The sequence below is a fragment of the Agelaius tricolor genome, unplaced genomic scaffold (assembly GCF_023055355.1).
Source record: "Agelaius tricolor isolate 1412-34295 unplaced genomic scaffold, bAgeTri1.0.p SCAF_171, whole genome shotgun sequence".
NCBI lineage: Eukaryota > Metazoa > Chordata > Aves > Passeriformes > Icteridae > Agelaius > Agelaius tricolor.
Window position 1 is genome coordinate 2,833 of NW_027269431.1, and position 69,201 is coordinate 72,033.

Below are 69,201 nucleotides of genomic sequence, written 5' to 3' on the forward strand. Positions count from 1 at the left end.
TCCTGACCCCTCCCCCTCCCCCCCCCCAGCCCCTCCCCCTCTCCTCCGCCATGCCCCGGCCCTGCTCCCCCCCTCCCCCCCCTCCTTCCTCCTCCTCCTCCTCCTCCTCCTCCTCCTCCTCCTCGTCCCCGCTGCTGCAGGTGGAGTTCCCGCAGGTGCCTCGGGCGCTGCTCTCGGGCCTCAACCGGCAGCGCCTGGAGGGGCAGCTCTGCGACGTCTCCATCCGCGTCCAGGGCCGCGAGTTCCGCGCGCACCGCGCCGTCCTGGCCGCGTCCTCGCCCTTCTTCCACGACCAGCTGCTGCTGAAGAACCTGGACTCCATCGAGCTGCCCGGCGCCATGGACCCCGCGGCCTTCGCGGGCGTCCTGGGCTGCGCCTACACCGGGCGGCTCTCGCTGTGCCGGGCCGAGCTGCTGGGGCTGCTGACCGTGGGCAGCGCGCTGCAGATGTGGCACATCGTGGACAAGTGCGCCGAGCTGCTGCGCCAGCCTTCGGCATCGGCATCGGCATCGTCATCATCGTCATCGTCATCATCGTCATCGTCATCGTCGTCGTCGTCGTCGTCGTCGTCGTCGCGCACGTGGGGAGGGGACATGGGGACAGGGGAGGGGGACATGGGGACAGGGGATGGGACATGGGAGGGGACACAGGGACGGGGACATGGGGAGAGGAGAGGGGACATGGGGACAGGGGATGGGGACATGGGGACAGGGGATGGAGGGACACAGGGACGGGGACTCGGGACAGGGGAGGGGGACAGGGACAGGGACACGGGATGGGGACATGGGGACATGGAGACACAGGAGGGGGAGACACAGGTAGGAGGACACGGGACAGGGGAGGGGGACAGGGGCAGGGGAGGGGACACGGGGAGGGGACATGGAGAGGGGACACGGGACAGGGACAGGGCATGGGGACATGGGGACAGGAACAGGGGAGGGGACAAGGACAGGGGATGGGGACATGGGGACATGGGGACGGGGGAGGGGACACAAGGAGGGGGACACGGGACAGGGGAGGGGGACAGGGACACGGGATGGGAGCATGGGGACAAGGACAGGGGAGGGGACACGGGGATGGGACACGGGACACAGGAATGGGGACACGGGAGGGGACACGGGACAGGGGAGGGGGACAGGAACAGGGACAAGGACAGGGGAGGAGACGGGGACAGGGCATGGGGACACGGGGACAGGGACAGGGGAGGGGACACGGGGAGGGGACACGGGGAGAGCAGAGGGGACACGGGGACATGGGAGGGGACACGGGCAGGGACAGGGGAGGGGGACACGGGGACATGGGAGGGGACACGGGCAGGGACAGGGGAGGGGGACGTGGGAACGGGGATGGGGACATGGACAGGGGACACGGGGACAGGGGAGGGGGCGTGGGAGGGGACACGGGCAGGGGACGCGGGAGGGGGACATGGGGACAGGGCAGGGGACACGGGGAGGGGACAGGAGGAGGAGGAGGAGGAGGAGGGGAGCGAGGAAGGTCCGTTCCCCCCGGATCCCGGCCCCGTTTTGGCCCAAAACCGCCGCGTTTTGGTCAAGCGGCGCTGGCTGCAGCAGGACCTGGTGCTCACCTGCGAGGAGGATGAGGAGGAGCCCCCGGCGGGGGAGGAAAATTCGGGAATTGCGGGCGGGAATGGCGGGGAGGGGAGGGAAAATTCGGGAATGGGATCGCGGGAAAATTCGGGAATGAGATCATGGGAAAATTTGGGGATGGGATCGTGGGAAAATTCGGGAATGGGATCGCGGGAAAATTCGGGAATGGGATCGCGGGAAAATTTGGGGATGGGGTCCCGGGAAAAATTGGGAATGGGAACCGGGAATGGCTGGGAAAATTTGGGAATGGGATCCGGGAGGAACCGGGAGAATCTGGGAATGGGATGCCGGGGAAATTCGGGAATGGCGTTTGGGAATAGCCGGGAAAATTCGGGAATGGGATCCGGGAGGAGCCGGGCCTCCAGGGGCAGCGAGGGGATCCACGGAATTCCGCACGGAAATGAGGGGATTTTGCTCGGAAATGAGGAAATTTTGCCCGGAAACGCTGGAATTTCACAGAGAAACGAGGGAATTCTGCACGGAACCGAGGGAATCGTGCACAGAACCGGCAGAATTTTGCGTGAAAACGAAGGAATTTTGCACAGAACCGGCAGAATTTTGCACGAAAACGAGGAAATTTTGACCGGAATCGTAATTTCGCACGAGAATGAGGGAATTTTAACTGGAATCAGCGGAATTCCGCACGAAAGTTCGGGAATTTTGAGCAGAACCGCCAGAATTCGGGACAGAACCGGGGGAATTTTGATGGGAACCAGCGAAATTCCGCACGAAAATGAAGGAATTTTAACCGGAATCGGAGGGATTTCGCACAGAACTTTGGGAATTTCGCAGGAAAATTCGGGAATTTTGACCAAAACCGGCAGAATTCGGGAGGGAACCGCGGGAATTTTGACCGGAACCAGCGGAATTCTGCTCGAAAACGAGGAAATTTTCGCCGGAATCAAAGGAATCCCGCACAAAATCTCGCACAGAACGGGCAGAATCCGGCGCGGAACCGAGGGAATTTTGACCGGGACCGGCGAAATTCCGCGCGAAAAGGAAGAAATTTCAACGGGAATGAAAGGAATCCCGCACGGAATTCTGCACAGAAGCTCGGGAATTTCGCAGGAGAATTCGGGAATCCCGAGCAGGACCGGCAGAATTCCTCAGGAAAACGCGGGAATTTCGGGCAGAACGGGCAGAATTCCAGAGGGAACTGCGGGAATTTCGGGCAGAACGGGAAGAATTCCGCAGGAAACCGCGGGAATTTTGGGCAGAACGGGCAGAATTCGGGACGGAACCGCCGGAATTCTGGAGGAAAACGCGGGAATTCCGGAGGGAACTGCGGGAATTTCGAGCAGAACGGGCAGAATTCCGGAGGGAACCGCGGGAATTTTGGGCAGAACGGGCAGAATTCGGGATGGAATTGCCGGAATTCCGCAGGAAAACGCGGGAATTTTGGGCAGAACAGGCAGAATTTGTGATGGAATCGCCGGAATTCCAGAGGAAACCGCGGGAATCCCGCCCAGAAGCGCCCGCATCGCCACCCCCGGCACCGCCCGCAGAGCGGCCCGGGCCGGCCCCGCCCCCGGCCCCGCCCCCGGCCCCGCCCCGGCGGTACCTGCGCGCCAGGTGAGCGCGGGCAAGGCGGGCAAGGCCGGGCAGGTGTTCGTGTGCCACTGCGGGAAGGCGTTCTCGCACCGCAGCATGCGGCAGCGGCACGTGAACATGCACCTGGGGCTGCGGCCCTTCACCTGCGCCCTGTGCCGCAAGCGCTTCAAGATGAAACATCACCTGACGGAGCACATGAAAACGCACACGGGGCTGCGGCCCTACACCTGCCACACCTGCCACAGGTCCTTCATGTGGAGGGACAGCTTCGTCAGGCACCGGGGCGCCTGTGCGGGGACACCTGGGACACCTGAGTGACACCTGAGTGACACCTGTGACACCTGCCACACCTGCCACACCTGCCACAGGTCCTTCATGTGGAGGGACAGCTTCGTCAGGCACCGGGGCGCCTGTGCGGGGACACCTGAGTGACATCTGTGACACACCTGGGACATGTGACACACCTGTGACACCTGAGTGACACACCTGTGACACCTGAGTGACACACCTGTGACACCTGCCACACCTGCCACAGGTCCTTCATGTGGAGGGACAGCTTCGTGAGACACCGGGGCACCTGTGCGGGGACACCTGGGACACCTGAGTGACACCTGTGACACACCTGTGACACACCTGTGACACCTGAGTGACACACCTGCCACACCTGCCACAGGTCCTTCATGTGGAGGGACAGCTTCGTCAGGCACCGGGGCACCTGTGCGGGGACACCTGGCACACCTGAGTGACACCTGAGTGACACCTGTGACACCTGAGTGACACACCTGCCACACCTGAGTGACACCTGAGTGACACACCTGAGTGACACCTGAGTGACACACCTGCCACACCTGAGTGACACACCTGCGACACCTGTGACACCGTGTGACACACCTGCGACACCTGAGTGACACACCTGTGACACCTGCCACACCTGAGTGACACCTGAGTGACACACCTGCGACACCTGAGTGACACCTGTGACACCTGGGACACCTGAGTGACGCACCTGGGACACCTGAGTGACACACCTGTGACATGTGACACACCTGGGACACCTGAGTGACACCTGTGACACCTGCCACACCTGCGACAGGTCCTTCATGTGGAGGGACAGCTTCGTCAGGCACCGGGGCACCTGTGCGGGGACACCTGCCACACCTGAGTGACACACCTGAGTGACACATCTGTGACACTGAGTGACACACCTGTGATACCTGAGTGACACCTGAGTGACACACCTGTGACACCTGAGTGACACACCTGGGACATGTGAGTGACATACATGTGACACCTGCCACACCTGCCACAGGTCCTTCATGTGGAGGGACAGCTTCGTCAGGCACCAGGGCGCCTGTGCGGGGACACCTGAGTGACACCTGAGTGACACCTGGACACTGATCATGGCACACCTGTGACACCTGGGCACACCTGGGTACAGATACTGTCACACCTGGCACACCTGAGTGACACCTGAGTGACACCTGTGACACCTGGGTGACACCTGAGTGACACCTGAGGGACACCTGGCACACCTGGACAGGTGAAGTCACACCTGGGGGCAGGTGATGTCACACCTGGTGGGCTGGGCAGGTGAGGGGGGCGGGGACAGCTGGGTACGCTGGTGATGTCACACCCAGGTGAGCCTGGCGGTCACACACCTGGGTGATGTCACACCAGGCGGGGTCACGTCACACCTGGGCAGGAAGGGGGGTGTGGGCAGGTGATGTCATGGCCAGGTGAGCTGGTGACATCACACCTGTGTGGGTGATGTCATAACCAGGTGACGTCACACCTGGATAACCGGGTCCCACCCACACCTGGGCACCTGGAACCCTCACACCTGGAACCCCAAAAACACCTGGAACCCCAAAAACACCTGGATCCACAGAGGAACCCCTGGAAGTGCCCCGGGGACACCTGAAACCCTCCCAGGATCACCTGGATGCCTCCCGAGCACACCTGGAGCCCTCAGGAACACCTGGGACACCCCAAAAACAACCTGGACACCCCGAAAACTCACACGGACACACTCAAAACCTACCTGGGATCCCCCAATCTCACCTGGACCCACTCAAAACTCACCTGGGACACCCCAAACCCCACCTGGGACCCCCAAACTCACCTGGACCTTCCAAAATCCACCTGGGACCTCCAAAATCCCACCTGGCCCCTCCCCTGTGACGTCACAGGTGTGTCTGTGCCCCCACAGGTGTGTCCATGCCCCGCCCCCCTCTGGACGTTGTAATTTTGGGTGAATTTGTGGCGATTTTTGGTTTGCGTTGATAAAAATCGAGCAGAGGACGTGGCCAAAGCTCATTTGGGGCGGGGCTTCGGGAGGGGGGCGGGGCCTGAAGGGGTGGGGCACTCTGTGGACATGTCCAATAGCAAGGGGCGGGGCTAAAATGAAGCGTGGGGCCCAAAAGGGGGTGTGGCCAACACATGGGGGTCGTCCTGACCTCCCTCCCCACCCTCCTCCTCACCACCCCTCCCCCCCCCGGGTGGGGCCAGGCTGGCTCCACCCCCCAAACCTGTCAATCAACGCCGATCAGACTTATAGCCACACCCACAGTGGGGTGGGGCCCCGAGGGGCGGCCAATGAGGAGCAGCAGAGTGGGGAGGGGGCGGGGATTGGAAAGGGTGAGGAATGGGAGCGTGGGAAAATGGGCGGGGCCCCATAAGCAGTGGCCAATGGGGAGAGGAGGGTGCGTGGCCTGTGAGTTCAGGAAGGGGCGGGCAATGAATGGGGTGTGGATAAGGGTGGGGCCTGGAGGGAAATGAATGAAGGGTCAGAAAGGGGCAGGGCCTGCAAGACATGAATGAATGAAGTGTGGGAAATGGGCGGGGTCTGGAGGGCAATGAATGAATGAAGTGTGGGGAAAGGGGCGCGGTCTGGGGGACATGAATGATGTGTGGAGAAAATGGGTGTGGCCCAGGGAGTGGCGGCCAATAGGAAGTGGAGGGGAGTGGCCTGGGAGTGCAGGAAGGGGTGGGCAATGGATGGGGTGTGGAAAGGGGCGGGGTCTGCAGAGGAATGAATTAATGAAGTGTGGGAAAGGGGCGGGGCCTGGGGGACATGAATGAAGTGTGGGAAAAGGGCGGGGCCTGGAGGGGAATGAATGACGCGTGGGAAAGGGGTCGGGTCTGGAGGGAAATGAATGATGTGCGGGGAAATGGGCGGGGCCCAGGGGGCGGTGGCCAATGGGAAGGGCATGGGCGTGGCCTGGGAGCGCAGGCTTGCACTCGTGGGTCTCGCTGGGTGTGGCCTGGAGGCACCTGAGGCGGTAACTCATGTTTGGGGTCCGGTGTTCATCGTTTCTTATCTTATCTTCTTATCTTATCTTCTTATCTTATCTTCTTATCTTCGCTACAATCCGCAGCCTGTCATTGACAAGGCACAAAATGGCGACAATCTCTCATCACAAGGTCCTTTGAGACTAAAGTGTCCAACTGAGAGCTGACACCTGGGTTATTTCCCCTTTTAACCCAGTCACTGATCCCACAGAGCCCGAGCTGACACCTGGGTTATTTTCCCTTTTAACCCAATCACTGATCCCACAGAGCCCGAGCTGACACCTGGGTTATTTTCCCTTTTAACCCAATCACTGATCCCACAGAGCCCGAGCTGACACCTGGGTTATTTCCCCTTTTAACCCAGTCACTGATCCCACAGAGCCCGAGCTGACACCTGGGTTATTTTCCCTTTTAACCCAATCACTGATCCCACAGAGCCCGAGCTGACACCTGGGTTATTTTCCCTTTTAACCCAATCACTGATCCCACAGAGCCCGAGCTGACACCTGGGTTATTTCCCCTTTTAACCCAATCACTGATCCCACAGAGCCCGAGCTGACACCTGGGTTATTTCCCCTTTTAACCCAATCACTGATCCCACAGAGCCCGAGCTGACACCTGGGTTATTTTCCCTTTTAACCCAATCACTGATCCCACAGAGCCCCCATCGGGGAATTCTCTGCCCAATTACAAAACGCCACCCAAACCCATGGAGAAGGAGGAAGAAGCAGCATGAAGAAGAAACCCAGGACCACGCCCTGTGCCCTCCATCTTGCTCCCATCCACAACACACTAAAAACCCCAAAACCTCAATTTCTCACCCAGTGATGCACCTGCACTGCTCTCTAGAATCTATTTCACACTTTTGTGTGTTCCAGTCTATCCTGAAGTCTGGGAAAATTCCTCCACGCATGAGGGTCAGAGTCAGTGCGGCCCTGGGGGCCAGGGCACCCTGGAGCAGACACAGGAATATCCCCTGTGGTGCGCAGGGTTTGTGATTAAACTGAGAGCCCCTGCTGTTTGCCTTTTGCACGTCTGGGGTCTGGAAACGGAACCATCACAACCCCACCTGCCCCAGGGGATCGTGACATGAACTGGGGCCAAGGACAGGATTTCTGTCCAGAGGGAAGGGGTCCTGTGGGAGCCTGAGTGAGGGATGCGGGTCTCCAGGCCTGCCTGCAGCTGGAGCTGACAGCTGTAGGTGCAGCCTCTGTCACCCATGACCCTGGGCAGCTGTGACACCGTGGAAACAATGAACTGCACTTTGAAGAGCCACATGGAGTCCCACATCCCTCATTTCTGCTCTTACGGTGGTGCCCAACGTGGGGCACCTTTACTGAGAGCCTGAGTGAGGAACGCGGGTCTCCAGGGCTGCCTGCAGCTGGAGCTGACAGCTGTGTGTGTGTCTGTCGCCCATGACCCTGGAATGCTGTAACACCTTGGAAACAATGAACTGCATTTTGAAGATCTGTCTGAAGTCCTGGGTCCCTGGTTTCCACTCTTACGGTGGCGCCCAATGTGGGGCACCATTAGTCAGAGCCTGAGTGAGGGATGTGGGTCTGCAGGGCTGCCTGCAGCTGGAGCTGACAGCTGTGGGCACAAGCGCTGTCAGCCATGACCCTGGGCAGCTGTGACACCTTGGATGGAATAAACTGCACTTTGAAGAGCCACATGGAGTCCCACATCCCTCATTTCCACATTTACGGTGGCGCCCAACCTGGGGCACCGTTAATCAGAGTCTGAATGAGGAACGTGGGTCTCCAGGGCTGCCTGCAGCTGGAGCTGACAGATGTGGGCACAGGCTCTGTCACCCTTGACCCTGGAGTGCTGTAATAGCTTGGAATCCATGAACTGCACTTTGAAGAGCCGCATAGAGTCCCCCATCCCTCATTTCTGCTCTTACTGTGGCGCCCAAGGTGGGGCACCGTTAGTCAGAGCCTGAGTGAGGGATGAGGAACTCCAGGGCTGCTTGCAGCTGGAGCTGACAGATGTGGGCACAGCTCTGTCACCCATGACCCTGGAATGCTGTAACACCTTGGAAACCATGAACTGCACTTTGAAGATCTGTCTAAGGTCCTGGGTCCCTGGTTTCCGCTCTTACGGTGGCGCCCAACGTGAGGCACCATTAGTCAGAGCCTGAGTGAGGGATGCGGGTCTCCAGGCCTGCCTGCAGCTGGAGCTGACAGCTGTAGGCGCAGCTCTGTCAGCCATGACCCCGGGGCAGCTGTAACACCTTGGATGGAATAAACTGCACTTTGAAGAGCCACATGGAGTCCCGCATCCCTCATTTAGGCCCTTATGGTGGCGCCCAACGTGCAGCACCATTAGTAAAAACCTGAGTGAGGGATGTGGAACTCCAGGCCTGTCTGCAGCTGGAGCTGACAGCTGTGGGCACAGCTCTGTCACCCATGACCCTGGAATGCTGTAACCTCTTGGATGGAATAAACTGCATTGTGAAGAGCCACATGGAGTCCCACATCCCTCATTTCCGCTCTTACGGTGGCGCCCAACGTGGAGCACCGTTAATCAGAGCCTGAATGAGGGATGTGGAACTCCAGGGCTGCCTGCAGCTGGAGCTGACAGCTGCGGGCACAGGCTCTGTCAGCCATGACCCTGGAATGCTGTAACACCTTGGAATCCATGAACTGCACTTTGAAGAGCCACATGGAGTCCCACATCTCTCATTCAGGCTCTTATGGTGGCGCCCAAGGTGGGGCACCTTTACTGAGAGCCTGAATGAGGAACGCGGGTCTCCAGGGCTGCCTGCAGCTGGAGCTGACAGATGTGGGCACAGGCTCTGTCACCCATGACCGTGGAATGATGTAACACCTTGGAAACAATGAACTGCACCTTGAAGAGCCACATGGAGTCCCGCGTCCCTCATTTCTGCTCTTACGGTGGCGCCCAACGTTCGGAACCGTTAGTCAGAGACTGAGTGAGGGATGTGGGTCTGCAGGTCTATCTGCAGCTGGAGCTGACAGCTGTGGGCACAGCTCTGTCACCCATGACCCTGGGCAGCTGTAACACCTTGGGTGTAATAAACTGCACTTTGAAGAGCGACCTGGAGTCCCACATCCCTCATTTCCACTCTTACGGTGGCGCCCAACGTGGGGCATCACCATTAGTAAAAGCCTGAGTGAGGAATGTGGAATTCCAGGCCTGCCTGCAGCTGGAGCTGACAGATGTGGGCACAGCTCTGTCACCCATGACCCTGGGCAGCTGTAACACCTTGGAAACAATGAACTGCACCTTGAAGAGCTGCCTGGAGTCCTGCATCTCTCATTTCCGCTTTTACACCCCCTCATCCACATCTGAGACAGAAGGGTCCCCCTGGGAACGCCAAGAGCCACAGAACCCAGACCTGTGCCAAATCGCGTCAAACGTTTTCCACTGCACCAGCAGTGATCCCACGTCCATCGTGCAATCAGCAAAAAGAGCTTGGCCTCCCAGGAGAGGCTATGCCTCCCTAGGGAATGGCTCTGCAGGGTTGGAAAAAACCCCCTCGCTCCCTGGCCCACAGAAACAATCTCTCAAAATCACTCCAGGAAATGGAAACCCGTTTCCGCTCCAGGAGACCCTTCCAGAGGTCCAAAACCAGAGACTCCTCCATGAACCCCACGGGATTTGCCATTCTCACAGGAGCGGCGGCCAAAGTGCCAAAGGGCTCAGAGTCACCGCGCCAAAACACGGAGGGGGAGTTAAACCATTGGACCTCACCCATGGCTGTTCCATGCATGGCGGCCGCCAGATGTTGCTACGGGACAGGAAATAACACAATGATAACGCTCCCAAGGTAAAAAAGAACACTTTTAATTTCCGACTAAAAAAGAACACTTTTAATTTCTGACTCCAACATTTATAGATTTCCAGCAGCGATGTCCCCAATGATGTCACTGCCGTGATGACGTCGCAGCAGTGACGTCACTGTCCTGAAGCAGCCTTGGGATGGCCTCGATGGCTTTTTGGCACCTCTCGGCCACCGCGTGGCTACCAGAGCCATCGGGGCCACCGCGACCATCATAGGGACTCAAGAGGAGGTCGTGGATGTCCCCAAGTGTCCCCAGCAGGTGATGCTTGAACAGGCGGGCGCTGGCCTCCCACAGCTGCTCAAACTTGGCCACCACGGCCACCAGGGTCTCAGGGACATCAGGGGACGCCTCCTTTGTCCCCTCCAGGGCAGCCTCGATGGCCCTGAGCTGGCAGTCCATGTAACTGATAAACTCAGTGGCTTTGTCACACGCAGCCACCAAGCGCTGCAGCGGCTCCAGGGCCACCTCTGCCCAATGTCTCCTCCTGATGGCCGCCCTCGCCGGCCTGGTGGCCACCACAGCCTCTCCCACGGCCTTGTTGGTGGCCACCGCCACCCGGGCACCGTGCGCAGCCCCCGCTGAGGCCTCCTCATCCCTGTCCGGGGCCACCATCAGCTGCTGGGCAGGGGCCGCCAGGTTGTCCCCAGCTGTCCCCCTGCGGGTGGCCTTGTCCTGCTGGTGCCTGGCCCAGGCGAGGGCCGCGTCCTCGCAGGCGTCGCGGAGCTTGGTGACCTCCTCGAGCAGCTGCTTCCATCTCTCCTCACGCGTGGCCACCAACTCCCGCCAGGCGCTGCCCGCGGCTCTCACACCGGCCCAGGTGGCCCCCGGGGTGGCCCCGAGGGCGGCCAGGGCCTGGCCCAGGGAGGGGACATCGCGGGGGCCATGGGAGGGGTCAGCAGGGTGGTCCAGGGCCTTACGGAGGCTCCAGGTGAAGATCCTCAGGGCCGCGTGCAGCAGCTTTGGGGGCACACAGCGCCGCACGCCCCGGCGTGGCCCGGTCACAGTGGCCGTCACCTCGCCCAGGGTGGCCACCATGGACACCAGAGCCTCCAGCAGCTGGGGAGGGGACACCTGGGGAGGGGACAGGGGAGGTGACAGGACCTCAGGGCACCTACAGCCTCCTGGGGCGGCCCCTGTGCCCTCCTGGGGTCCCCTCTGTCCCCCTCCTGGAGGGCTCTGCTGTCCCCTCTGTCCCTCTGTCACCCCCTCCTCCCCTCTGCTGACCCCAGCCACGCTCCCTGCTTTCCACTCTGCCACCCCCTGCCACCCCACCCGCTGTCCCCTCTGCCACCCCCTGCCACCCCACCCGCTGTCCCCTCTGCCACCCCCTGCCACCACACTCGCAGCCCCTGTCACCCTCTGCTGTCCCTCCTGACACCGCCCGCCAGCCCCAGTGTCCCCTCCACCCCAGTCATTCCCATCCCCCTCACCCCCTGCCCCAAATTCTCCTCCCTCTCTCTGTCACCTTCTCCCTTCCTGCCCCTCCCTCCTGTCCCCTTTGTGACCTCCTGCCCCCTCCCACCACCCCCATGTCCCCCACATGCCCCATGGCCCCCTCCCGTGCCCTTCCCCCAGTGTCCCCTTTATCTCCCCTCCCTCGCACCTCTTGGAGCTCCAGGCTCACTGGGGACTCCCTGGGGACACTCTGGGGACTCTCTGGGGTTTGAAGGAGCCTTGGGCTGTCCTCGGTGGCTCTTTGGCACCGCTCGGCCACCCCACAGGCACTGGGGCTGGTGGGGCCAATAGCAAACAAGATGTTGCTGGCGTCTGGAACTGCCCCCAGCAGGGGATCCTTGGCCAGGCGGGCGTTGGCCTCCGACAGCCGCTCGGCCTCGGCCACCTTGGCCACCAAGGCCTCGGGGATATCAAAGTCTCCCTCATTTCTCCACTTCAGGGCAGACTCGATGTCCCCAGCCCTGCGCTGCAGCTCCCGGGGGAAGGCGGTGGCTCCGTCACACGGGGCCACCGAGAGCTCCAGCAGCACCAGGGCCGCCTCCAGCCGCTGTCTCTCCATGGTGGCCCTTGTGGCCTCGCTGGCAGCCACCCTGGCCTCTCTCCTCACCTGGGCTTCATGCCCGGCCACCACCTCGGCCCCCTCCTCCCTGCCCAGGGCCTGACCCAGCTCCCCCATGTGTTCCTGAGCTGTCCCATCACGGGCAGCCTTGGCCTGCAGCTCCCTGGCCCGGGCGGTGGCGGTGGCCTCCATGTTGGCCGCCTCGGCGGCCAAATCCCTGCAGGTGTGGGGGAGCTCGGTGGCTGCCCTGGCCAGCTTGGTCCAGCTGTTCCCAAGTACAGGCACCGATGGGTCCCACTTCCTGGCTGCCATTGTCACATCATCGCAGGTGGTCCCTGGGGTGCTCCTGCAGGCGGCCAGGGCCCGGCTCGGGGAGGGGACAGGGTCACCACCATCGGAGGTGACATTGCGGCGCCACCAGGTGCCCTCAGTGCAGTACAGGGTGACCCGGAGGCTCTCAGTGAAGGTCACCAGGTCCCGGTACAGGCTCACGGTGGACTCGGGCAGCAGCATCTCCTTGCCCCGCCTGGGCAGGGTGGCCAGCAGCTCGCCCAGGGTGGCCACCACGGTGACCTGTGGCTGCAGCAGGGCCGGGGACAGCTGGGGAGGGGACAGGGGAGGTGTCAGGGACCTGGTGGCACTTGTGGTGTCCTGGGCTGGCACCTGCCCCCGAGGGGTCCCCTCTGTCCCCTCCGTCCCTTTGTCAGCCTCTGGTTCCCTCTGCCCCATGGCCCCTCCCCTCGGAGCCCCGCCCAGCCCCGCCCCTCTGCTGTCCCCTCTGCCACCCCCAACCCCCACCATGGCCGCCCCCTCCCCCACTGCCCCCTGCCCCCCCTCTCCCCTCCCCCTCTCTGTCCCCTCCTCCCTTCCTGCCCCCCCCCCGTCCCTCCCATCCCCCACTGTCCCTTCCCCCACCCCCCATGCCCCCTGTCCCCCGAGTGTCCCCTCTGTCCCCTCTGCCCTCCGTGCCCCCCATCGCACCTCTTGGGGCTCCAGGCTCACTGGGGAGATCTTGGGGACGCTCTGGGGACACTCTGGGACTTGGAGGAGCCTCGGGATGTCCTCGGTGGCTCTTTGGCACAGCTCGGCCACCCCACGGGCACTGGTGGGACCATGATCGAAATAGAAGCCGATGATGTCCCCAAGTGTCCCCAGCAGGTGATCCTTGGCCAGGCGGGCGTTGGCCTCCCACAGCCGCTCGGCCTCGGCCACCTTGGCCACCAAATCCTCGGGGATATCAAAGAATCCCTTTTTTCTCCACTTCAGGGCAGCCTCGATGTCCCCAACCCTGCGCTTCAGCTTCCGGGGGAAGGCGGTGGCTCCGTCACACGCGGCCACCAAGCGCTCCAGCAGCCCCAGGGCCGCCTCCAGCCGCTGTCTCTCCATGGTGGCCCTTGTGGCCTCGCTGGCAGCCACCCCGGCCTCTCTCCTCTCCTGGGCTTCATGCCCGGCCACCACCTCGGCCCCCTCCTCCCTGCCCAGGGCCTGACCCAGCTCCCCCATGTGTTCCTGAGCTGTCCCATCACGGGCAGCCTCGGCCTGCAGCTCCCTGGCCCGGGCGGTGTTGGTGCCCTCCCTGTCGGCCGCCTTGGTGGCCAAATCCCTGCAGGTGTTGCGGAGCTCGGTGGCTTTCTTGGCCAGCTTGGCCCAGCTGTTCACAAGCGCAGACACCGACCGGTGCCACTTCCTGGCTGCCATTGTCACATCATCCCAGGTGGTCCATGGGTTGTTATGGTGGGCGTCCAGGGCCTGGCTCAGGGAGCTGACAGGGCCAGCATCATTGGAGGTGTGAGGACCATCATCATTGTGGTGCCACCAGCTGTCATCAGTGCGGCACAGGGTGACCCGGAGCTCATTGGTGAATTCCTCCAGGTCCCGGTACAGGCTCCCTGGGGACATGAACACCAGCCTCTCCTCATCCAGCATGGGCAGGGCGGCCAGCAGCTCGCCCAGGGTGGCCACCACGGTGACCTGTGCCTGCAGCAGGGCCGGGGACAGCTGGGGAGGGAACAGGGGAGGTGTCAGGGACCTGGTGGCACTTGTGGTGTCCTGGGCTGGCCCTGCCCCCGACGGGTCCCCTCTGTCCCCTCCGTCCCTTTGTCAGCCTCTTGTTCCCTCTGCCCCATGGCCCCTCCCCTCGGAGCCCCGCCCAGCCCCGCCCCTCTGCTGTCCCCTCTGCCACCCCCCCCACCCCCCGTGTCCCCCCTAGACCCCACTGCTCCCTCCCCTCCCCCCACAGTGCTCCCTCTCTCCCGGCCCCCCCCGCCCCCATTGAACCCCTTGGGGCTCCACACTCACTGGGGACACCTTGGGGACACCTCGGGGACGCTCTCGGGGTCGAAGGAGCCTCGGGATGTCCTCGGTGGCTCTTTGGCACCGCTCGGCCACCCCACGGCCGCTGAGGCTGACAGGTTCATCATCGATATAGACCTTGCAGATGTAGTGAAGTGTCCCCAGCAGGTGATCCTTGCCCAGGCGGGTGCTGGCCTCCCACAGCCGCTCGGCCACAGCCACCTTGGCCACCAAGGCCTCAGGGACATCGGGGGACTCCTCATTTGTCCCCTTTAGGGCGGCCCCGATGTCCCCAACCCTGCGCTGCAGCTCCCGGGGGAAGGTGGTGGCTTCGTCACACGCGGCCACCAAGCGCTCCAGCAGCCCCAGGGCCGCCTCCAGCCGCTGTCTCCTTCTGCTTGCCGTAGTGACCAGGCTGGCAGCCCCCCCAGCCTCTCTGCTCACCTGGGCTTCACGCCTGGCCACCACCTCGGCCCCCTCCTCCCTGCCCAGGGCCTGTCCCAGCTCCCCCATGTGTTCCTGAGCTGTCCCATCACGGGCAGCCTCGGCCTGCAGCTCCCTGGCCCGGGCGGTGTTGGTGGCCACCTTGTGAGTCAGCTCAGTGACCGTCGCCCTGCAGGCGTTGCGGAGCTCGGTGGCTTTCCTGGCCAGGTCATCCCACATCTCAACTCGCCCATCCACCGCCTCCTGCCACTTCCTGGCCGCCAGTCTCACATCATCCCAGGTGGTCCCTGGGGTGCTCCTGTAGGCGGCCAGGGCCCGGCTCAGGGACGTGGGAGGTGGATCCTCAGAGGTGCCATTGCGGCGGAACCAGACTTCATCACTGCCACAGGGGCTGCAGTCGAACTCCTCGGTGAAGCCCAACAGTTCATTGTACAGGAAACTTGGGGATTCGGGCACCATCATCATCTCCTCGTCCCGCCTGGGCAGGGTGGCACGCAGCTCGCCCAGGGTGGCCCCCGCAGTGACCCGTGGCAGCAGCAGGGCCAGGGACAGCTGGGGAGGGGACAGGGGAGGTGTCAGGGACCTGGTGGCACTTGTGGTGTCCTGGGCTGGCACCTGCCCCCGAGGGGTCCCCTCTGTCCCCTCTGTCCCTTTGTCAGCCTCTTGTTCCCTCTGCCCCATGGCCCCTCCCCTCGGAGCCCCTCCCAGCCCCGCCCCCTCTGCTGTCCCCTCTGCCACCACCGCCACCCCCGTGTCCCCTCCCCGCCGTGTCCCCCCCATTCCCCACTGCACGCTCCTCCCCCTTTCCCCTCCCTCCCTCTGTCACCGCCCCCCTTCCGGCCCTTCCCTCCTGTCCCCTGTGCAACCTCCTGACCCCGCCCACCCCCCCCCCCCCCCCCCCCCCGTGTCCTCTCCATCCCCCATTGCCCCCCCTGCTCCTGTCCCCTCTGTCCCCATCTCTCTCCCCCCCGCCTCGCACCTCTTGGGGCTCCAGGCTCACTGGGGACTCCCTGGGGACGCTCTGGGGACATGCTGGGGGGGGAGAGAGCCAGAACATGGCTCTTTGTTGCTGCTCGGTGGCTCTTTGGCACTGCTCGGCCACCCCACAGGCACTGGGGCTGGTGGGGCCACCAGTGAAACAGAGCTTGCTGGCGTCTGGAACTGCCCCCAGCGGGTGATAACTGCCCAGCCAGAAGCTGGGATCCCACAGCCACTCGGCCTCGGCCACCTTGGCCACCGAGTCCTCGGGTACATTGGGGGACTCCTCATTTGTCCCCTCCGAGGTGCCCGCGATGTCCCCAACCCTGCGCTGCAGCTCCCGGTTGAAGGCGGTGGCTCCGTCACACGCGGCCACCAAGCGCTCCAGCAGCCCCAGGGCCGCCTCCAGCCGCTGTCTCTCCATGGTGGCCCTTGTGGCCTCGCTGGCAGCCACCCCGGCCTCTCTCCTCACCTGGGCTTCATGCCCGGCCACCACCTCGGCCCCCTCCTCCCTGCCCAGGGCCTGTCCCAGCTCCCCCATGTGTTCCTGAGCTGTCCCATCACGGGCAGCCTCGGCCTGCAGCTCCCTGGCCCGGGCGGTGGCAGTGGCCTCCCTGTCGGCCGCCTCGGTGGCCAAATCCCTGCAGGTGTTGCGGAGCTTGGTGGCTTTCTTGGCCAGCTGAGCCCAGCTGTCCTTGAGGCTTCCTGGTGCCATGTCCCATGTGGAGAACTGCCATTGCCGAGGCTCCTGGGGGGTCCCTTGGGTGCTGTCATAGGCGGCCAGGGCCTGTCTCAGGAAGGTCAGAGGGTTAATATCATCGCTGGTGTCATTCCAGTACCGCCAGTTGCCATCGGTGCGGTACAGGGTGGCCCGGAGTTCCCTGGTGAATTCCTCCGTGTCCCGGGACAGGCTCGCTGCAGACCCGAGCAGCGTCTCGTTCTCCCTGGGCAGGGTGGCCAGCAGCTGGCCCAGGATGGCCCCAGCGCTGTCCTGCGGCTGCAGCAGGGCCGGGGACAGCTGGGGAGGGGACACGGGAGCTGTCAGGGACCTGGTGGCAGCTGCGGCCTGCTGGCCTGGCCCCTGTGCCCTCCTGGGGTGCCCCTTGTCCCCTCCCTGGAGGGCTCTGCTGTCCCCTCTGTGCCTTTGTCACCCCCCTGACCCCTCTGCCACCCCCTGCCACCCTCCCGTTGTCCCCCCCCACCTCTCTGTCACCTCGCCCCTTCCTCCTCTGCCCTCCTGTCCCCTTTGCGACGCCCCCTGTCCCTCCCGTCACCCCCGTGTCCCCTCTGCCACCCCCATGTCCCCTCTGTCACCCCCGTGTCCCCTCTGTCCCCCACTGCCTTTTGTCGCCCCCCCCGTGTCCCCTCTGTCACCCTCGTGTCCCCTCTGCCACCCCCGTGTCCCCTCTGTCCCCCACTGCCTTTTGTCACCCCGCCCCCCGTGTCCCCTCTGTCCCCTCCCCCGCCACCACTCCGGGACTGTCGCACCTCGAGGGGCTCCATGGCACCTGGGGATGCTCCAGGGACGCTCTGGGGACACTCCAGGGACACTCTGGGGACGCTGCAGGTGACGAACACGCCCGGGTGGCAGTTGGGGACACACAGGAACGGGTGCAGCCAGATGGAGGAAGCAGGAAGAGGTGACATCACCACCCCCCCCCGCTTCCTGTGGGGCCAGCGCTGGGTCCCCAATGTCCCCCCCGAGGCCACCAAGGGGACCCCAATGTCCCCCCGGGGTCCCCAACAAGGCTCAGGTGTCCCCTGATGTCCTCCTGGGGACACACCAGGGTCCTGTTGGGGACACTGCGGGGACATCGGGGACATCGTGGCAACCCAAAAGAGGACAGGGGACGTCAGGGTGGCCCCGGTGTCCCCAAGGGAAGGACCCGGGGGTGTCCCCAAGGGAAGGACCCGGGGGTGTCCCCAGGGTCCCCAACAGGACCCCGGTGAGTCCCTGGTGTCCCCAGCTGGACACTGGGGGACACCTGGGGCTTGTGGGGGACATTGGGGCAACACCAGGGCCATGTGGGGACACTCAGGGGACATCGGGGTCCCATTGGGGACATTGGGGGGACACTGGGGACCCTGCCCTGGCCCCACAGGTGGGGAGAGCACGGGGGACAGTGAGGTCACCTCTTCCTGCTTCCTCCATCTGGCCGTGCCACGTTCCCCTGTGTCCCCAGCTGTCACCTGGGCGTGTTTGTCACCTGGAGTGTCCCCAGATTGTCCCCAGAGTGTCCCCTGAGTGTCCCCTGCGTGTCCCCAGAGTGTCCCCTGAGTGTCCCCTGCGTGTCCCCAGAGTGTCCCCAGTGTGTCCCCAGAGTGTCCCCAGAGTGTCCCCAGTGTGTCCCCAGGGTGTCCCCTGCGTGTCCCCAGAGTGTCCCCAGAGTGCCCCCAGAGTGCCCCCAGAGTGTCCCCTGAGTGTCCCCAGTGGCCATGGAGCCCCTCAAGGTGTGACAATCCCAGCGTGGGGGGACACGGGGGTGACAGAGGGGACAGGAGGGCGTGACAGGAAGGGGGGAGGTGCCAGAGGGCTGGAGGGGACCGAGGGTGGCAGAGGGGACAGCGGGAGGGTGGCAGGGGGTGGCAGAGGGGATGAGGGGGTGGCAAAGGGACAGAGGGGACAGCAGAGCCCTCCAGGGAGGGGACAAAGGGGACCCCGGGGGGGCACAGGGGCCACCGCAGGAGGCCACAAATGCCACCAGGTCCCTGACACCTCCCCTGTGCCCTGCCCAGGTGTCCCCTTCTCCGGTGCTCTGGGCTCTGGGGGCCCTGGTGGCCACCCTGGGCGAGGTGGCGGCCACCGTGCCCGGGCCGCAGAGGGACGAGCAGCAGCGCCTGTGCCCAGGGTCCCTGAGCAGCCGTGCCTGGAGCCGCCACAAGGCCCTGACCCTCCGTGCTGTCGCCTCCCCGGGCCACTGTGATGTCCCCTCCCTGCGCCAGGCCCTGGCCACCCTCAGGCCCACCCCGGGGCTACCTGGGCCAAGGTGGGAGCCTCAGCCTGGGCCTGGCAGGTGCTGGCCCTGAGCTGGTACCGGCTGGCCCGGGGCACCTCCGAGCTCTGCAGGGCCCGTGGGGATGAGGCCAGTGAGGATGAGGCCACCACCGAGGCCACCACCGAGGCCACCATCCGGGCCGGGGACCTGCAGGGTGAGGCCACTCGCAGGGACACAGGGTGGGGACAACACGGTGGCCAAGGCCCAGCAGCCACCGGTGGCCCTGGACAGGGAGGAGGTGGCCTCGAATTGGGCTGTGCTCAAGGCCCGGGTGGCGGTGGGCACTGAGGAGGAGGAGGAGGAGGAGGAGGAGGAGGAGGAAGAGGAGGAGGAGGAGGCTGCCAGAGAGGAGGAGGAAGAGGAGGCAGCCAGAGAGGAGGAGGAGGCTGCCAGAGAGGAGGAAAAGGAGGCTGCCAGAGAGGAAGAGGAGGCAGCCACAGAGGAGGAGGCTGCCAGTGAGGAGGAGGAGGCGGCTGCCACAGAGGAGGAGGAGGAGGAGGAGGAGGAGGAGGAGGAGGAGGCAGCCAGAGAGGAGGAAGAAGCTGCCAGTGATCTCACAGCAGGAGCAGCGGTCGCCTTTGAGATTTCAGCATGGGAAGCTGTGGGGCGGATGTTGTGGGACTCAGTTGCATCTGGCCAGAGTGAGGCCAAAGAGGCGCCTAAATCTGCTGCTTTGTGGGAAATTAGCATAGAGGTGCTGCAAGCCCTAAAGGCAGAGAGGAAAGCAGCTGCTGCTGCTGCTGGGGCTTGTGCAGCCCTTGCCTCCGAGTCAGAACAGCCTCAGGCATTCCCAGCAACTTCAGCTCAGCAGCTGTTTGAGTCAGAACAGCCTCAGGCATTCCCAGCAACTTCAGCTCAGCAGCTGTTTCCTGCCGCCTCAGATATCCCCGCAGGCAGCCCACGGCCCCTGGGCTCAGAATCGAGCATTGGATGGACCGAGAGCTCCTCCAGCTCCGAGCGGGAATGAGGAAGCTGCTGCCCCTTGGGGGGGCCGGGCTGTCAGACACAGGACAGAGCTGTAATGGGAGTGAAAAACCTCTCTGGGGATTGGTGTGCAGCACAAGGCACAGCTGTAATGGGAGTGAAAAACCTCTCTGGGGATTGGTGTGCAGGACACAGGGCAAAGCTGTAATGGGAGCGAAAAACCTCTCTGGGGGATTGGTGTGCAGGACAGGACAAAGCTGTAATCAGAATAAAAAACCTCTCTGGGGGATTGGTGTGCAGGACACAGGACAAAGCTGTAATCAGAGTGAAAAACCTCTCTGGGGATTGGGCTGTCAGACACAGGACAAAGCTCTAATGGGAGTGAAAAACCTCTCTGGGGGATTGGGCTGTCCGACACAGGGCAAAGCTGTAATGGGAGTGAAAAACCTCTCTGGGGATTGGTGTGCAGGACAGGACAAAGCTGTAATCAGAATAAAAAACCTCTCTGGGGGATTGGTGTGCAGGACACAGGACAAAGCTGTAATGGGAGTGAAAAACCTCTCTGGGGATTGGTGTGCAGAGCACAGGACAAAGCTGTAATGGGAGTGAAAAACCTCTCTGGGGGATTGGTGTGCAGAGCACAGCACAGCTGCACTCAGAGTGAAGAAACTGTTGATGACAGTAATTTAGAAACTAAACCCGCTGTAAGTGAAAAGGATAAGGAAGGAGAGGTTATTGTGAATAATACTGCTATTGAAGAGGGTTTAAAATCTTTGGTGGACAATTTGCAAAAACTGGGAATTGGACAAAAGGATTCGGCTGTCCCCAAAAGAGGCTTTTCTTTTGAGAAAACGGGCTTGCCATTGATAGTGGGTTCAGACAGACAGCCAGGAAAGCGGCCAGCGCCCTCTCAGTTTGTCTCTGAGCCAGCGCTGGAGCCGGTTAAACGAAACCCTCCCTCTCAGGCTGTAGAGAATGAGGAATCGGAGCTGGAATGAGGCCCTGAAACAGAAGCAGCTCAGAAACGAAAGTGGAAGGGAGTTATTGCGGAAGCTGCTGGGGAAGGGACTTTTCTCTGAAATGATGCAGGGGCTTTTCCCGTGGTGACCAATGCTGCTGGGAGAGTTTGGGAAACTTTCGAGTGGAAGATTTCAGAAAGGTTGAGAGCTGCAATTTCACAATTTGGTTTAAAATCCCAACTCGCGCAGTCACTCCTGCAGTAATATATTTTTACATCTAAAAATAATAAATAATAAACAAAAGTAAGAAATCAATATATCACGGGCATTAAAATGTTCAAAAAATTAAATAGACAACTAATAAATATTAAAATAGGGACTGTACATGTTAAAATGCTTTTGTGTAACTGACTCAGTGGTGTAAAACAATTCCCTTGTTTCTCACGCCTGGGCCCGGCCTCTGCAGGTGGTGACAACAGCGACACAAACCTGAGGAGAATTTATGAATTGATCAGGGGGTGTGAAACAACGGGATGGAACCAGGAGAAGAAATCAAATACATGGACCCAATCCACAGAGTGTCCAGCAGACAAAGCCAGAGGTTCAAAGCCAACAGGAGCTCCTGGAACATCCAAACCTCCCGGGAATGTTTGAGCAATGTCCAGACTCAGGAATGTGTTTGCAGCCCCGCCGCGGGACCGGCTCTGGAGAACGATGGGTTCAGTTAGAGGCGACTTCTTGTGCTAAAGTCCTTTTATAGCCCCTATTAAACGTTGGCAATTTCCCAGGAGTGAACTTTGTTTCTCACACCCGGCTGTGGTTTGGGGGGTGCTGAGCACTGAGCCCGCCCCGGGCGTCGTTGGGACCCCCAAAAACCGCAGCCACCCCCGCCCTGTTGGGGATTGGGATTTTCTGTTCTCTCCTTGTTACTTGGGGGTTTTTTTCCCCATTGCGTTGCTGAGAGGCTCTGAGGGCTGAGAAGGCGGGGAGGGGGAACTGCTCTGGTTTTTGGGAGTTTCTCCGGGAGGGGGAACAGAGACAGCGGAGGATGGGGGGCAGGGGTTGGGGGCAGCGTCTCTCTGTGGCTCTTTGGGCATGGGAGGAGGGCGGCCGGGCTGTGCCTGCAGAGAGAATTCCCTGGCACCGCCGGAGCTCAGCCCTGAGGGACCGATCAGGGTCCGCTCCTGTGCCCCGGCAATCCTGAACCTTGTGTGTCCCAGCAATCCTGAATTTTGTGTGCCCCTGGAATCCTGAATTTCCTGTGCTCTGGGAATCCTGAATTCCGTGTGCCCCGGGAATCCTGAACTTTGTGTGCCCAGGAATCCTGAATTCCGTGTGCTCTGGGAATCCTGAATTCCGTGTGCCCAGGAATCCTGAATTCCCCATGCCCAGGAATCCTGAATTCCGTGTGCTCCAGGAATCCTGAATTCCCCGTTGTTAAACACTGGAGCAGGCTCCCGGTGCTGCAGCGATTCCAGCGTTTATTCCAATCAAAGCAAGGCCCAAAGCAGGGCCCAGCCCAGCAGGGCCGTTCCCGTCGGGGATGGAGCAGCGCCGGCGCTGGGGCTGCTCAGCAGCCACGGCCCCGAGGGCCCAGGTGGGGCAGCGCAGACCCAGAGGGTCAGAATCCCCTCTCCATCCTGTTTCTTGTCCCTTGGGATTGGATTCTTTTGGGATCCTTCATTTGCATGAAGGTTTAAGGTGTTTGAGTGGCCCCTGACTGTTCTGTCCTGGCTGGCTCAGTTTTGCCTGGGGGTGCTGCATTTACTGGGGTGCTGTGGCACCTTGCGTGCCGGGTTTCTTATAATGACCCCTTTTACAACATAGTAACCAAACTAACAGTCCATGCTTCACTATGTCTCAACTGTTTCACAACAGTTTCTAAGCTATTTTTAAGTATGGCCTGGGAATCGTGAGCCTCATGTGCCCCGGGAACCGTGAGCTTCGTGTGCCCCAGGAATCCTGGACCTTGTGTGCCCTGGGAATCCTGAATTTCGTGTGCCCTGGGAATCCTGAATTTCGTGTGCCCTGGGACTCCTGAACCATGTGTGCTCTGGGAATCCTGAATTTCATGTGCCCTGGGAATTCTGAACTTTGCATATCCCAGGAATCCTGAATTTGTGTGCCCTGGGAATCTTGAACCTTGTGTGGACCGGGAATCCTGACCTTCCTTGTGCCCTGGGAATCCTCAGCTTCGCCTCTCCCTGCCCTGCTCAGAGCTGCGCTGCCGCTGTCCCGTCCTCCCTGGTTTCTTCGTTAGTGCTCTGCATTTTCTCCAAGCTGCAGACACGCCCTGCTGCCTTTCCTGCACGTGCCCACGGTTCCACCTCCCGTGAATCTTCTGACACATCTCAAACTTCTGACACATCTCAAACTTCTGACACATCTCAAACTTCTGACACGTCTCACTGTCCTGGATTGCCAAGCGAATTTTGTATTCTGTTTGCCGTCTGGATGGCAGCTGCCTTCTGCTGATTGGGCAGTTTTCCTTATCTCTACCACAGCCACTCCTCTCTCTGGGGAGGCACCTGCTGACAACAGCTATGGAATGTCCCTGCATGGCTGATAAGAGCAGCAGCATCCCATTGGGAGATGTGAGCCCAGGGGGAGGAGCCAAGCATTCCTACCTGGATATAATCTGGAGATTCTGGAACACCGGCCAAGCATTCCTACCTGGGTATAATCCTGAGATTCTGGAACACCAGCCAAGCATTCCTGCCTGGATATAATCTGGAGATTCTGGAACACCAGCCAAGCATTCCTACCTGGATATAATCTGGAGGTTCTGGAACACCAGCCCAGCATTCCTGCCTGGATATAATCTGGAGATTCTGGAACACCAGCCAAGCATTCCTGCCTGGATATAATCTGGAGATTCTGGAACACCAGGCAAGCATTCCTACCTGGATATAATCTGGAGATTCTGGAACACCAGCCAAGCATTCCTGCCTGGATATAATCCTGAGATTCTGGAACACCAGCACGGCTTCTCCATGGATTTCCAGAGGAGCAGCCGCTGCCTCTCCTTCCCCTGGATCTTCAGAGGCAGAGACTGCACCTTTCTCCAGGATCCCTGCTCCAGCAGAACCAGCCCTGACACTGCAGCAGGGCTGAGCCACAATTCCAATGGTTCTGCTGCCAGCACCCACAGGGTGCCAGGCTGGGTTCTGACTCTGGCAGTGTTGTTTTGTTCACTGCATTGTTTATTTGATCTTTTTATTTTCTTCCCTAATAAAGAACTGTTATCCCAGCTCCCATGTTGTTGTCTGAGAGCCTCACAATTTAAAATTCGTAGCAATCAGGAGGGAGGGGGTTTACATTTTCCACTTCAGGGGAGGCTCCTGCCTTCCGTAACAGACGCCTGTCTGTTCAAACCAGGAGAGATTTTGGCGCCCTCGTGGAATCACAGGACAGCTGGGACACGGCCCGAGACGAGTGACCCAGTGACCCTCTGCGATCGGACACCGTTTGCCCTCTTGAGTGAGGTAACGCTGCCTTTGCCCTGTGTCTTCCTGAGGAGACTGGTCCTGTTCAGACCACGGGGTTGGGGGAAAACAACAGACCAAAGAAACCTCCCCTGGGAGGCCGAGAACTGAGTGGGGGACGGCTTTTCCCAACACAGCAGACTGTCTGTCTCTTGAAGTGGATGCCTGCTGCTGAGGGTTGGGTTTTCCTTAGAAATGGAGAACCAACCTTCTAGAGACCAGCAACTCGTTGTGACCATGCGGAGGGCTTTCATACCTCCCATGGGAATTGCAGTCTCGGATGAAGCACTCTGTGATCTGCTGGGCTGGGCCAGAGATCACGGGTTCTGGTAGAGGTGGGTTCTGCACTGACTCCGAGAACTTGGGAGGAATTGGGGCATTGCCTCTTAGACGAGGTTTGCAGAGGGGACGCAGTCGTGTCCACACCGATTGGCACCTGGAGATGCATTTCTAAATCCCTTTGGTGCAAGGCCCCGGGGAACAGAACACTGACAAAGCCAACTTGTTTTTCACCTGTTGTGAAAAGTGCATATTATATGGCTCCGGCAGGTATTTACTGTATGTATTATGTTGTATTGATTAGTAGTGCTGTATTAACATTTTAAGAGTCTTGCAAATTTAGCTTTGTAGTTAAAGTGTAACTTTTGTCGTTAAAATAGAAACTATATGTGCAATTTTTGATATAGAAGAAAAGAATTGCTGAACCAGTCTTACTGGATAACCACGGAGGCAAAGTGTGTGTTATTTAGAAGAGGTTTTTATGGCTTAGAGCAAAAGATAAACCCACCAGAAACAAGACGTTTTTACCGAGCAGAAAAATAGCAGAGGGAAACAAGCCTGCCAATGGTGCAAGTAGAAAAAAGGTCTCAGAATTTTCCACTGCAAGAAAACTGAAAAGCAGTTTCTGGCTTAAACTGTAATGTACTAACTTTTAGTGATTGGAGAACAGTAACATGAATATGGTAATTATAGTACTTATGATAGGCTACAGGTAAAAGTTAAGGTAGAGATTGGTTCTGCTGTATGAAGATGCTCAGCAAAGAAAAGTACAGACAGCATTGTAACCAAAACCAAAGGGTCTCCAGGGCTGCCTGCAGCTGGAGCTGACAGCTGTGGGCACAGCTCTGTCACCCATGACCCTGGAATGCTGTAACACCTTGGATGTAATAAACTGCATTTTGTAGAGCCACATGGAGTCCCACATCCCTCATTTCCGCTTTTACACCCCCTCATCCACATCTGAGACAGAAGGGTCCCCCTGGGAACGCCGAGAGCCACAGAACCCAGACCTGTGCCAAATCGCGTCAAACGTTTTCCACTGCACCAGCAGTGATCCCACGTCCATCGTGCAATCATCAAAAAGAGCTTGGCCTCCCAGGAGAGGCTATGCCTCCCTAGGGAATGGCTCTGCAGGGTTGGAAAAAACCCCCTCGCTCCCTGGCCCACAGAAACAATCTCTCAAAATCACTCCAGGAAATGGAAACCCGTTTCTGCTCCAGGAGACCCTTCCAGAGGTCCAAAACCAGAGACTCCTCCATGAACCCCACGGGATTTGCCATTATCACAGGAGCGGCGGCCAAAGTGCCAAAGGGCTCAGAGTCACCGCGCCAAAACACGGAGGGGGAGTTAAACCATTGGACCTCACCCATGGCTGTTCCACGCACGGCGGCCGCCAGATGTTGCTACGGGACAGGAAATAACACGATGCTAACGCTCCCAAGGTAAAAAAGAACACTTTTAATTTCTGACTAAAAAAGAACACTTTTAATTTCCGACTCCAACATTTATAGATTTCCAGCAGCGATGTCCCCAATGATGTCACTGCCGTGATGATGTTGCAGCAGTGACGTCACTGTCCTGAAGCAGCCTTGGGATGGCCTCCATGGCTTTTTGGCACCTCTCGGCCACCGCGCAGCTGCCAGGGCCATCGGGGCCACCGCGACCATCATAGGGACTCAAGAGGAGGTCGTGGATGTCCCCAAGTGTCCCCAGCAGGTGATGCTTGAACAGGCGGGCACTGGCCTCCCACAGCTGCTCAAACTTGGCCACCGCGGCCACCAAGTCCTCGGGGACATCAGGGGACGCCTCCTTTGTCCCCTCCAGGGCAAACTCGATGGCCGTGAGCTGGCAGTCCATGTACCTGATAAACTCAGTGGCTTTGTCACACGCGGCCACCAAGCGCTGCAGCGGCTCCAGGGCCACCTCTGCCCAATGTCTCCTCCTGATGGCCGCCCTCGCCGGCCTGGTGGCCACCACAGCCTCTCCCACGGCCTCGTTGGTGGCCGCCGCCACCCGGGCACCGTGCGCAGCCCCCGCTGAGGCCTCCTCATCCCTGTCCGGGGCCACCATCAGCTGCTGGGCAGGGGCCGCCAGGTTGTCCCCAGCTGTCCCCCTGCGGGTGGCCTTGTCCTGCTGGTGCCTGGCCCAGGCGAGGGCCGCGTCCTCACAGGCATCGCGGAGCTTGGTGACCTCCTCGAGCAGCTGCTTCCATCTCCCCTCGCGCGCGGCCACCAACTCCCGCCAGGTGCTGCCCACGGCTCTCACACCCGCCCAGGTGGCCCCCAGGTTGGCCCCGAGGGCAGCCAGGGCCTGGCCCAGGGAGGGGACATCGCAGGGGCCATGGGAGGGGTCACCAGGGTGGTCCAGGGCCTTACGGAGGCTCCAGGTGAAGATCCTCAGGGCCGCGTGCAGCAGCTTTGGGGGCACACAGCGCCGCACGCCCCGGCGTGGCCCGGTCACAGTGGCCGTCACCTCGCCCAGGGTGGCCACCGTGGACACCAGAGCCTCCAGCAGCTGGGGAGGGGACACCTGGGGAGGGGACAGGGGAGGCGTCAGGACCTCAGGGCACCTACAGCCTCCTGGGGCGGCCCCTGTGCCCTCCTGGGGTCCCCTCTGTCCCCCTCCTGGAGGGCTCTGCTGTCCCCTCTGTCCCTCTGTCACCCCCTCCTCCCCTCTGCCACCCCCTGCCACCCCACCCGCTGTCCCCTCTGCCACCCCCTGCCACCACACTCGCAGCCCCTGTCACCCTCTGCTGTCCCTCCTGACACCGCCCCCCAGCCCCAGTGTCCCCTCCACCCCAGGCATTCCCATCCCCCTTGCCCCCCTGCCCCAATTTCCCCTCCCTCTCTCTGTCACCTTCTCCCTTCCTGCCCCTCCCTCCTGTCCCCTTTGTGACCTCCTGCCCCCTCCCACCACCCCCATGTCCCCCACATGCCCCATGGCCCCCTCCCGTCCCCGACCCCCAGTGTCCCCTTTATCTCCCCCCCCTCGCACCTCTTGGAGCTCCAGGCTCACTGGGGATTCCCTGGGGACGCTCTGGGGACTCTCTGGGGGTTGAAGGAGCCTTGGGCTGTCCTCGGTGGCTCTTTGGCACCGCTCGGCCACCCCACAGGCACTGGGGCTGGTGGGGCCAACAGCGAACAAGATGTTGCTGGCGTCTGGAACTGCCCCCAGCAGGGGATCCTTGGCCAGGCGGGCGTTGGCCTCCCACAGCCGCTCGGCCTCGGCCACCTTGGCCACCGAGTCCTCGGGGACATTGGGGGACTCCTCATTTCTCCACTTCAGGGCGGCATCGATGTCCCCAGCCCTGCGCTGCAGCTCCCGGGGGAAGGCGGTGGCTCCGTCACACGCGGCCACCAAGCGCTCCAGCAGCCCCAGGGCCGCCTCCAGCCGCTGCCTCTCCATGGTGGCCCTTGTGGCCTCACTGGCAGCCACCCTGGCCTCTCTGCTCACCCAGGCTTCATACCCGGCCACCACCTCGGCCCCCTCCTCCCTGCCCAGGGCCTGACCCAGCTCCCCCATGTGTTCCTGAGCTGTCCCATCACGGGCAGCCTCGGCCTGCAGCTCCCTGGCCCGGGCGGTGTTGGTGCCCTCCCTGTCGGCCACCTCGGTGGCCAAATCCCTGCAGTTGCGGCGGAGCTTGGTGGCTTTCTTGGCCAGCTTGGTCCAGCTGTTCACAAGCACAGCCACCGACCGCCGCCACTTCCTGGCTGCCATTGTCACATCATCCCAGGTGGTCCCTGGGGTGCTCCTGCAGGCATCCAGGGCCTGGCTCAGGGAGGGGACAGGGTCACCACCATCGGAGGTGACATTGCGGTGCCACCAGGTGCCCTCAGTGCAGTACAGGGTGACCCGGAGGCTCTCAGTGAAGGTCACCAGGTCCCGGTACAGGCTCACGGTGGACTCGGGCAGCAGCATCTCCTTGCCCCGCCTGGGCAGGGTGGCCAGCAGCTCGCCCAGGGTGGCCACCACGGTGACCTGTGGCTGCAGCAGGGCCGGGGACAGCTGGGGAGGGGACAGGGGCGGTGTCAGGGACCTGGTGGCACTTGTGGTGTCCTGGGCTGGCCCCTGCCCCCGAGGGGTCCCCTCTGTCCCCTCCGTCCCTTTGTCAGCCTCTTGTTCCCCCTGCCCCATGGCCCCTCCCCTCGGAGCCCCGCCCAGCCCCGCCCCTCTGCTGTCCCCTCTGCCCCCCCCAACCCCCACCATGGCCGCCCCCTCCCCCACTGCCCCCTTCCCCCCCTCTCCCCTCCCCCTCTCTGTCCCCTCCCCCTTTCCTGCCCCCCCTCCTGTCCCTCCCATCCCCCACTGTCCCTTCCCCCACCCCCCATGCCCCCTGTCCCCCGAGTGTCCCCTCTGTCCCCTCTGCCCTCCGTGCCCCCCATCGCACCTCTTGGGGCTCCAGGCTCACTGGGGAGATCTTGGGGATGCTCTGGGGACACTCTGGGACTTGGAGGAGCCTCGGGATGTCCTCGGTGGCTCTTTGGCACCGCTCGGCCACCCCACGGGCACTGGTGGGACCATGATCGAAATAGAAGCCGATGATGTCCCCAAGTGTCCCCAGCAGGTGATCCTTGGCCAGGCGGGCGTTGGCCTCCCACAGCCGCTCGGCCTCGGCCACCTTGGCCATCAAATCCTCGGGGATATCAAAGAATCCCTTTTTTCTCCACTTCAGGGCAGCCTCGATGTCCCCAACCCTGCGCTTCAGCTTCCGGGGGAAGGCGGTGGCTCCGTCACACGCGGCCACCAAGCGCTCCAGCAGCCCCAGGGCCGCCTCCAGCCGCTGTCTCTCCATGGTGGCCCTTGTGGCCTCGCTGGCAGTCACTGCGGCCCGTATCCTCCTGTCCTGGGCTTCACGCCCGGCCACCACCTCGGCCCCCTCTTCCCTGCCCAGGGCCTGTCCCAGCTCCCCCATGTGTTCCTGAGCTGTCCCATCACGGGCAGCCTCGGCCTGCAGCTCCCTGGTCTGGGCGGTGTTTGAGGCCTCCCTGTCGGCCGCCTTGGTGGCCAAATTCCTGCAGGTGTTGCGGAGCTCGGTGGCTGCCCTGGCCAGCTTGGTCCAGCTGTTCACAAGCGCAGACACCGACCGGTGCCACTCGCTGGCTGCCATTGTCACATCATCCCAGGTGGTCCATGGGTTGTTATTGTAGGCATCCAGGGCCTGGCTCAGGGAGCTGACAGGGCCAGCATCATTGGAGGTGTGAGGACCATCATCATTGTGGTGCCACCAGCTGTCATCAATGCGGCACAGGGTGACCCGGAGCTCATTGGTGAATTCCTCCAGGTCCCAGTAAAGGCTCCCTGGGGATATCAACACCAGCCTCTCCTCATCCAGCATGGGCAGGGTGGCCAGCAGCTCGCCCAGGGTGGCCACCACGGTGACCTGTGGCTGCAGCAGGGCCGGGCGCAGCTGGGGAGGGAACAGGGGAGGTGTCAGGGACCTGGTGGCACTTGTGGTGTCCTGGGCTGGCCCCTGCCCCCGAGGGGTCCCCTCTGTCCCCTCTGTCCCCTCCGTCCCTTTGTCAGCCTCTTGTTCCCCCTGTCCCATGGCCCCTCCCCTCGGAGCCCCGCCCAGCCCCGCCCCTCTGCTGTCCCCTCTGCCACCCCCCCACCCCCCGTGTCCCCCCTAGACCCCACTGCTCCCTCCCCTCCCCCCACAGTGCTCCCTCTCTCCCAGCCCCCCCCGCCCCCATTGAACCTCTTGGAGCTCCACACTCACTGGGGACTCCCTGGGGACGCTCTGGGGACACTCTGGGGTTTGAAGGAGCCTCGTGATGTCCTCGGTGGCTCTTTGGCACCGCTCGGCCACCCCACAGGCACTGGGGCTGGTGGGGCCAATAGCGAACAAGATGTTACTGGCGTCTGGAACTGCCCCCAGCAGGTGATCCCTGGCCAGGCGGGCGTTGGCCTCCCACAGCCGCTCGGCCTCGGCCACCTTGGCCACCGAGTCCTCGGGGATATCAAAGAATCCCTCATTTGTCCACTTCAGGGCAGCCTCGATGTCCCCAACCCTGCGCTGCAGCTCCCGGGGGAAGGCGGTGGCTCCGTCACACGCGGCCACCAAGCGCTCCAGCAGCCCCAGGGCCGCCTCCAGCCGCTGTCTCTCCATGGTGGCCCTTGTGGCCTCGCTGGCAGTCACTGCGGCCTGTATCCTCCTGTCCTGGGCTTCATGCCCGGCCACCACCTTGGCCCCCTCCTCCCTGCCCAGGGCCTGTCCCAGCTCCCCCATGTGTTCCTGAGCTGTCCCATCACGGGCAGCCTTGGCCTGCAGCTCTCTGGCCCGGGCGGTGTTGGTGCCCTCCCTGTCGGCCGCCTTGGTGGCCAAATCCCTGCAGGTGTTGCGGAGCTTGGTGGCTTTCTTGGCCAGCTGGGCCCAGCTGTCCTTGAGGCTTCCTGGTGCCATGTCCCATGTGGAGAACTGCCATTGCCGAGGCTCCTGGGGGGTCCCTTGGGTGCTGTCATAGGCGGCCAGGGCCTGTCTCAGGAAGGTCAGAGGGTTAATATCATCGCTGGTGTCATTCCAGTACCGCCAGTTGCCATCGGTGCGGTACAGGGTGGCCCGGAGTTCCCTGGTGAATTCCTCCGTGTCCCGGGACAGGCTCGCTGCAGACCCGAGCAGCGTCTCGTTCTCCCTGGGCAGGGTGGCCAGCAGCTGGCCCAGGATGGCCCCAGCGCTGTCCTGCGGCTGCAGCAGGGCCGGGGACAGCTGGGGAGGGGACACGGGAGCTGTCAGGGACCTGGTGGCAGCTGCGGCCTGCTGGCCTGGCCCCTGTGCCCTCCTGGGGCGCCCCTTGTCCCCTCCCTGGAGGGCTCTGCTGTCCCCTCTGTGCCTTTGTCACCCCCCTGACCCCTCTGCCACCCCCTGCCGCCTCCCGTTGTCCCCCCCCACCTCTCTGTCACCTCGCCCCTTCCTCCTCTGCCCTCCTGTCCCCTTTGCGATGCCCCCTGTCCCTCCCGTCACCCCCGTGTCCCCCCAGTCACCCCCGTGTCCCCCCCATCACCCCCGTGTCCCTCCCGTCACCCCCGTGTCCCCTCTGTCACCCCCCCTAGTGTCCCCTCCATCCCCCACTGCCTTTTGCACCCCCCCACCGCTGTGTCTCCTCTGTCACCCCCCCGTGTCCCCTCTGTCACCCCCGTGTCCCCTCTGTCCCCTCCCCCCCCACCACTCCGGGACTGTCGCACCTCGAGGGGCTCCATGGAACCTGAGGACGCTCCAGGGACGCTCCGGGGATGCCTTGGGGACGCTCCAGGGATGCTCCGGGGACACTCCAGGGACGCTCTGGGGACACTCCAGGGACGCTCTGGGGATGCTCCAGGTGACAAACACGCCCGGGTGGCAGTTGGGGACACGCAGGAACGGATGCAGCCAGATGGAGGAAGCAGGAAGAGGTGACATCACCACCCCCCCCGCTTCCCGTGGGGCCAGGGCTGGGTCCCCAATGTCCCCCCCGAGGCCACCAAGGGGACCCCAATGTCCCCCCGGGGTCCCCAACAAGGCTCAGGTGTCCCCTGATGTCCTCCTGGGGACACACCAGGGTCCTGTTGGGGACACTGTGGGGACATCGGGGACATCGTGGCAACCCAAAAGAGGACAGGGGACGTCAGGGTGGCCCCGGTGTCCCCAAGGGAAGGACCCGGGGGTGTCCCCAAGGGAAGGACCCGGGGGTGTCCCCAAGGTCCCCAACAGGACCCCGGGGAGTCCCTGGTGTCCCCAGCTGGACACTGGGGGACACCTGGGGCTTGTGGGGGACATTGGGGCAACACCAGGGCCATGTGGGGACACTCAGGGGACATCGGGGTCCCATTGGGGACATTGGGGGGACACTGGGGACCCTGCCCTGGCCCCACAGGTGGGGAGAGCACGGGGGACAGTGAGGTCACCTCTTCCTGCTTCCTCCATCTGGCCGTGCCACGTTCCCCTGTGTCCCCAGCTGTCACCTGGGCGTGTTTGTCACCTGGAGTACCCCAGAGTGTCCCCAGAGTGTCCCCAGTGTGTCCCCAGAGTGTCCCCAGAGTGTCCCCTGAGTGTCCCCAGAGTGTCCCCAGTGGCCATGGAGCCCCTCAAGGTGTGACAATCCCGGCGTGGGGGGACACGGGGGTGACAGAGGGGACAGGAGGGCCTGACAGGAAGGGGGAGGTGCCAGAGGGCTGGAGGGGACCGAGGGTGGCAGAGGGGACAGCGGGAGGGTGGCAGGGGGTGGCAGAGGGGATGAGGGGGTGGCAAAGGGACAGAGGGGACAGCAGAGCCCTCCAGGGAGGGGACAAAGGGGACCCCGGGGGGGCACAGGGGCCACCGCAGGAGGCCACAAATGCCACCAGGTCCCTGACACCTCCCCTGTGCCCTGCCCAGGTGTCCCCTTCTCCGGTGCTCTGGGCTCTGGGGGCCCTGGTGGCCACCCTGGGCGAGGTGGCGGCCACCGTGCCCGGGCCGCAGAGGGACGAGCAGCAGCGCCTGTGCCCAGGGTCCCTGAGCAGCCGTGCCTGGAGCCGCCACAAGGCCCTGACCCTCCGTGCTGTCGCCTCCCCGGGCCACTGTGATGTCCCCTCCCTGCGCCAGGCCCTGGCCACCCTCAGGCCCACCCCGGGGCTACCTGGGCCAAGGTGGGAGCCTCAGCCTGGGCCTGGCAGGTGCTGGCCCTGAGCTGGTACCGGCTGGCCCGGGGCACCTCCGAGCTCTGCAGGGCCCGTGGGGATGAGGCCAGTGGGGATGAGGCCACCACCGAGGCCACCACCGAGGCCACCATCCGGGCCGGGGACCTGCAGGGTGAGGCCACTCGCAGGGACACAGGGTGGGGACAACACGGTGGCCATGGCCCAGCAGCCACCGGTGGCCCTGGACAGGGAGGAGGTGGCCTCGAATTGGGCTGTGCTCAAGGCCCGGGTGGCGGTGGCCACTGAGGAGGAGGAGGAGGAGGAGGAGGAGGAGGAGGAGGAGGAGGAGGAAGAGGAGGAGGAGGAGGCTGCCAGAGAGGAGGAGGAAGAGGAGGCAGCCAGAGAGGAGGAGGAGGCTGCCAGAGAGGAGGAAAAGGAGGCTGCCAGAGAGGAAGAGGAGGCAGCCACAGAGGAGGAGGCTGCCAGTGAGGAGGAGGAGGCGGCTGCCACAGAGGAGGAGGAGGAGGAGGAGGAGGAGGAGGAGGAGGAGGCAGCCAGAGAGGAGGAAGAAGCTGCCAGTGATCTCACAGCAGGAGCAGCGGTCGCCTTTGAGATTTCAGCATGGGAAGCTGTGGGGCGGATGTTGTGGGACTCAGTTGCATCTGGCCAGAGTGAGGCCAAAGAGGCGCCTAAATCTGCTGCTTTGTGGGAAATTAGCATAGAGGTGCTGCAAGCCCTAAAGGCAGAGAGGAAAGCAGCTGCTGCTGCTGCTGGGGCTTGTGCAGCCCTTGCCTCCGAGTCAGAACAGCCTCAGGCATTCCCAGCAACTTCAGCTCAGCAGCTGTTTGAGTCAGAACAGCCTCAGGCATTCCCAGCAACTTCAGCTCAGCAGCTGTTTCCTGCCGCCTCAGATATCCCCGCAGGCAGCCCACGGCCCCTGGGCTCAGAATCGAGCATTGGATGGACCGAGAGCTCCTCCAGCTCCGAGCGGGAATGAGGAAGCTGCTGCCCCTTGGGGGGGCCGGGCTGTCAGACACAGGACAGAGCTGTAATCAGAGCAAAAAAACCTCTCTGGGGGATTGGTGTGCACAGAGCAGGACAGAGCTGTAATGGGAGTGAAAAACCTCTCTGGGGGATTGGGCTGTCAGACAAAGGACAAAGCTGTAATGGGAGTGAAAAACCTCTCTGGGGATTGGTGTGCAGAGCACAGGACAGAGCTGTAATGGGAGTGAAAAACCTCTCTGGGGATTGGTGTGCAGGACACAGGACAGCTGTAATGGGAGTGAAAAACCTCTCTGGGGATTGGTGTGCAGAGCACAGGACAAAGCTGTAATGGGAGTGAAAAACCTCTCTGGGGATTGGGCTGTCAGACACAGGGCAAAGCTCTAATGGGAGTGAAAAACCTCTCTGGGGATTGGTGTGCAGGACAGGACAAAGCTGTAATCAGAATAAAAAACCTCTCTGGGGGATTGGTGTGCAGGACACAGGACAAAGCTGTAATGGGAGTGAAAAACCTCTCTGGGGATTGGTGTGCAGAGCACAGGACAAAGCTGTAATGGGAGTGAAAAACCTCTCTGGGGGATTGGTGTGCAGGACACAGGACAGAGCTGTAATCAGAATAAAAAACCTCTCTGGGGGATTGGTGTGCAGAGCACAGCACAGCTGCACTCAGAGTGAAGAAACTGTCGATGACAGTAATTTAGAAACTAAACCCGCTGTAAGTGAAAAGGATAAGGAAGGAGAGGTTATTATGAATAATACTGCTATTGAAGAGGGTTTAAAATCTTTGGTGGACAATTTGCAAAAACTGGGAATTCGACAAAAGGATTCGGCTGTCCCCAAAAGAGGCTTTTCTTGTGAGAAAACGGGCTTGCCATTGATAGTGGGTTCAGACAGACAGCCAGGAAAGCGGCCAGCGCCCTCTCAGTTTGTCTCTGAGCCAGCGCTGGAGCCGGTTAAACGAAACCCTCCCTCTCAGGCTGTAGAGAATGAGGAATCGGAGCTGGAATGTGGCCCTGAAACAGAAGCAGCTCAGAAACGAAAGTGGAAGGGAGTTATTATGGAAGCTGTTGGGGAAGGGACTTTTCTCTGAAATGATGCAGGGGCTTTTCCCGTGGTGACCAATGCTGCTGGGAGAGTTTGGGAACCTTTCCACTGGAAGATTTCAGAAAGGTTGAGAGCTGCAATTTCACAATTTGGTTGTTGAAAATCCCAACTCGCGCAGTCACTCCTGCAGTAATATATTTTTACATCTAAAAATAATAAATAATAAACAAAAGTAAGAAATCAATATATCACGGGCAGTAAAATGTTCAAAAAATTAAATAGACAACTAATAAATATTAAAATAGGGACAGTACATGTTAAAATGCTTTTGTGTAACTGACTCAGTGGTGTAAAACAATTCCCTTGTTTCTCACGCCTGGGCCCGGCCTCTCCAGGTGATGACAACAGCGACACAAACCTGAGGAGAATTTATGAATCGATCAGGGGGTGTGAAACAACAGGATGGAACCAGGAGAAGAAATCAAATCCATGGACCCAATCCACAGAGTGTCCAGCAGACAAGCCAGAGGTTCAAAGCCAACAGGAGCTCCTGGAACATCCAAACCTCCCGGGAATGTTTGAGCAAGGTCCAGACTCAGGAATGTGTTTGCAGCCCCGCCGCAGGACCGGGTCTGGAGAACGATGGGTTCAGTTAGAGGCGACTTCTTGTGCTAAAGTCCTTTTATAGCCCCTATTAAACGTTGGCAATTTCCCAGGAGTGAACTTTGTTTCTCACACCCGGCTGTGGTTTGGGGGGTGCTGAGCACTGAGCCCGCCCCGGGCGTCGTTGGGACCCCCAAAAACCGCAGCCACCCCCGCCCTGTTGGGGATTGGGATTTTCTGTTCTCTCCTTGTTACTTGGGGGTTTTTCCCATTGCTGAGAGGCTCTGAGGGCTGAGAAGGCGGGGAGGGGGAACTGCTCTGGTTTTTGGGAGTTTCTCCGGGAGGGGGAACAGAGACAGCGGAGGATGGGGGGCAGGGGTTGGGGGCAGCGTCTCTCTGTGGCTCTTTGGGCATGGGAGGAGGGCGGCCGGGCTGTGCCTGCAGAGAGAATTCCCTGGCACCGCCGGAGCTCAGCCCTGAGGGACCGATCAGGGTCCGCTCCTGTGCCCCGGCAATCCTGAACCTTGTGTGTCCCAGCAATCCTGAATTTTGTGTGCCCCTGGAATCCTGAATTTCCTGTGCTCTGGGAATCCTGAATTCCGTGTGCCCCGGGAATCCTGAACTTTGTGTGCCCAGGAATCCTGAATTCCGTGTGCTCTGGGAATCCTGAATTCCGTGTGCCCAGGAATCCTGAATTCCCCATGCCCAGGAATCCTGAATTCCGTGTGCTCCAGGAATCCTGAATTCCCCGTTGTTAAACACTGGAGCAGGCTCCCGGTGCTGCAGCGATTCCAGCGTTTATTCCAATCAAAGCAAGGCCCAAAGCAGGGCCCAGCCCAGCAGGGCCGTTCCCGTCGGGGATGGAGCAGCGCCGGCGCTGGGGCTGCTCAGCAGCCACGGCCCCGAGGGCCCAGGTGGGGCAGCGCAGACCCAGAGGGTCAGAATCCCCTCTCCATCCTGTTTCTTGTCCCTTGGGATTGGATTCTTTTGGGATCCTTCATTTGCATGAAGGTTTAAGGTGTTTGAGTGGCCCCTGACTGTTCTGTCCTGGCTGGCTCAGTTTTGCCTGGGGGTGCTGCATTTACTGGGGTGCTGTGGCACCTTGCGTGCCGGGTTTCTTATAATGACCCCTTTTACAACATAGTAACCAAACTAACAGTCCATGCTTCACTATGTCTCAACTGTTTCACAACAGTTTCTAAGCTATTTTTAAGTATGGCCTGGGAATCGTGAGCCTCATGTGCCCCGGGAACCGTGAGCTTCGTGTGCCCCAGGAATCCTGGACCTTGTGTGCCCTGGGAATCCTGAATTTCGTGTGCCCTGGGAATCCTGAATTTTGTGTGCCCCTGGAATCCTGAATTTTGTGTGCCCCGGGAATCCTGAATTCTGTGTGCCCCGGGAACTGTGAACTTCGTGTGCCCTGGGAATCCTGAACCACGTGTGCCCCGGGAATCCTGAATTTCATGTACCTTGGGAATCCTGAATTTTTTGTGCCCTGGGAATCTTGAATTTTGTGTGCCCCTGGAATCCTGAATTTTGTGTGCCCCTGGAATCCTGAATTCCGTGTGCCCCAGGAATTGATCTGTTTGTGTGCTCTTGGAATCCTGAATCTCCTGTGCTCTGGGAATCCTGAACTTCCTTTGCTCTGGGAATTCTGAACTTTGCATATCCCAGGAATCCTGACATTCGTGTGCGCCAGGAATCCTGAATTTCATGTGCCCCAGGAATCCTGACCTTCCTTGTGCCTTGGGAATCCTGAACCTCTTTGTGCTTTGGGACTCCTGAGCTTCGCCTCTCCCTGCCCTGCTCAGAGCTGCGCTGCCCCTGTCCCGTCCTCCCTGGTTTCTTCGTTAGTGCTTGTCGCAGACACCTGCCATGAAAAATCCTTCCTTAGGGTTTTTCCTTGTGAGAAGCTGCAGTTTCAGCAACCAAAAGTGAACAATGGTTATCTGCTGCTGTGGAATGCAACAGGCAGAGCCGTGATTGGTCTCCTGTGGGTGTTTGGATTTCCTGACCACTCATGGCAGAGCTGGCTCTTGCTCTGTCTGAGATACAGATCTTGGTTATTCATTCTTTCTATTCTTAGCTTAGCTAGCTTCTGAAGAAACCTTTTCCTTTCTATTTCTTTTTAGTATAGTCTTAATGTAACATATATCATAAAATAATAAATGAAACCTTCTGACCATGGAGTCAACATTCTCATCTCTTCTTCATCCTGAAAACCCTCGTGACCACGGTCACAGTGAACGACCTCCTTTCGCTGGTGACTGAGCTTTGGGAGGAAGTGGAAAGGTTAAGGAGTATCAGGGGAAGTGAGGGGGAAATAGAAAGTGAAAGGGAAAAGTGAAAGGGAAATAGAAAGTGAAAGGGAAATGAAAAGGGAATAGAAAGTGAAAGGGAAAAGCGAAAGGGAAATAGACAGTGAAAGGGAAATGAAAAGGGAATAGAAAGTGAAAGGGAAAAGCAAAAGGGAAATTGAAAGGGAAAAGTGAAAAGGAAATAGAAAGCGAAAAGGAAATAGAAAGCGAAAGGGGAACGTGAAAGGAAAATAGAAAGTGAAAGGGAAAAGTGAAAGGGGAATAGAAAGGGAAAGTGAAAGGGAAATAAATAGAAAGTGAAAGTGAAAAGGGAATAGAAAGTTAAAGGGGAAAAGTGAAAGGCAAAGTGAAAGGGAAATAGAAATTGAAAGGGAAATGAATGGGACATAGAAAGTGAAAGGGAAAAGTGAAAGGGAAATAGAAAGTGAATGGGGAAAAGTGAAAGGGAAATAGAAATTGAAAGGGAAATGAAAGGGAAATAGAAAGTGAAAGGGAAAGTCAAAGGGAAATAGGGGAAAAGTGAAAGGGAAAAGTGAAAGGGAAATTAAAGGGAAATAGAAATTGAAAGGGAAATAGAAAGTGAAAGGGAAGTGAAAGGGAAATAGAAAGTGAAAGGGAAATGAAAGGGAAATAGAAAGGGGAAAAGTGAAAGGGAAATAGAAATTGAAAGGGAAATGAAAGGGAAATAGAAAGGGGAAAAGGGAAATAGAAATTGAAAGGGGAAAAGTGAAAGGGGAATCGACTGTTGGAGCTCAGCCCTGCCACCCTTAAGGGCGGCCCCTGACCCGGGGCTCCCAGGCCATGGAAGGGCACCGGGAGGTGAGGGGGAGTGGGGATGGGTCCCTGTTCAGGGAGGCAATAACAAAAACTCCTCCCCATCCCCGTCAGCCAGCCAGGTACCGCTCCAGAACAGGTACGAGGTCCTGGGTCTAGAGACCCAGCTGGACGATTTCGGGGAAAATTGTCTGCCCTGTGAAAGCCCCAGGTGTGATTGGTCTGCAAGATGGGTCACTGCCACCAGCATCACGAGGAAAAGGAGGGCAGTCGTGGAAGGGCAATCGTGGAAGGGCAGTTGTGGTAGGGTAATGGTAGGGCAATCGTGGAAGGGCAATCGTGGAAGGGCAATCGTGGGAGGGCAATCGTGGGAGGGCAATCGTGGAAGGGCAATCGTGGTAATCGTGGTAATCGTGGTAGGGTAATCGTGGTAGGGTAATGGTAGGGTAATTGTGGTAATCGTAGTAGGGCAATCGTGGTAGGGCAGTCGTGGTAATCGTGGTAGGGCAATCGTGGTAGGGCAATCGTGGTAATCGTGGTAATCGTGGTAATCGTGGTAGGGCAATCGTGGCAATCGTGGTGGGGCTATTGTGGTAGGGCAATCGTGGTAGGGTAATCGTGGTAGGGCAATCGTGGTAGGTGATTCCCTTATGAAGGGAACCGAGGGCCCCACATGTGGACCAGGCCTGATGCCTCCCTGGGGCCTGGGTACAAAATATCACTGAGAGAGTTCCTGGGCTGATTCAGCCCCCTGATTATTGCCCACTGTCGCAGACACCTTCCATGAAAAATCCTTCCTTAGGGTTTTTCCTCGTGAGAAGCTGCAGTTTCAGCAACCAGAAGTGAACAATGGTTATCTGCTGCTGTGGAATGCAACAGGCAGAGCCGTGATTGGTCTCCTGTGGGTGTTTGGATTTCCTGACCACTCATGGCAGAGCTGGCTCTTGCTCTCTGTCTGAGACACAGATCTTGGTTATTCATTCTTTTCTATTCTTAGCTTAGCTAGCTGCTGAAGAAACCTTTTCCTTTCTGTTTCTTTTTAGTATAGTCTTAATACAACATATATCATAAAATAATAAATCAAGCCTTCTGATCACGGAGTCAACATTCTCGTCTCTTCCTCATCCTGAAAACCCTTGTGACCACGGTCACAGGCTGGGCACGGCGTGGCTGGACAGGGCCCAGGCACAAAGGGACCTGGGCGTGCTGGTTGAGCCGGCTGAGCATGTGCCAGCAGCGTGCCCAGGTGGCCAAGAAGGCCAAGGGCTCCCGGCCTGGATCAGGAGTGGTGTGGGCAGCAGGAGCAGGGAGGTCATTGTGCCCCTGTGCTGGCACTCGAGGTGAGGCACACCCTGAGTGCTGAGCCCAGTTCTGGCCCCTCAGGTCAGGAGGGACATTGAGAGGCTTGAGCGTGTCCAGAGGGGGCAGCGAGGCTGGAGAGGGGCTGGGAACACAAACCCTGTGAGGAGCGACCGAGGGAGCTGGGGCTGCTCAGCCTGGAGGAAAGGAGGCTCAGAGCCAAGGGCTCCTGGCCTGGATCAGGAGTGGTGTGGGCAGCAGGAGCAGGGAGGTCATTGTGCCCCTGTGCTGGCACTCAAGGTGAGGCACACCCTGAGTGCTGTGCCCAGTTCTGGCCCCTCAGGTCAGGAGGGACATTGAGAGGCTCGAGCGTGTCCAGAGGGGGCAGCGAGGCTGGAGAGGGGCTGGGAACACAAACCCTGTGAGGAACAACTGAGGGAGCTGGGGCTGCTCAGCCTGGAGGAAAGGAGGCTCAGAGCCAAGGGCTCCCGGCCTGGATCAGGGGTGGTGTGGCCAGCAGGAGCAGGGAGCTCATTGTGCCCCTGTGCTGGCTCTCAAGGTGAGGCACACCCTGAGTGCTGTGCCCAGCTCTGGCCCCTCAGCTCAGGAGGGACATTGAGAGGCTTGAGCGTGTCCAGAGGAGAGCAATGAGGCTGGAGAGGGGCTGGGAACACAAACCCTGTGAGGAGCGACCGAGGGAGCTGGGGCTGCTCAGCCTGGAGGAAAGGAGGCTCAGAGCCAAGGGCTCCCGGCCTGGATCAGGTGTGGCCAGCAGGAGCAGGGAGGTCATTGTGCCCCTGTGCTGGCTCTCAAGGTGAGGCACACCCTGAGTGCTGTGCCCAGTTCTGGCCCCTCAGCTCAGGAGGGACGCTGAGAGGCTTGAGCGTGTCCAGAGGGGGCAGCGAGGCTGGTGAGGGGCTGGGGACACAAACCCTGTGAGGAACAACCGAGGGAGCTGGGGCTGCTCAGCCTGGAGGAAAGGAGGCTCAGAGGTGACCTCATCACGCTCCTCAGAGTCCTGAGGGGTGGCTGTGCTGGGCTGGGGTCGGTCTCTTTCTCCGGGCAAGAACAGACAGAACAAGAGGACACAGTCTCAAGCTGCGCCAAGGGAGATACAGGCTGGAATTGAGGAGGAAGTTTTGCACAGAAAGAGTGGCCAAATACTGGAATCATCTACCCAGGGAGGTGGTGGAGTCACCATCCCTCGATGTGCTTAAAAACAGACCAGACGTGGCACTGGGTGCCATGATCTAGCTGAGGTGTTAGAACATGGGTTGGACTCGAGGATCTTAAAGGGCTCTTCCAACCTAGAAATTCTGTGATTCTGTGACTCTGTGACTGTGATTCTGTGACTCTGTAATTCTGTGATTGTAATTCTGTGACTCTGTGACTCTGTGACTCTGTGACTGTGACTCTGTGATTCTGTGACTGTGACTCTGTGATTCTGTGACTCTGTGACTGTGACTCTGACTGTGACTGTGATTCTGTGACTCTGTGACTGTGATTCTGTGACTGTGACTCTGTGACTCTGTGATTCTGTGATTCTGTGACTCTGATTCTGTGACTGTGACTCTGTGATTCTGTGACTCTGTGACTGTGACTCTGTGACTGTGACTCTGTGATTCTGTGACTCTGTGACTCTGTGATTCTGTGATTCTGTGACTCTGTGACTCTGTGACTGTGACTCTGTGACTGTGATTCTGTGACTGTGACTCTGTGACTCTGTGATTCTGTGACTCTGTGACTCTGTGATTCTGTGACTCTGTGACTCTGTGACTCTGTGACTGTGATTCTGTGACTGTGACTCTGTGACTCTGTGACTCTGTGACTCTGTGACTCTGTGACTCTGTGATTCTGTGATTCTGTGACTCTGTGACTCTGTGACTCTGTGACTGTGACTCTGTGATTCTGTGACTGTGACACTGTGACTCTGTGATTCTGTGACTGACTCTGTGATTCTGTGACTCTGTGACTCTGTGATTCTGTGATTCTGTGACTCTGTGACTCTGTGACTCTGTGACTGTGACTCTGTGATTCTGTGACTGTGACTCTGTGATTCTGTGACTCTGTGACTCTGTGACTGTGACTCTGTGATTCTGTGACTGTGACTCTGTGATTCTGTGACTCTGTGACTCTGTGACTGTGACTCTGACTGTGACTGTGATTCTGTGACTCTGTGACTGTGATTCTGTGACTGTGACTCTGTGACTCTGTGATTCTGTGATTCTGTGACTCTGATTCTGTGACTGTGACTCTGTGATTCTGTGACTCTGTGACTGTGACTCTGTGACTGTGACTCTGTGATTCTGTGACTCTGTGACTCTGTGATTCTGTGATTCTGTGACTCTGTGACTCTGTGACTGTGACTCTGTGACTCTGTGATTCTGTGACTGTGACTCTGTGACTCTGTGATTCTGTGATTCTGTGACTCTGTGACTCTGTGATTCTGTGACTCTGTGACTCTGTGACTCTGTGACTCTGTGACTCTGTGACTCTGTGATTCTGTGATTCTGTGACTCTGTGACTCTGTGACTGTGACTCTGTGACTCTGTGACTGTGACACTGTGACTCTGTGATTCTGTGACTGACTCTGTGATTCTGTGACTCTGTGACTCTGTGATTCTGTGATTCTGTGACTCTGTGACTCTGTGACTCTGTGACTGTGACTCTGTGATTCTGTGACTGTGACTCTGTGACTCTGTGATTCTGTGACTGTGACTCTGTGATTCTGTGACTGTGATTCTGTGACTCTGTGACTGTGATTCTGTGACTCTGTGACTGTGACTCTGTGATTCTGTGACTCTGTGATTCTGTGACTCTGTGACTCTGTGACTCTGTGACTGTGATTCTGTGATTCTGTGACTGTGACTCTGTGATTCTGTGACTGTGATTCTGTGACTCTGTGATTCTGTGACTCTGTGACTGTGATTCTGTGACTCTGTGATTCTGTGACTGTGACTCTGTGATTCTGTGACTCTGTGATTCTGTGACTCTGTGACTGTGACTCTGTGACTCTGTGACTCTGTGACTCTGTGATTCTGTGATTCTGTGACTGTGACTCTGTGATTCTGTGACTGATTCTGTGATTCTGTGATTCTGTGACTCTGTGACTCTGTGACTGTGATTCTGTGATTCTGTGACTGATTCTGTGACTGTGACTCTGTGATTCTCTGACTCTGTGATTCTGTGACTCTGTGACTCTGTGACTCTGTGACTGTGACTCTGTGACTCTGTGACTCTGTGATTCTGTGATTCTGTGACTGATTCTGTGACTGTGACTCTGTGATTCTCTGACTCTGTGATTCTGTGACTGTGATTCTGTGACTGTGATTCTGTGATTCTGTGATTCTGTGACTGTGACTCTGTGATTCTGTGATTCTGTGACTGTGATTCTGTGACTCTGTGATTCTGTGATTCTGTGACTGTGATTCTGTGACTCTGTGACTCTTTGACGCTCGGGCCCTTAGCAGCTGACACGTTGACACAATACGCCGTGTTTTATTTAGATAAAAGTCTGTTTTATCTGAAGTCTGTCTGCCGTATCTCCGCGGCTTTGAGGCCTCTGGGGTTGACTCTGCTGGCGCACAGTGGTGATTTCTGGCGGTGGTGATGATGATGCGTTTCACGCCAGCGGCCCAAATCCTGCATTTTTGCACGAGTGCTTTAGCTCCCCTATGATGGAGGGACTCGTGTGGTTGACGGGCACCTCTCAGCACCCACAGCCCTCTTGTGGCAGCGTCTGCCTTGTCGTTGCTGATTTGAGAGAATCCCTTACCCGGACCATGGCTGTTAACAGTTGGATCGGCGGGAGAAATGCAGTGCTCAATATGAGGATCAGCAAGTCTCCAACTTTATTGATAGTTCACACATATTTATATTGGTGTTAATGAAGCTCATACATATTGCAAAGCTGAGCTCATTATTGGTTAATTACTTATCGGCCAACCACGCCTACTTCTATATTCTTATGGTTATTTTGTTACTGCTTCTACATTCTTGTGGTTATTCTGCTGAAACTATCCTCATATTTTTGGCATGAGATCCTCTCCTCTATCCTGCTGTTGCACCAAGGGCACAATGTCCTTGTCAGTGGTTGGACACTGCCTGCTGAATCCTAGACTTGCCTCCTTCTAACTCAACCAACGCTATTATGTCGACGTGACCTTTCTCAGCTGGCCAGCTGTCCACAAAGCTCTCCACAGTTAATGTGGATGATAGACACGGTGCCTTTTTGTGAAAAAGTGCCTCTTCAAGCATAATCACCACTGTGGACACTGATATGCTGGGTACAGCCATGGCTAAGGCAGAGTTCAGCCACAAACATAGAGTTGGTTACAATGCTGAGGTGCTCTTCTGGGAACAGTCCACATGCTAGGGCCACGGCATTGGAGCTGCTGGACTGGAAGCGTAGGATTGGTTGTTTTGATGCATTGCCACTGGCATTCGAGCTGCTGCACTGACAGCGTGGGGTCGGTGTTTGATGCATTGCCCCTGGCATTGGAGCTGCTGGACTGGAAGCATAGGATTGGTGGTTTTGATGCATTGCCACTGCTCTCCTGACTGCCATCCCGCTGCTGCGGTGGAGTTGGCCAAGATGCGTCCATGAAGGCCGTGGGTCCTGCTCGCGGCCGGTCCGTTATTTTTGGCGGGAGATCAATCGCGAGCAGCCGAGTCCAAGCGGGTTTTGCTGCGTAGCGAATCTCTGCTCCAAACCCAGCGAGGGCTATGGCTGGATGCTCTGATATTGTCGCTGACTGTAGAAAGCTGCGTGCGGATGGGCAGATATATCCTGGTGGGTTCGATGCCCAAACGCCTTAGGGTGAGTTTCCTGCCTTTTATGTTTTGCTGCGTAGCGAATCTCTGCTCCAAACCCAGCAAGAGCTATGCCTGGATGCTCTGATATTGTCGCTGACTGTGTAGAAAGCTGCTTGAGGAAGGGCAGATATATCCTGGCAGGTTCAATGCCCAAACGCCTTAGGGCGAGTTTCCTGCCTTTCATGATAAGGCTGCTAAGGTGCTCAACTCCTGGGGAAAAAGCGTGTGATGGTTTCCCAACACCACCCATTGTATGGTTGGGCTTTGTCGGGAGCCCTTGGGCCAGGGCTCCTACGTGTGATGGTTTTCCTAAGAGTACCCATTGTATGGTTGGGCTTTGTCAGGAGCCCTTGGGCCAGGGCTCCCACGTGTGATGGTTTATCCCAACACCACCCATTGTATGCCTGGGCTTTGTTGGGAGCCCTTGGGCCAGGGCTCCTACGTGTGATGGTTTATCCCAACACCACCCATTGTATTGTTGGGCTTTGTCGGGAGCCCTTGGGTTAGCGCTCCTACGCGTGATGGTTTATCCCAACACCACCCATTGTATGGCTGGGCTTTGTCAGGGGCCCTTGGGCCAGGGCTCCTACGTGTGATGGTTTTTCCAACACCACCCATTGTATGGTTGGGCTTTGTTGGGAGCCCTTGGGCCAGCACTCCTACGTGTGATGGTTTTCCTAAGAGTACCCATTGTATGGTTGGGCTTTGTTGAGGGCCCTTGGGCCAGGGCTCCTACGTGTGAACGTGTGATGGTTTTGCCAACACCACCCATTGTATGGCTGGGTTTTGTCAGGGGCCCTTGGGCCAGGGCTCCCACGTGTGATGGTTTATCCCAACACCACCCATTGTATGGCTGGGTTTTGTCAGGGGCCCTTGGGCCAGGGCTCCCACGTGTGATGGTTTATCCCAACACCACCCATTGTATGGCTGGGTTTTGTCAGGAGCCCTTGGGCCAGGGCTCCTACGTGTGATGGTTTATCCCAACACCACCCATTGTATGGTTGGGCTTTGTCGGGAGTGCTCCTACTCCCCTTTCTTTGTGAAGTGGACGTACAGGTGAATCAGTGCTCCCGAGTCCCATCTGGTGAGCGTGCTCACCGGCATCTGATGTTCCATAAAACTGAGCGAGCTCATCGCTTCTGGTGTTCATCGCTTCGGTGTCAGAGTTTTCCGCTCCCATGGGTTTCTCCCTCTCAGGGGTCGTTTAGGGGGTCCATGACCTCGGGAGGGATCAGGATGGTGTTGCGGAGCCATTGTAGGGATCCCACCAGCTGCTGCACGTTGTGGAGTGTCTCGATGTCTTGACAAATTTTTATTTGGGGAGGGGTTATATAGGAGTTTGAAATTCCCACTCCCAAAAAGGTTACGCACAGTCCCTTTTTTATTTTTGCACTCGTGATTCTGAACCCATTCATTTTCAAGATCTCAGAAAACTGTCGACACTGGCCGGCCTACCTGGCTCGAAGTAGAGTCACGATCAGGATGTCATCCATGTACTGAATGATGGTCATAGTTGGATTGTTCTGCTGGGCTGGCGCTAGTGCTGGGTCCACTGTTGTGGGAACTCAGCACATCGTTCCCGATGTCCAGAGATGCCAGGAGAACCCTTGGGGGTCTCGGAAATATTGGAATGTTGCCAAGAGTGCTTGGTGGCTTGATTTTGATCCATCCACAGAAGTGACAGCAGTTTGAGGACGTGAGAATCACTTTAGGGTGAAGGGTGTAAAAGGGACACATTTATAGAGTGAAATATAAACTTTAAGGTTTTTGGTACAGGGGGGTTATGGAGACAAGATGGAGGGATCAGGGAGTGTCTCATCCTTCTTCTTTCTTCTTCTTGTCCTCCATCTCCTGTGGTGATGTTGGCACTTAGAGATTGGTTTATGGTGAAGGTGCACTTGCCAACATGGGTGAAAGGTATTGGAAAATAAAAGTAAATATAATGTACGTAGATTTTAGTATAAAAAGACATGACCGCCCCGTGGGTGGTCATGAGTGCCTTTGGCTGCCTTGCAGGTCAGACCTCTGTTGGGCAGACAGAAAATTTTGTAGATAAGAAACAATAAACAATCTGAAGATCGAAAAGCTGAAGAGTCCAGACTCGTCCTTTGAAACGCGGGCCACCCAAGAACCACCCTACCCGTGTCCGGGCAGAGACAGACAGCCGGACCGGACACACCGTGATTTGACAAATGGTTGGGGAGGTGACCATTCCCCGAGGCAAACTCTCCACTGGAAGCGCAGGCTGGGCCGCTGGCTGCTCGGGAAGGTGACAGAAAAGGCAAACCACTCTTTGTGTTCATCGTGCAGGGGAACGGAAGAGAAACAGTCCTTGATGTCGAGCACTGCACAGGGCTGTTCTTGGCATCACCGAGTTCATGGGCAGCAAAGTTTGTACGGGACCCATTGGTTGAATTGTTTTGCTCACCTCTTGCAGGCCGTGCAGGAGGCGGAAGCCCTCATCAGATCATTTGGGTATCACAAAGATTGGGATGTTCCATGGGCTTGTGGAGGGCTCTATGTGGTTCCGCTGTAGCTCACGGCCCATTAGCTCAAGAAGGGCAATCATTCGAGGCTTTGGCAAGGGTCACTGCTCCACCCACACTGGGTCTGCTGATTTCCATGTTAGTTTGATGGGTAGCAGCGGGTATGCAGCAGTGGCCCTTAGCATAAATTTATCATCCTGACATCCAACAGGGCTAGGGCATCCCTCCCCAGCAAGGGTGGGCATCCTGACATATGGGGAAGGGGTGATAGTTCTCCCCGGTCCTCTTTCGGTGCAGAGCGTTATCGCTACTGGTTGGGTGATTTTTGGGATAACCCTCCAGCCCTGCCCACCATGGGGGCTTCTCCCAGCTTCCACTGTGAAGGCCAGTGTGTGTTCAGGATGATGGTAACGTCTGATCCCGTATCGACCCAAAAGGGGAGGCAGACAGCAGAATCATCAGGGGTGTTATGGAGACGGCAAACTGCCCTCACTATCAGTGGGTGCCTGCCCGGCAAAGGACACGCAGGGGTGCCATCCCCACGCCTTCATGGCCAGGGCCACCCTGTCCCCGAGGAGCCGTTCCTGGCATTCCTGGGGTGTCCATGGGTTTGGCTGGGCCGTTGGTTGAGTTGCTAAATTGGTCATTGGAGGGGGCAGTGGGTGCGTGTTGCTGTTTTATTTCTGGAGCCCCATACTGCTGTTGTTATCAGATCTCCAAAGTCCATACCTGCCCGGCGTGTTCTCATGGCTGCAGATCTGCACAGCACAGGCTCCTTCTTCTGCACGCTGCTCTCTCCCAGGTCAGGGCTCCTCCAAGGCTCTCCCTGAATGGCCAACCCACCCCCTTTTATCCCAATTATGGATATGGGAAAAAAATGGTCACAGCTGCAGCCCATCAAGGACATGGCAGCTGCAGCCCAATTAAGGACATGGCAGCTGCAGCCCAATTAAGGACATCACAGCTGCAGCCCAATTAAGGACATGGCAGCTGCAGCCCAATTAAGGACACGGCAGCTGCAGCCCAATTAAGGACACGGCAGCTGCAGCCCAATTAAGGACATCACAGCTGCAGCCCAATTAAGGACACGGCAGCTGCAGCCCAATTAAGGACATGGCAGCTGCAGCCCAATTAAGGACATCACAGCTGCAGCCCAATTAAGGACACGGCAGCTGCAGCCCAATCAAGGACACGGCAGCTGCAGCCCAATTAAGGACATCACAGCTGCAGCCCAATCAAGGACATGGCAGCTGCAGCCCAATTAAGGACATCACAGCTGCAGCCCAATTAAGGACATCACAGCTGCAGCCCAATTAAGGACATCACAGCTGCAGCCCAATTAAGGACATGGCAGCTGCAGCCCAATTAAGGACATCACAGCTGCAGCCCAATTAAGGACATCACAGCTGCAGCCCAATTAAGGACACGGCAGCTGCAGCCCAATTAAGGACATCACAGCTGCAGCCCAATTAAGGACATGACAGCTGCAGCCCAATCAAGGACATGGCAGCTGCAGCCCAATTAAGGACATCACAGCCGCAGCCCAATTAAGGACATGGCAGCTGCAGCCCAATTAAGGACATCACAGCTGCAGCCCAATTAAGGACATCACAGCTGCAGCCCAATCAAGGACATCACAGCTGCAGCCCAATCAAGGACATAGCAGCTGCAGCCCAATTAAGGACATGGCAGCTGCAGCCCAATTAAGGACATCACAGCTGCAGCCCAATCAAGGACATGGCAGCTGCAGCCCAATTAAGGACATGGCAGCTGCAGCCCAATTAAGGACATGGCAGCTGCAGCCCAATCAAGGACATCACAGCTGCAGCCCAATCAAGGACATCACAGCTGCAGCCCAATTAAGGACATAGCAGCTGCAGCCCAATTAAGGACATCACAGCCGCAGCCCAATTAAGGACATGGCAGCTGCAGCCCAATTAAGGACATCACAGCTGCAGCCCAATCAAGGACATAGCAGCTGCAGCCCAATTAAGGACATCACAGCCGCAGCCCAATTAAGGACATGGCAGCTGCAGCCCAATTAAGGACATCACAGCTGCAGCCCAATCAAGGACATCACAGCTGCAGCCCAATCAAGGACATGGCAGCTGCAGCCCAATTAAGGACATCACAGCTGCAGCCCAATTAAGGACATCACAGCTGCAGCCCAATCAAGGACATCACAGCTGCAGCCCAATCAAGGACATAGCAGCTGCAGCCCAATTAAGGACATGGCAGCTGCAGCCCATCAAGGGCAACCAGGACCTCTGGGGCAAAGCCTCTCTACAGAAATTCAAGTACATTTCCTCTACTATAGGTGCGGGAGCTCCGCGCCCCGTTGAGAATTGGCACAACTGGGCTGTTTCATGTCCCAGGTGGGAGGGAGCTGTGAGCAGCCCGGGCACAGCCCCCTCCCCTTCCCGTTTCCCTGATGTTTAGATCTGCGCTCTTTGCTGAAATGTCCCTTTTTGCCTAGCGTGGCCCCCATGGTCTCGTCTGGCACGGGGGAACGGCCGTTGGTGGATGCCCTGGCTGGGGGCAGCTCATTGCAACGTGGGCTGGCCACACTCAAACCATGCTGTATCACATATGCTATATCACACATGCTATATCACACATGCTATATCACACATGCTATATCACATATGCTATATCACACATGCTATATCACGCTGGTTACTGCAGTGTGAGCAGCTGCCTGGATCGGGGCTGCATGTTCTTCTTTTGTGACACGCCTGATCACGTCCGCGACGCCAGACCCGGGCGGTAATGACCGTAAAATGTCCTAGGGTGACGTTATGATGCTTGTATCCCCATCCACGTGTTCTGTTAATGCCTTTAAGACCGGCTCTGAAGAGGGAAAGTTTTGTTTTGGTTTTCGTATCAGCCTGGCGGGACACAGAGACTGCAGCTTTTGGCTTTTTCTGCTTTTGCTTTTCGCTTTGCTCTCTCTCGCTCTTGCTTGCTTCGCTTCTGCTTGCTTTTGCTCATTAGCTAGTTTAGCTAAACTGTCCAATTTCTTCCTGGACTGTTTCTCCTTTCCTTTTTCTGGTCATTTCGAACCTGCTCCGGACTGGGACCTGGGAACACTCGAGGAACTCGATGGTCACGTCGACATGATAGCGTTGGTTAAGTTAGAAGGAGGCAAGTCTAGGATTCAGCAGTCAGTGCCCAACCACTGACAAGGACATTGTGCCCTTGGTGCAACAACTGGATAGAGGAGAGGATCTCATGCCAAAAATATGAGGATAGTTTCAGCAGAATAACCACAAGAATGTACAAGCAGTAACAAAATAACCATAAGAATATAGAAGTAGGCGTGGTTGACCGATAAGTGATTAACCAATAATGAGCTCAGCTTTGCAATATGTATGAGCTTCATTAACACCAATGTAAATATGTGTGAACTATCAATAAAGTTGGAGACTTGCTGATCACTCATACTGAGCGCCGCATTTCTTCCGCAGATCCAACAGGATCTGACCCTGTCCCTTTCTCTTAGGATTGGGCCGCTCCTTCCCCCTGCCTCCTGCTGGGGGAGGCTCTTGTTTTTTGAGTTTTTGTTTTCAGACAAGCGCTCTGGCTGGCCCTGACTCCCCCTCCAGGTCTCCCCTCTCTTTCCTGCTCACGCACGTCTGCATTACCCAGCAGAGCTTCCCTGTCCCTGCCATCCCTGCGGGGCTCAGCCCCATCTTGTGCCGCGTGGGGCAGAGGCCTCTCCCAGGCTCCCCAGAATCAACAGCAGCGCCCCTGGCCTCCTCTGCTCTCCCGTCCCAAAATGATTGTGCCCTTTGCCCTCAGTTGGTGGGTCTGGGCTCGGGGGCTGCGACGAGGGTCCTGTGGCTGCAAATCTTTGCACCTGGCAAGGCTGCAATCACCCAAACCATCCATAGTCTGTGTAATCACCCCAACCCCAGCCGGGGACTGCCCTCAGACAGTCTTGTGCAGCTTTCCAGGTCTCTTGCCGACCCTTTTGCAGAGCCTGCACCACTTTTCCCCATGATTTAAGACAGCTCCCTGAACCTGAGGACGTTGTTTCCTCGGCCAGAGCCTGGGTACACTTGTCCCATATTTCTGGGTGGATACGTCCACCACCCGGTCAATGACCCCAATCTGCAACAGCCTCGACGCTGCCAGGGTAAAATCTTTTGGTTTCCAATCAATGCCCCGTTGCTTATGAATCTGAAATACGAGCTTTGCGAGAGCTCCCATCCTCCCCGCCGAGCTGGCACCGCCGCTTCGGCCGCCGCTCACCCGTCCAGGCGATTCCCGTTCCCCGGGCAGTGTCCCGGGTTTCGGCACCGCTTTGCTGCCTCCGCTGAGGCGTGGTGACCTGGTTCAGGAACGGCACGGCGGCAATCCCCGGCCGCTCGGGCCACAAGCTCACAGACACCGGTGTGGTGAACGGGAAAACGGGGTTTATTAACCGGTTACATGGGGTAATATAACCTCAGCTCTGCTTACGGCACAGACGGGGCATTGCTGGGGGTTAAGCAGCTTTAACTGCTGACTTTAACTGCTGAGGGGAGGGGTTCTGTCTGCCCGTACAACGCGCTATCTTCCGATCGCCTGTCCCTAATTTCCCACAGTTCTGGGCTCTGCGCCAGGGCTTCTGGCAGGGGTCTTGGCCGTTCTAGACACCCAGAGGGATGTCCTGAGTTCCGACACTCTGCCACCCCCCTGCAGTTCCCTCTGCCACCGTCCTGTCCCCTCTGCTGTCCCCTCTGCCGTCCCCCTGTCCCCTCTGCTGTCCCCTCTGCGACCCCGAGCCAGTCCCCGGGTCCCCTCCCCCGCCGTCTCCCCCCATTTTCCCCTTCCTCTCCCCTCCCATCGCACCTCTTTGGGCACCATGGTCACTGGTGACACCTTGGGGACACCTTAGGGACGCTCCGCTGGCGAAGGAGCCCCGGGACGGGCTCCGGTCCCGGCCCAGAACCGACTCCGGGGACGGCGCCGAGAAAATGGCGGAGCCGCCTCAGGAGGGGCTGGAAAGGGGCGGGGGTAGGTGACGTCACCGGCCGCCTTTCCAGTACCGCCCCTATCCATGGGAAGCTCCAAGATTTGGGCGCTTTGGCTGAATCCCAGGGGGTTTAGGCTCCATCCCAGGGGGTTTAGGAACCATCCCCAGGGGATTTAGGCTCAGTCCCGGCATTCCCAGGCGGATTCCGCTGTTCCCGGCGGGATTTATGAGGGGACGCGGCGCGCTCTGAGGAGCGGGCGGAACTGCCCTCACGCAAGATGGCGGCGCTGCTTCAAGGAAAGAGCGGGAGCTGTCCTGGCTCTCTTTAGAAGCCCCAGGGGTCCTGCAGGGTTTTAGGTCGACTTTGGGGGGGGATTTCGTCGGAATTTTGGGGGCGATTTAGGCTGAATTTGGCGGGTTTAGTCTTAATTTGTAATTCCCGTTGCTCCGCCCGCCTGTGGGAGCACATCCATGACCGGACGGAAGTGCCCTCACCCAAAATGGCGGCGATGCCTCACGCCAGAGACGGGCAGTTTGCGCTGGTTGAGCCTGGGGAGCGCTCCTGGGGACGCTGCCGGGTGGATTTGGGCGCTCTGGTTGAATCCCAGGGGATTTAGGCTCAGTCCCGCCATTCCCAGGCGGATTCCGCCGTTCCTGGTTGGATTTATGAGGGAACGTGGAGCGCTCTGAGGGGAAGGCGGAAGTGCCCTCACCCAAAATGGCGGCGATGCCTCTCGCCGGAGACGGGCAGTTTGCGCTGGTTGAGCCTAAGGAGCGCTCCTGGGGGACGCTTCTGGGTGGATTTGGGCGCTTTGGTTGAATGCCAGGGGATTTGGGCTCAGTCCCGGCATTTCCAGGCGGATTCCGCTGTTACCGGCCGGATTTATGAGGGAGCGCGGAGCTCTTTGAGAAGCCCACAGATTTGCCCTCAACAAAGATGGCGGCACAGCTGCCCCGTCCTGCAGCGCGGACCAATCAGAAGCCGCGCCTGGCAGAAGTACTGGCGGAAGTTCCCCTCACGGCGGCGTCGGCGGCCGCTTCCGGAGGAAACGCTGTGCATTGTGGTCCCGGTGGGGCCCAGCGGCGGCGGAGCGGGGCCGAGGCCGCGGGGGGGGGGCGCGGCCCCGGGGGGGGGCGGGGCGGGAATTTGGGGGCGCCGAGGGAGCCCCGGGACCCCCCCCCGGCAGCGCGGGATGGGCGACAGCGACCGCGGTCAGCACCGGGAGCGGGGAGGGGCGGGAGGGCGGTGCGGAGGGGGTTGGGGAGGCTCCTGAGAGGATTTGGGAGGTTTTGGAGGGTTCTGAGGAGGTTTGGGGGGTCTTGAATGGGTGTGAGGGGTCATGAGGGGATGTGAGGGGTCATGAGGGGTTTTGGGGGTTCCTGAGGGGCAACTGAGGGTCCTAAAGGAGAACTGAGCGTCCTGAGGGGGAACTGGGGGTCCTGAGGGGATTTGGGGTGGTCGTGAGGGAGAATTGAAGGTCCTGAGGATGTCTGGGGGTCGTGAGGGGATGTGGAGGGTCCTGAGGCGGTGTGGGGGGTTCCTGAGGGAGAACTGAGGGTCCTGAGGTGGTTTGGGGGGGTGTGAGGGAGAATTGGCGGTCCTGAGGGGGTTTGGGGGCTCTGAGGGGATGCGGAAGGTCCTGAAGGGGTTTGGGGATGTTGTGAGGGAGAACTGGGGGTCCTGAGGTGGTTTGGGGAGATCGTGAGGTGGTTTGGGGGGGGTGTGAGGGAGAATTGGTGGTCCTGAGGGGGTTTGGGGGCTCTGAGGGGATGCGGAAGGTCCTGAAGGGGTTTGGGGGTGTTGTGAGGGAGAACTGGGGGTCCTGAGGTGGTTTGGGGAGATCGTGAGGGGGTTTGGGGGGTGTGAGGGAGAATTGGTGGTCCTGAGGGGGTTTGGGGGCTCTGAGGGGATGCGGAAGGTCCTGAAGGGGTTTGGGGGTGTTGTGAGGGAGAACTGGGGGTCCTGAGGTGGTTTGGGGAGATCGTGAGGGGGTTTGGGGGGTGTGAGGGAGAATTGGCGGTCCTGAGGGGGTTTGGGGGCTCTGAGGGGATGCGGAAGGTCCTGAAGGGGTTTGGGGGTGTTGTGAGAGAGAACTGGGGGTCCTGAGAGGATGTGAGGGGTCATGAGGGGTATCGGGCGTTCCTGAGGGGGAACTGGGGGTCCTGAGGGGGTTTGGGGGGATCCTGAGTGGGTGTGAGGGGTCATGAGGGGACTGGGGGAATTCTGAGGGGTTTTGGGGGTTCCTGAGGGGGAACTGAGGCTCCTGAGGGTGTTTGGGGGTCATGAGGGGATGTGGAGGCTCCTGAGGTGGTTTGGGGGGATCGTGAGGGAGTTCAGGCGGGTGTGAGGGAGAACTGGGGGTCCTGACGGAGAATTGGGGGTCCTGAGGGGATCTGGGGGGATCTGAGGGGGTTTGTGGGGATCTGAGGGGGTGTGAGGGGTCATGAGGAGATGTGGGGGATCCTGAGGGGTTTTGGGGGTTCCTGAGGGGGAACTGAGGGCCCTGAGGGAGAACTGAGGGTCCTGAGGGGGTTTGGGGGGGTCGTGAGGGAGAACTGGAAGTCTTGAGGAGGTTTGGGGGGTCCTGAGTGGATCTGGGGGGTTCCTGAGGGGGACTGGGGTGTCCTGAGTGGGTTTAGGGGAGGTCCTGAGGGGATTTCGGGGGTCCTGAGGGGATTTAGGGGAGGTCCTGAGGGGATTTAGGGGGTCCTGAGGGGATTTAGGGAATCCTGAGGGGGATTTGAGGAATTCTGAGGGGGATTTGGGGAGTACTGAGGGGATTTTGGGGGTCCTGAGGGGATTTGGGGGGTCCTGAGGGGATTTAGGGAATCCTGAGGGGATTTGGGGGATCCTGAGGGGATTTGGGGAATCCTGAAGGGGATTTGGGGAGTCCTGAGGGGATTTGGGGGGTCCTGAGGGGATTTAGGGAATCCTGAGGGGATTTTGGGGGGTCCAGAAGGGATTTGGGGAATCCTGAGGGGATTTTGGGGGTCCTGAGGGGATTTAGGGAATCCTGAGGGTATTTGGGGGGGTCCTGAGGGGATGTGAGGGGTCCTGAGGGGGATTTGGGGAATCCTGAAGGGATTTGAGGGGTCCTGAGGGGATTTGGGGAATCCTGAGGGGATTTTGGGGGTCCTGAGGGGATTTGAGGAATCCTGAGGGGATTTTGGGGGGTCCAGAAGGGATTTGGGGAATCCTGAGGGGATTTTGGGGGTCCTGAGGGGATTTGGGGAACCCTGAGGGAATTTCTGGGGTCCTGATGGGATTTGGGGATCCAGAGGGGATTTAGGGGAGGTCCTGAGGGGGTTTTTGGGGTCCTTAGAGGATTTGGGGAGATCCTGAGGGGATTTAGGGAATCCTGAGGGGATTTGGGGGAATCCTGAGGGGGATTTGGGGAATTCTGAGCGGGATTGGGGGATCCTGAAGGGATTTGGGGAATCCTGAGGGAATTTGGGGGTTCCTGAGGGGATTTGAGGAATCCTGAGGGAATTTGGGGAACCCTGAGGGGATTTCTGGGGTCCTGATGGGATTTGGGGGATCCTGAGGGGATTTAGGGGAGGTCCTGAGGGGATTTGGGGAATCCTGAGGTGATTTGGGGAATCCTGAAGGGATTTTGGGGAATCCTGAGGGGATTTGGGGAATCCTGAAAAGATTTGGGGAATCCTGAGGTGATTTGGGGGATCCTGAGCGTATTTGGGAGGGTCCTGAGGGGATTTGGGGAACCCTGAGGGAGAACTGGGGGTTCCTGATGGGATTTTGGGGGACCCTTGGCTGCATTTGTGGGTTCGTTACTGAATTTTGGGGGCTCTGGGCTGATTTTTGGGGGATTCTGGTGCATCCTGAGTGGATTTGAGGTGGTTTTGGGGGGATTTGGGATCATTTTGGGGTCCCCGACTGGATTCAGGGGGCATTTGGGGTAATTTTGGGGTCCCTGATGGGATTTTGGGGTGATTTTGGGGTCCCTGTCCTGATTTTGGGGTCCCTGCCCTGATTTTGGGGGATTATTGGGTATTTTTGGGGTATTTTCAGGTCATTTCAGGGTCCCTGACTGGAGTTTGGGTTTTTTGGGAATTTTGGGATAATGTTGGGGTCCCTGACTGGAGATTTTGGAGATTTTGGGAAATTTTGGGGTCCCTGCCCTGATTTTGAGGATTCCTGATGGGATTTTGGGGTAATTTGAGGGTCTCAGATGGGATTTTGGGGGTCCCTGAGCAGATTTTGGGGTATTTTGGTGCAATTTTGGGGTTCCTGATGAGATTTTTGGGGTATTTTGGTGCAATTTGGGGGTATTTTAGTGCAATTTCAGGGTCCCTGACAGGATTTTGGGGGTCCCTGATGGGATTTGCTGCAATTTTGGGCTGATTTGGGGTAATTTTGGGGACCTTGACGTTATATGGGGGTGCTTTGGGCTATTTTGGGGTATTTTGATGCAATTTTGCTGCACTTTGTTGTAATTTGGGGGTCCCTGATGGGATTTTGGGCTATTTTCCTGCAATTTTGGGCTATTTTGCTGTAATTTTGGGCTATTTTGCTGCAATTTTGGGGTTGTTTTGACACAATTTGGGCCATTTTGCTGCAGCTCTGTCACAGTTTTGGGCTATTTCCATGCGGTTTTGGGCTATTTTGCTGTCCCTTGGGGTTATTTTGACACAATTTGGGCCATTTTGCTGCAGTTTTGGGCTATTTTCACGCAGTTTTGGGCTATTTCCATGCAATTTTGGCTGTTTCACTGTCCCTTGGGGTTGTTTTGATGGAATTTGGGCCATTTTGCTGCAATTTTGGGGCTGTTTTGACACAATTTGGGCCATTTTGCTGCAATTTTGGGGCTGTTTTGACACAATTTGGGCCATTTTGCTGCAATTTTGGGGTTGATGTGACACAATTTGGGCCATTTTGCTGCAGCTCTGTCACAGTTTTGGGCTATTTTAATGCGGTTTTGGGGTATTTTGCTGTCCCTTTGGGTTGTTTTGATGGAATTTGGGTCATTTTGCTGCAATTTTGGGGTTGTTTTGACACAATTTGGGCCATTTTGCTGCAGTTTTGGGCTATTTCCATGCAGTTTGGGGCTATTTTGGTGCAATTTTGGGGCATTTTGCTGTAACTTTGGGTTGTTTTGACACAATTTGGGCCATTTTGCTGCAATTTTGGGGTTGTTTTGACACAATTTGGGCCATTTTACTGCAATTTTGGGGTTGTTTTGACACAATTTGGGCCATTTTACTGCAATTTTGGGGCTGTTTTGACACAATTTGGGCCATTTTGCTGCAGCCCTGTCCCAGTCCCGGCGTCCCCCCTCACCTTTGGGGTTGTTTTGACACAATTTGGGCCATTTTGCTGTCCCTTGGGGTTGTTTTGACACAATTTGGGCCATTTTACTGCAGTTTTGGGCTATTTCCATGCAGTTTGGGGCTATTTTGGTGCAATTTTGGGGTATTTTGCTGTAACTTTGGGTTGTTTTGACACAATTTGGGTCACTTTGCTGCAATTTTGGGGTTGTTTTGACACAATTTGGGCCATTTTGCTGCAGCCCTGTCCCACTCCCGGGGTCCCTCTCACATTTTGGGGCTGTTTTGACACAATTTGGGCCATTTTGCTGTAACTTTGGGGTTGTTTTGACACAATTTGGGTCCCTTTGCTGCAGTTTTGGGGTTGATGTGACACAATTTAGGTCCCTTTGCTGCAGCCCTGTCCCGCTCCCGGGGTCCCCCCTCACATTTTGGGGTTGTTTTGACACAATTTGGGTCCCTTTGCTGCAGCCCTGTCCCACTCCCGGGGTCCCCCCTCACATTTTGGGGTTGTTTTGACACAATTTGGGCCATTTTGCTGCAGCCCTGTCCCAGTCCCGGGGTCCCCCCTCACATTTTGGGGTCCCTCCCCTCCCCCTCTCGTTCCAGACTGCCGCAGCCCCGACAGCTCCAGCGCCGCCTCCCCTCCCCCGCCCGCCCCTCCCCCCATGGGGTCCCCGCCCCTGGGCCCCGCCCCCGCCCTGGGGGGGGGGTTGGGCTTGGGGTCCCCGTTCCCCGTGATCGGCTCCTCCATGGGCTCCCCCCAGAGCCTCGGCTACGGCAGCGGCAGCGGCAGCGCAGCACAGGTGAGCATGGGGGGGAGAATAATGGGGAATGATGGGGGATAATGGGGGAAATGATGGGGGAATGGTGGGGAAATAATGGGGGAAATGATGGGGGAAATATGGGGGAATGATGGGGGAAATAATGGGGATTAATGGGGGAATAATGGGGATTAATGGGGAAAAATAATGGGGAAAAATAATGGGGAAAAATAATGGGGATTAATGGGGAATAATGGGGGAAATATGGGGGAAATGATGGGGGAATGATGGGGAATAATGGGGGAAATAATGGGGAAATAATGGGGAATGATGGGGGAATAATGGGGAATAATGGGGAAATAATGGGGATTAATGGGGGAATGATGGGGGATTAATGGGGGAAATGATGGGGGAAATAATGGGGAAATAATGGGGGAATAATGGGGATTAATGGGGGAAATGATGGGGAAATAATGGGGATTAATGGGGGAAAATAATGGGGATTAATGGGGGAATGATGGGGATTAATGGGGGGTTAATGGGGGAATAATGGGGAATGATGGGGAATGATGGGGAATGATGGGGGAAATAATGGGGATTAATGGGGGGAAATAATTGGGGAATGATGGGGGAATAATGGGGAAATAATGGGGAAAATAATGGGGAATAATGGGGGATTAATGGGGGAAAATAATGGGGGAATAATGGGGAAATAATGGGGGAATGATGGGGAAAATAATGGGGGAAATAATGGGGATTAATGGGGGAATGATGGGGGAAATAATGGGGGAAATAATGGGGGAATGATGGGGAAATAATGGGGAATAATGGGGAAATAATGGCGGGAAAATGGGGGAATAATGGGGAATGATGGGGGAATAATGGGGAAAATGGAGGGAAATGGGGGGAAAATGGGGGAATAATGGGGGGAAATAATGGAGGAATGATGGGGGAATGATGGGGGGGAAATGGGAATTTGGGGAGGGAAAAACGGGAGGATTTGGGGGGAAAATAATGGGATTTGTATGGAAAAATGGGGTTTTGGGTGAAAAATGGGAATTTTGGTGGAAATGCTGGGGATTTTGGGTGGAAATGGGATTTTTTGGGGGGGAGAAAAATAAGATTTTTTGGGGTGCAAAAACCGGATTTTTGGGGTGAAAATTGGGGATTTCAGGGGGAAAACCCCTGGGGCTTTGGGGATAAAGTTCTGTTTGTCGGTTTTGCCCAAACTTGGTGTTTTTTGCCCTAAATTTTGGTTTTTTCCCCCCAGCTGCCCCCGGGGCCGGTGGGGCTGGCGCTGCCCCCCGGGGGCGGCCCCGAGGACGTGAAGCCCCCGCTGGGCATCCGGGGAGGCCAAAACTGCAACGCCCACGGGGCTGGGAAACGGCTGTGCGCCATCTGCGGGGACAGGAGCTCAGGTTTGGGGGGAAAAATGGAGATTTTGGGCAAAAACCGGGAAAAAATGGGAAAAAATGGGGAAAAAATGGGAATATTGGGGAAAAAACGGGGAAAAAATGGGATTTATTGGGCCAAAATTGGGGATTTGGGGCAAAGGAAACGCCTGTGCAACATCTGCGGGGACAGGAGCTCAGGTTTGGGGAGAAAACACGGGATTTTGGGCAAAAACCGGGAAAAAATGGGAATTTCGGGGAAAAAACGGGAATATTGGGGAAAAAAGGGGGAAAAAATGGGATTTATTGGGCCAAAATTGGGGATTTGGGGCAAAGGAAACACCTGTGCAACATCTGCAGGGACAGGAGCTCAGGTTTGGGGAGAAAAACCCGGATTTTGGGCAAAAACCGGGAAAAAATGGGAATTACAGCGAAAAAATGGGGAAAAATGGGGAAAAAATGGGGAAAAACGGGGAAAAATTGGGGATTTGGGGTAAAGGAAAGGCCTGTGCGCCATCTGCGGGGACAGGAGCTCAGGTTTGGGGAGAAAAACCCGGATTTTGGGCAAAAACCGGGAAAAAATGGGAATTACAGCAAAGAAATGGGGATATTGGGGAAAAAATGGGGAAAAAATGGGGAAAAAATGGGGATTTGGGGCAAAGGAAACGCCTGTGCAACATCTGCGGGGACAGGAGCTCAGGTTTGGGGAGAAAACATGGGATTTTGGGCAAAAACCGGGAAAAAATGGGAATTACTGCAAAGAAATGGGGAAAAAATGGGGAAAAAACGGGATTTATTGGGCAAAAATTGGGGATTTGGGGTAATGGAAACGCCTGTGCAACATCTGCGGGGACAGGAGCTCAGGTTTGGGGAGAAAAATGGAGATTTTGGGCAAAAACCGGGAAAAAATGGGGATTACGGCGAAAAAATGGGGAAAAATGGGGAAAAAATGGGGAAAAACGGGGAAAAATTGGGGATTTGGGGTAAAGGAAACGCCTGTGCGCCATCTGCGGGGACAGGAGCTCAGGTTTGGGGAGAAAAACCCGGATTTTGGGCAAAAACCGGGAAAAAATGGGAATTACAGCAAAGAAATGGGGATATTGGGGAAAAAATGGGGAAAAATGGGCAAAAATTGGGGATTTGGGGTAAAGGAAACGCCTGTGCACCATCTGCGGGGACAGGAGCTCAGGTTTGGGCTGAAAAACCCGGATTTTGGGCAAAAACAGGGGAAAAATTGTGAATTTCGGGGAAAAAATGGGGAAAAATGGGGAAAAAATGGGGGGAAAATGGGGATTTGGGGCAAAGGAAATGCCTGTGCAACATCTGCGGGGACAGGAGCTCAGGTTTGGGGAAAAAAATGGAGATTTTGGGCAAAAACGGGGGAAAAATGAGCAAAATTGGACATTTTTTGTGAAAAAATTGGAGTTTGGGGCAAAAAAAAGAGAATTTGGGGGTAAAAATGGGAATTTGGGGACAAAGGGAGCGACTGGGTAACATCTGTGGGGACAGGAGCTCAGGTTTGGGGAGAAAAACCGGGATTTTGGGCAAAAATGGGGAAAAATGGGAATAAATTGGGAATTTGGGTGAAAAAATGGGAATTTTTGGGGAAAAAATGGGGAATAAATTGGGAATTTTTGTGGAAAAATGGGAATTTGAGGAAAAAAAAGAGAATTTGGGCCAACCATGGGAGCTGGGGAGAGGAGCTGGGATTTCCCTGGGGGATTTTGGGTCAATTTGGGGAATTTTGGGTGCATTTTGCTCCATCCTGGGCCCATTTTTGTGCCGATTTTTTGATTTTTCTGCCGAATTTTGGGGATTTTGTCCCAAATCCTGTGGGAATTCCAAATTCCAGGGAAACATTTTGGGCTTTTGGCTGTGAGGGCTCGGCCAGGTGGGTTTGGAGTCAGTTCTGGGCCCATTTTTGGGTGGATTTTGCTCCATTTTGGGCCCATTTTTGCAGCCATTTTTTTATTTTTGCACTGATTTTGCTCATTTTTGTCCCAATTTTTTGGGATTTCCCACAAATTCCATCAAAATTCCCAATTCCAGGAAAACATTCCAGGATTTTGAGCTGCAGGTGGATTTTGGGTCAATTCTGGGTGGATTTTGGGCCGATTTCTGTCGATTCTGCGCCGATTTTTGCCATTTTCACCCCAATTTTTGCCATTTTCACCCCAATTTTTTGGGATTTCACCCAAATCCCATTGGAATTCCCAATTCCAGGGTTTCCAGCTCAGAGGGCTCGGCCAGGTGGATTTTGGGTCCATTTTGGGTGGATTTTGTTCCATTCTTGGCCGATTTTTGTCCATTCTTGGCCGACTTTTGGCCAATTTTTCCCATTTTCACCCCAATTTTTTGGGATATCCCACAAATTCCATGAGAATTCCCAATTCCAGGAAACCATTCCAGGGATTTCGAGCTACAGCTGCATTTTGGGTCAATTCTGGGTTGGTTTTGGGCCGATTTTCGCCATTTCTGGGCCGATTTTCACCATTTCTGGGCCATTTTCCACCATTTTTTGGCCGATTTTGACCCCGTTTTTTTTGGATTTCATCCCAAATTCCCTAAAAATCTCTGGATTCCAGGCCAGCCCTTTGGGCTGTGGAGCTGTGAGGGCTGCAAGGGCTCTTCAAGGGCACTTTGGGCCATTCTGGGTCAATCTTGGGTGGATTTTGTTCCATTCTTGGCTGATTTTTGGCCAATTTTTCCCATTTTTGTTCTGATTTTTTTGGATTTTCCACAAATTCCATGAAAATTCCCAATTCCAGGAAACCATTCCAGGGATTTGGCTGTGAGGGCTTTGTCAGGTGGATTCTGGGTCAATCTTGGGTGGGTTTTGCTCCATTTTGAGCTGATTTTCGCCGTTTTTGGGTCGATTTTGGTGCAGATTTTTTTGGATTTCATCCCAAATTCCCTAAAAATCTCTGGATTCCAGGCCAGCCCTTTGGGCTGTGGAGCTGTGAGGGCTGCAAGGGCTCTTCAAGGGCACTTTGGGGCCATTCTGGGTCAATCTTGGGTGGATTTTGTTCCATTCTTGGCCGATTTTTGGCCAATTTTTCCCATTTTTGTTCTGATTTTTTTGGATTTTCCACAAATTCCATGAAAATTCCCAATTCCAGGAAACCATTCCAGGGATTTGGCTGTGAGGGCTTTGTCAGGTGGATTCTGGGTCAATCTTGGGTGGGTTTTGCTCCATTTTGAGCCGATTTTCGCCGTTTTTGGGTCGATTTTGGTGCAGATTTTTTTGGATTTCATCCCAAATTCCCTAAAATCCCCAATTCCAGGAAACCATTCCAGGGTTTTGGCTCTGAGGGCTCGGCCAGGTGGATTTTGGGTCAATTCTGGGTCAATCTTGGGTGGATTTTGCTCCATTTTGAGCCAATTTTCGCCGTTTCTGGGCCGATTTTCACCATTTTTGGGCCGATTTTGACCCTGATTTTTTTGGATTTCATCCCAAATTCCCCAAAAATCTCTGGATTCCAGGCCAGCACTTTGGGCTGTCGAGCTGTGAGGGCTGCAAGGGCTCTTCAAGGGCACTTTGGGCCATTCTGGGTCCATTTGGGGTCAATTTTTGTTGATTCTTGGCCGATTTTTGGCCAATTTCTCCCATTTTTGTTCTGATTTTTTTGATTTCCCACAAATCCCATCAAAATTCCCAATTCCAGGAAACCATTCCAGGGATTTCGAGCTGCAGCTGCATTTTGGGTCAATTCTGGGTGGGTTTTGGGCCGATTTCTGTCGATTCTGGGCCGATTTTCGCCATTTTGGGGCCGTTTTTCACCATTTTTGGGCCGATTTTGACCCCGTTTTTTTTGGATTTCACCCCAAATTCCCCCAAATCCCCAATTCCAGGCCAGCACTTTGGGCTGTCAAGCTGTGAGGGCTGCAAGGGCTCTTCAAGGGCACTTGGGGCCATTCTGGGTCAATCTTGGGTGGATTTTGCTCCATTTTGAGCCGATTTTCACCATTTCGGGGTCGATTTTCGCCGTTTCTGGGCCGATTTTGACCCCGATTTTTTTTGATTTCACCCCAAATTCCCTAAAATCCCCAATTGCAGGAAACCATTCCAGGGATTTTGAGCTGCAGCTGCATTTTGGGTCAATTCTGGGTCAGTTTTGGGTTGATTTCTTTCAATTCTGAGCCGATTTTCGCCACTTCTGGGCCGATTTTCTCCGTTTCTGGGCCGTTTTTCACCATTTCTGGGCCGATTTTGACCCCGTTTTTTTTTGGATTTCACCCCAAATTCCCTAAAAATCTCTGGATTCCAGGCAAGCACTACGGCGTGTCGAGCTGCGAGGGCTGCAAGGGCTTCTTCAAGCGCACGATCCGCAAGGACCTGACCTACACCTGCCGCGACAACCGCGAGTGCGTGGTGGACAAACGGCAGCGCAACCGCTGCCAGTACTGCCGCTACCAGAAGTGCCTGGCCACGGGCATGAAGCGCGAGGGTGAGACTGGGACGGACTGGGATAAACTGGGAGGGACTGGGAGGGACTGGGAGAGGGGTCTGGGCGAAAAAACGGGGGGAAAAGGGCAAAAAACGGGGAAAAAATCCGCCAAAAATTGGGATTTTGAGAGCCAAAATAGCGAGGAAATGGGGATTGGGGATACTGGGAGGGACTGGGATGGACTGGGAGAGACTGGGAGGGACTGGGATAAACTGGGAGGGACTGGGAGAGGGGTCTGGGCGAAAAAACGGGGAGAAAAGGGCAAACAACGGGGAAAAAATCGGCCAAAAATTGGGGGATTTGGGGGTGAAATGGGTGGGAAATGGGGATTTGGGGAGACTGGGAGGGACTGGGATGGACTGGGATAAACTGGGAGGGGCTGGGATGAACTGGGAGAGGGGTCTGGGCGAAAAAACGGGGAGGAAACGGCAAAAAACGGGGAAAAAATCGGCCAAAAAATGGGGGTTTTGGGGGTGAAATTTCCCCCATTATTTCCCATCGTTCCCCCATTATTCCCCCATTTATTCCCCCATTTATTCCCCCATTATTTTCCCCATTTCCCCCCTGTTTTTCCCCATCATTCCCCCATTATTCCCCCATTATTTTCCCCATCATTCCCCCATTTCCCCCCCATTATTTCCCCCATTATTCCCCATTATTTCCCCCATTATTCCCCATTATTTCCCCCATTATTCCCCATTATCCCCCCATGATTTCCCCATTTCCCCCCATCATTCCCCCATCATTCCCCCATTATTTCCCCCATTTTTCCCCCATTATTTCCCCCATTATTCCCCATTATCCCCCCATTTTTCCCCCATCATCCCCCCATTATTCCCCCATCATTCCCCCATCATTTCCCCCATTTCTCCCCCATTATTCCCCATTATTCCCCCATCATTCCCCCATTATTCCCCCATTTATTCCCTATTATTCCCCCATTATTCCCCCATCATATCCCATTATTCCCCATTATTCCCCCATTATTCCCCCATTATTCCCCATTATTTCCCCCATTTATTCCCCATTTCTCCCCCATTATTCCCCCATTATTTTCCCCCTCCCCAGCGGTGCAGGAGGAGCGCCAGCGGGGCAAGGACAAGGAGGGCGATGCCGATTTCGGGCTGGCCCCCAATGAGGAGATGCCGGTGGAGAAACTTCTGGAAGCCGAGCTCGCCGTGGAGCCCAAGAGCGACGACGGCGCCGGCCCCGGGGGAGCCTCCGTGAGTGCAAAATTTGGGGGATTTTGGGCGATTTTGGGGAATTTGGGGGATTTGGGAGAGGGGAGGAAGGCCAGGGTGAAAGGAGGGCTTGGGAATCCCAAAATCCCCAGGAATTCCCACAGAAATTGGGGAAAATTCCACCAAAAGTGGGGAAAATTCCCAGTAAAAATCAGCCAAAATTGCTATTGGCATAAGCAAAGATTTCCCCAAAATCTCTCAAAATTCCGGCAAAAATCCTCAAAAATTCCCTAAAAATTCTGGCAAAAATCCTCGAAAATTTCCTCTGAAAATCCCCCCAAATTCTCAAAAATTTGGGCAAAATTCCTTGAAAATTTTCCCAAAAATCCCTCAAAAATTCCACCAAAAATCCTCAAAAATTCCCCCAAAATCCTCCAAGAGCGACGACGGCGCCGGCCCCGGGGGAGCCTCCGTGAGTGCAAAATTGGGGCAATTTTGGGCGATTTTGGGGATTTTGGGGGATTTGGGAGAGGGGAGGAAGGCCAGGGTGAAAGGAGGGCTTGGGAATCCCAAAATCCCCAGGAATTCCCAGAGAAATTGGGGAAAATTCCACCAAAAGTGGGGAAAATTCCCATTAGAATCAGCAAAATTTTCCCCAAAATCTCTCAAAAATTCCTCAAAAATCCTTCAAAATCCTGGCAAAAATCCTCAAAAATTTCCTCCAAAATTCTGGCAAAAATCCTCAAAAATTCCCTAAAAATTCCGGCAAAAATCCTTCAAAATTTTCCCCAAAGTCTTTCAAAATTCGGGCAAAAATTCCCTCTAGAAATCCTCCCAAATCCTCAAAAATTTGGGCAAAAATCCTCAAAAATTTGGGCAAAAATCCCTCAAAAATTCCACCAAAACACCTCAAAAATTTCCTCCAAAAATCCCCCCAAATCCTTGAAAATTTTCCCAAAAATCCCTCAAAAATTCCCCCAAAATCCTCCAAGAGCGACGACAGCGCCGGCCCCGGGGGAGCCTCCGGGAGTGCAAAATTTGGGGAATTTTGGGGATTTTGGGGGTTTGGGAGAGGGGAGGAAGGCCAGGGTGAAAGGAGGGCTTGGGAATCCCAAAATCCCCAGGAATTCCTGGAGAAATCGGGGAAAATTCCACCAAAAGTGGGGAAAATTCCCAGTAAAATCAGCCAAAATTCCCCTTAGAATCAGCAAAATTGTCCCAAAAATCTTTCAAAATTCTGCCAAAAATCCTCGAAAATTTCCTCTAAAATTTTTCAAAATTCTGACAAAGATCCTCAGAAATTTGGGCAAAAATGCTTGAAAATTTTCCCAAAACCCCTCAAAAATTCCCTTAAAATCCTCCAAGAGCAATGACAGCACCGGCCCCGGGGGAGCCTCCGGGAGTGCAAAATTGGGGCAATTTTGGGCAATTTTGGGGATTTTGGGGATTTGGGAGAGGGGAGGAAGCCCAGGGTGAAAGGAGGGCTTGGGAATCCCCAGAGAAATTGGGGAAAATTCCACCAAAAGTGGGGAAAATTCCCAGTAAAATCAGCCAAAATTCCCATTAGAATCAACAAAATTGTTCCCAAAAATCCTTCAAAATTCTGGCAAAAAATCCTCGAAAATTTCCTCCAAAATTCCCCAAAAATCCTCGATAATTTCGTCCAAAATTCCCCAAAAATCCTCGAAATTTTCCTCCAAAATTTTTCAAAAATCCTCAAGAATTCCAGCAAATATTCTCGAAAATTTTCCCCAAAAATCCTTCAAAATTTCAGCAAAAATCCTCAAAAATTTCCTCCAAAATTTCCTCCAAAATTCCAGCAAAAATCCTCAAAAAATTCCTCCAAAAGTCCCCAAAAATCCTTGAAAATTCTGGCAAAAAAATCCTCGAAAATTTCCTCCAAAATTCCGGTAAAAATCCTCAAAAATTTCCTCCAAAATTTTTCAAAATTCTGACAAAAATCCTTGAAAAATTCCAGCAAAAATCCAGGAAATTTTTCCCAAAAATACTTCAAAATTCCAGAAAAAATCCTCCAAAATTTCCTCCAAAAATCCCCCAAATCCTCAAAAATTTGGGCAAAAATCCTTGAAAATTTCCCCAAAAATCCCTCAAAAATTCCCTTAAAATCCTGGCAAAAAAATCCTTGAAAATTCCCCCCAAATCCCTTCAAAATTCTGGCAAAAATGCTCAACAATTTCCTCCAAAATTCTCAAAACTTTGGGCAAAAATCCTTGGAAATTCCCCCAAAATATTTCAAAAGTTGTGGCAAAAATCCTTGAAAATTTTCCTAAAAATCCCTCAAAAATTCCCTTAAAATCCTCAAAAATTCTGGCACAAAATCCTTGAAAATTGCCCCAAAATCCTTCAAAGTTCTGGCAAAAATCCTCAAAAATTCCCCCAAAATTCTCCAAGAGCGACGACGGCGCCGGCCCCGGGGGAGCCTCCGGGAGTGCAAAATTGGGAATTTTGGGGCATTTTGGGGATTTTGGTGGGAATGTTGGGGAGGGGTCTCAATTTACCCAAAAATCTGAGATTTTCCCCCAATTTTCATCCATTTGGGGTCAATTATCCCCATTTTTTCTGGAATTTTCCCCATTTTTGGGCTGATTCCCGACGGGTTTTTTCTGGAATTTTCCTCTTAGGAATTTTAGGCTGGGTTTGGAATTCTGGGAATGTCGGGGGGGGTCTCAATTTACCCCAACATTTGGGATTTCCCCCCAATTTTCCCCATTTCTTGGCCGATTTTCAGGCTGTTTTTTCCCCATTTCTTGGCCAATTTTGGGCCGTTTTTCCCCATTTTTGGGCCAATTCCTGCTGGTTTTTTTCCAGAATTTTTCCCTTAGGAACTCTGGGCTGGGTTTGGAATTCTGGGAATGTCGGGGGGGGGGCCTCAATTTACCCCAAAATTTGGGATTTTCCCCCAATTTTCCCCATTTCTGGGCCGATTTTCGGGCTGTTTTTTCCCCATTTCTGGGCCGATTTTCGGGCTGTTTTTTCCCCATTTCTTGGCCAATTTTGGGCCGTTTTTCCCCATTTTTCCTCCCATTCTCGCCAGGCTTTTTCCAGAATTTTCCCCTTTAGGAATTGTGGGATGAGTTTGGAATTGTGGGAGTGTGGGGGGGGTCTCAATTTACCCCAAAATTTGGGATTTCCCCCCAATTTTCCCCATTCTGGGCTGATTTTCGGGCTGTTTTTTCCCCATTTCTTGGCCAATTTTTGGCTGTTTATCCCCATTTTTGGGCCGTTTTTCCCCATTTTTGGGCCGATTCCCTCCAGGTTTTTCCAGAATTTTCCCCTGTAGGAGTTGTGGGCTGGATTTGGGATGGTGGGAGTGTCGGCGGGGGTCTCAATTTACCCCAAAATTTGGGATTTCCCCCCAATTTTCCCTATTTCTGAGCCGATTTTCAGGCTGTTTTTTCCCCATTTCTTGGCCAATTTTGGGCCGTTTTTCCCCATTTTTGGGCCGATTCCCGCCGGGTTTTTTCCAGAATTTTTCCCTTAGGAATTCTGGGCTGGGTTTGGGATAGTGGGAATGTCAGCGGGGGGTCTCAATTTGCCCCAACATTTGGGATTTTCCCCCAATTTTCCCCATTTCTTGGCCGATTTTCAGGC

The 69,201-nt window shown here is 56.5% G+C and overlaps 4 protein-coding genes across 4 annotated transcripts in view; 3 read left to right on the forward strand and 1 right to left on the reverse strand.

Moving 5' to 3' along the window:
- The window catches only part of LOC139587055 (zinc finger and BTB domain-containing protein 22-like), a 3,628-nt gene extending 2,806 nt beyond the window's left edge, over positions 1-822 (forward strand). Inside the window, exons 2-3 of the mRNA XM_071420891.1 lie at positions 30-580; positions 819-822. Coding sequence (XP_071276992.1) covers positions 51-580; positions 819-822 — 534 coding nt within the window. The 5' untranslated portion in view covers positions 30-50. The remainder of the gene's footprint in view (positions 1-29; positions 581-818) is intronic.
- A 519-nt stretch (positions 823-1,341) lies between these two features.
- On the forward strand, positions 1,342-5,457 carry LOC139587054 (uncharacterized). The gene is made up of 2 exons (XM_071420890.1): positions 1,342-4,902; positions 4,939-5,457. The coding sequence occupies exon 1, from the start codon at positions 1,347-1,349 to the stop codon at positions 3,474-3,476; it is 2,130 nt and encodes a 709-aa protein (XP_071276991.1). The 5' UTR covers positions 1,342-1,346; the 3' UTR covers positions 3,477-4,902; positions 4,939-5,457.
- Positions 5,458-10,339: 4,882 nt separating this feature from the next.
- On the reverse strand, positions 10,340-31,964 carry LOC139587056 (uncharacterized). The gene is made up of 7 exons (XM_071420892.1): positions 31,809-31,964; positions 30,325-31,332; positions 29,017-30,036; positions 27,624-28,634; positions 15,988-17,004; positions 11,862-12,872; positions 10,340-11,329 (listed from the first exon to the last, which is right to left on the reverse strand). The coding sequence occupies exons 1-7, from the start codon at positions 31,821-31,823 to the stop codon at positions 10,340-10,342; spliced, it is 6,072 nt and encodes a 2,023-aa protein (XP_071276993.1). The 5' UTR covers positions 31,824-31,964.
- A 21,601-nt stretch (positions 31,965-53,565) lies between these two features.
- Positions 53,566-69,201, forward strand: part of LOC139587057 (retinoic acid receptor RXR-alpha-B-like) — a 26,392-nt gene continuing 10,756 nt past the window's right edge. Inside the window, 5 exon segments of the mRNA XM_071420893.1 lie at positions 53,566-53,731; positions 58,415-58,611; positions 59,840-59,987; positions 64,229-64,408; positions 65,477-65,631. Coding sequence (XP_071276994.1) covers positions 53,713-53,731; positions 58,415-58,611; positions 59,840-59,987; positions 64,229-64,408; positions 65,477-65,631 — 699 coding nt within the window. The 5' untranslated portion in view covers positions 53,566-53,712.

What these genes read in the sequence shown, in the direction of transcription:
- LOC139587056 (XM_071420892.1), bottom strand. An exon ending in TGAGTGTGGAGCTCCAAGAG is followed by an intron (nt 30,037 to 30,324) that starts GTTCAATGGGGG and finishes TTCCCTCCCCAG; the next exon opens with CTGCGCCCGGCCCTGCTGCA. An exon ending in TGAGCCTGGAGCCCCAAGAG is followed by an intron (nt 28,635 to 29,016) that starts GTGCGATGGGGG and finishes TCCCCTCCCCAG; the next exon opens with CTGTCCCCGGCCCTGCTGCA.
- LOC139587054 (XM_071420890.1), top strand. Translation starts at nt 1,347, where the DNA reads ATGGGGACATGGACAGGGGACACGGGGACAGGGGAGGGGGCGTGGGAG.